Source organism: Macaca thibetana, chromosome 8 (genome assembly GCF_024542745.1).
Source record: "Macaca thibetana thibetana isolate TM-01 chromosome 8, ASM2454274v1, whole genome shotgun sequence".
NCBI lineage: Eukaryota > Metazoa > Chordata > Mammalia > Primates > Cercopithecidae > Macaca > Macaca thibetana.
This window is the reverse complement of record NC_065585.1, coordinates 81,618,903-81,690,991: the sequence shown is the minus strand read 5'-3', so window position 1 is coordinate 81,690,991 and position 72,089 is coordinate 81,618,903. Positions and strand designations below refer to the sequence as shown.

The 72,089-nt window shown below is 38.3% G+C and overlaps 2 protein-coding genes across 3 annotated transcripts in view; both read right to left on the bottom strand.

Annotated features, from left to right (window-relative positions):
* GGH (gamma-glutamyl hydrolase) overlaps window positions 1-22,791 on the bottom strand; it is a 24,129-nt gene extending 1,338 nt beyond the window's left edge. Inside the window, exons 1-8 of one of the 2 annotated variants that reach the window (XM_050800282.1) lie at window positions 22,655-22,791; window positions 19,652-19,766; window positions 14,201-14,251; window positions 10,874-10,958; window positions 9,826-9,964; window positions 7,760-7,866; window positions 7,587-7,677; window positions 1,129-1,266 (exon numbers count right to left, since the gene is read on the bottom strand). In XM_050800282.1, the coding sequence (XP_050656239.1) occupies window positions 1,129-1,266; window positions 7,587-7,677; window positions 7,760-7,866; window positions 9,826-9,964; window positions 10,874-10,958; window positions 14,201-14,251; window positions 19,652-19,766; window positions 22,655-22,763 (835 nt within the window). In that variant the 5' untranslated portion in view covers window positions 22,764-22,791. Of the gene's footprint in view, window positions 1-1,128; window positions 1,267-7,039; window positions 7,426-7,586; window positions 7,678-7,759; window positions 7,867-9,825; window positions 9,965-10,873; window positions 10,959-14,200; window positions 14,252-19,651; window positions 19,767-22,654 lie in introns of those variants that run through there. The other variant, XM_050800283.1, reaches the window with a different exon arrangement.
* An 18,031-nt stretch (window positions 22,792-40,822) lies between these two features.
* TTPA (alpha tocopherol transfer protein) lies at window positions 40,823-68,569 on the bottom strand. The gene is made up of 5 exons (XM_050800303.1): window positions 68,340-68,569; window positions 55,420-55,573; window positions 48,357-48,550; window positions 46,647-46,757; window positions 40,823-43,436 (listed from the first exon to the last, which is right to left on the bottom strand). Exons 1-5 carry the CDS (start codon window positions 68,541-68,543, stop codon window positions 43,263-43,265), a joined length of 837 nt encoding a protein of 278 aa, XP_050656260.1. The 5' UTR covers window positions 68,544-68,569; the 3' UTR covers window positions 40,823-43,262.
* Window positions 68,570-72,089: the final 3,520 nt, after the last annotated feature.

The window sequence follows — 72,089 nt, the reverse complement described above, 5'->3', positions numbered from 1 at the left end:
ATTCTAAAGCAGAGTAAACTCAGTAGGAAGTACTTAACTTCCCAGCAATGGCAGGAGAGTTGATAAAAACTTAGGGCAAGCTTGGAGATGGAATGACAACAAAGTTCATTGAAGTCTTTAAATGGCTATACCTCACCAAAGTGATCTCTATCCTTTACAAGTTGTTTCTGTACCTCTGTCTTAAAGTCTCACTTAACATCATTGATAGGTTCTTGTACTACTTTTAAGCAAAACAATGTATAACAAAACCATTTTCCATCAATGTTATAATGAAACAGCTTCAAAGTAAACAATGTTGTTCAAGGACCTGCTATACACAGTTCTGCTTAAATCATAGGACTTATTGTACCTAAAATGCTTAACTAAGAAATGAGCGTTTACAACCAAATTCTTGGTTTACCACAAACATAACACAGCATGAATATGTCTATGTTTTCATCACCAAAAAGCAGGCAGAGTTTATCTGCTTTCTCCACTATGCCAATGCCTACAGACAGGTAGCCTTAAAATCACCAACTGGTGGTATACATTCAATTTCTATCACTGTCTTGGAAAAGTAACACCTAATTCTCAGAGACGGTTATAATTAAAGCATTATTCTAAAAAATGGAGAGTAATAGGGAAGAATCTAAATGAAAAGTATCCGAGAAGAAAGAGCTCGGCATGGTAGTGTGCACCTGTAGTCCCAGCAACTCAGGATGCTGAGGCAGGAGGATCCCCTGAGCCCAGGAGTTCGAGGCTGCAATAAGCTATGATCACATCACTGCATTTCAGCCTGGGCAACAGAGCAAGATTCTGTCAAAACAAAACAAAACAAAACAAAAACAACAAAGAAAAAGAAAGAAAGAAAGAAAAAACTCTCAACATTATTCATGCTGTTGTTCAAGAATTCTGCCCACTGAAGCATGTATGATACTGTTAATTGAAATAACTGTCCTGGTTTTATTAGAATACCTAACATCTCAATTTCAGGGCTTTCACATTACTTACCATTTGTATTATTCATTAAAGTTAAACCTATAGAACTTCCAAAACATTTATAGAGCAAAAAGGTAGGTAAAAGTTCAGATGAGGGCAATTTTCTTCAAAACTACCCCAAAATGACAAAATTATACACCCTCATATTACCTTCATTAACAAAAAACTCTGCTAAATAAAATGCAGTTTTCACAGCATTAGGCGCATGGGAAATGCCATCCAAATTCTTCCACTCATAAGGTGCTTTCTCTGGATGCCACTGGACACCATATATTGGATATTTATATCCTGTAAGAAGAACATAAATTAGTAAGTACTAAGAATGGTTTAAGATGTTACTTATAATGAAATTGGTTTATGTCTTATGTAAAACATGTTATAAACTCACAATAGCAGACAAGGTAAAATTGTACATATTCTCTGAGACACAAAATAATTTCCATTCACACTCACTGTGAAAATTCCCAGTAATGTATTTCACTGATTAGCAAACCTTTTACAATTTGTGGAGCGATTTGCTTTTCGAGATATTCATAGCAAAGTAGCAGCTGAGCGGAGGAATGTATCCCCGTCCAAAAGTCAGATGCACATTTTATTGGTGATATAAGCTTCTTCCACAGTTGGTCTCTTTCTCCCCCGTCTCATAACATGCTTTCCTGTCCTCCCATAATGACTTATTCATATGAGAATGAAGTATGGCAGCACTTCTGGTGTCCTTTCACACAAGCCAGTTTGTCCCAGCCTAAACTGTGTCTCTCTCTCTCAGTCTATGGAATGACTGATGACTTTGTGGTATACATTTTTAAAATATTTTTTAGAAGTTTAAAAGCAGACATAAAACAAGAAGGGACACAGAGCTATTGACAATCGTCGAAGCTAACTGAGACAGACACCCAGGGTTCATATTACTCTCTCTACTTTTACATAAGCATGAACAATTCCACAATTCAAAAAAATGTGAATATCTGTAATAGTTACCTTCAGAAAAATACACATATTCGTCTCTTTTTCAGATGTGCCTTTCCCTCATTTTGATTTGAAAAAAATAAAACTCTCCCCTCTATTATTTTTTGCTTTGGAATTGTAACCATGACCACCATCAGAAAGTACTTGGAGGAATGAAGACAATTAATGAAAGAAGAGACATCTAGGGGTAAGAGCACTGTCCATTCTCATCCCAGTAAGCTTTCTGACTAGAGAGCAGGCCACAGAAGGGAAACATTTTATCCCAGCTTTGTGGATATTCACGAGAGGAAACACCCGCCTCATGCAATTCCAGGCACTCAGCTCCCTGCCTCCCCTACTTCCGTGTGACACTACCATTTCTTCCTCTCTATTCTGGGACTACCTGTGAAGCTACCGGCAAGAGGCCCACAGGCTGGGGGACTAGCAAATTAACTGTGACGTATAGTTAACTGAAAGGCAGATCTTCTAGTAAATTTTCCAATGCATGAAGCACTATTGAGGACAAAAAATATCTTAAATCATAAAAAGGATTTACATCCAATAGAATCAGAGACAGAAAGAGAAAGAGAGACATACATAACATATATATAAGAAGTCTTCAAAAAGCTCATGGAAAATGTGTATTACAAAAAAAAATTATGCAAGGGTTTCAACTTTTTCGCACCAAAATAAACTTGAAGTAACTTGTATGAACAGGATCGAGTATGAGACACTAAGAAGGATAAGACATCACTTTTAAAAGAACCCCTGTAACAGCAATATGAATTTTGCTAAAATTGAAGACAGAAAAAATAGCAAATTTATGGTGAAGCTTGGATGAAAGAATGGTGAAATCACTAACACTTTATGAAAAATTTATGGAGATAATGACCCAAGGAAGTCAGCAGTTTCCCAATGGATAACTCATTTTAAGAAGGAATGACACAATGTTGAAGCCCTCCAGGCAGACTATTCACATCAATTTGCCAGGAAAATATTGAAGAAGATCGACAATAAACAGCAGAATAGCCAATACCACAGACATCTCAATTGGGACAGCTTACACAACCCTGACTGAAAAACCAGAGTTGAGCAAACTTCCCACTCGATGGGTGCCAAAACCACTGCACACAGATCAGCTGCACACAAGAGGAGAACTTTCAATGGACATTTTAACAGGTGGGATCAAGACCCTAGAGCATTACTTTGAAGAACTGCCACTGCAGATAAAACACGGCTTTACCAGTATGAACCTGAAAACACAATCAAAGTAATGGCTGCCAAGAGATGGACATGGTCCAGTCAAAGCCAAAGTGAACTGGTCAAGGGCAAAGGTCATAATGTTTTTTTGGATGCTCCAAGGCATTTTGCTTGTTGATTTTCTGGAGAACCAAAGAACAGTAACATTTGCTTTTTATGTGTTTTCAGAAAGTCAGCCAAAGCTTTAGCAGAAAAACGCCCAAGGAAGCTTCTCCAGAGTCCTTCTCCAGCATGACATTGTTCCTGCTCATTCCTTTCATCCAACAAGGGCTATTTAGTGAGCATTCTGATGAGAAACCATTAGGACCTTATGGTCCTGATTTGGCTCCTTCTGACTTATTCTTGTTTCCTAATCTTAAAAAGTCTTTAAAGGGCACTCATTTCTGTTAAGAATGTAAAAAAGACTGCATTTGACATGGTTCAATTCACAGGACCCTCAGTTCTTTAGGGATGAACTAAAAGGCTGGTATCATCATGGGCAAAAATGTCTTAAACTTGATAGAGGTTGAGAAACAAAGTTTATAGTTTTTATTTTTATATTTTAATTCAATTTTTCCCATAAACTTTTTGAAGTCACCGACATTCAGTAACAAGTGAGATTTACTCTTCTTTAGTAAACTGCATTACTAAAAGACCAGTGCAGTTTCCTGAATATGAGGAATCATACCCTGCCTCACTGATTTAGACAAAAGTATCAAGAGTGGAAAGAAAATATGCAAATAATAAAGCATCTCAAGTGTTCCTATTTTGGAGGTGGGAGAAAATTTTCAAATGAGCCTGGTATGGCATAGTCAAAAGCAGAACCAACATGGAACCTGATTCCCTAACTTCTAACCCAATATTCTATCATTTAAATAAGTAGGCATTCATTCAACATCTATGAGGTTTACATAAAGCCCTGGAAACACAAAGGAGAGTAAGATACAGTTCCTGATCTCAAAGAGCTCTTCATCTAGAGGGATGGTAGAACAAGAGCAAATACATGCTCTTAGGAAACATTCCCACATAGCACAAAGCACCAAGGTTGTAGAGAAGAGGAATGATGGTGGAGAAGGCCTCTAGGGATGACAAGTGGCCTGGGTTTTTCAAGATGGCTAAGAGTTCATCAGGAGAAACAAATAGGGGAAAGCGGGAGCTTTTCAGAGAAGAGGAAAGCACATGAGGAGCGCAGAGCCAAGAAGCATGGCTCTGTGGAAGGGCTGTGTGTAGCAGGGTCATGCTACTCTAGCAGGGTACAAGCTAGAGGTGAAGGCAGAGAGAGGGCGTGGAGGAAGTGAGCTCATAAATCTAGACTTCATCCTCCCATGCAGAGGAGCCACTGAGGAGTTTTGTTCAGGCAATGCTATCAGACTGGTACTTCAGCAGACCACAAATGGGTGGCTGGAAGAAGATGGGTTTGTGGAAGCCTTAGGAGGCTGCTGCTGCAGCAATCCAGGTAGCAGGTGGTTAATGCTGATGTAGTGAGGTCTGCCGGATTGGGAGGAGGAAACATGACTAATACTTCCAAAGCCCTTCTACTGTCCTTCCCACCCCTTCAGCTCTCATATTTATTCATCACCCCATCCTTGCCTTAAATTTAGCACCAAACAATACATTGTTTCTTTTTTGCCAAATTTTAATCATCATATAAATGAAAATATACAGCATGTATTCCCTTGGGACTTGCTTCAACTCAAAATTGTCTTCATAATTCATTCAGTGGTACACGCCAGTGTGCTCACTGATTTTAATAGCTATGTAGTATTACTTATCCTTTGCACTATTGGACTTTTGAGTGGTTTCCCATTTTTTTGCTGGTATGAACATAATGTCACGTACATTTCTACATACATGAAATTATTTAATTAAGGTATTTTTTAACCAATAAATAAAACTGCCAGGTAACAAAACTGGAAAATGTTTGATTTTACTAAGAAATGCCAAAATATTTTCCAATCATAAGTGCATGAAAGCACCTGCTGTGCCACATCCTGGGTAACACTAGTTATCAGCAGGCTTCTTAATTTTGCCAATCTGATGGGTATAAAATGGTTTTTACTTTGGTTTCCATTTGCATTCCCTGATCATGAATTAATTCCCTGTAATTACACTGAGCAACTTATCTCACCAAGCCGTAAGTGGACAAGTTTCTCTGGTATGGTATCTATTCAAATATCATATCCTTTTTTTTTTCTTTTTTTTTATTTTGAGGCTGAGTCTCACTCTGTCGCCCAGGCTGGAGTGCAGTGGTGCAATCTCAGCTTACTGAAACCTCCGCCCGCTAGGTTCAAGGAATTCTCCTGCCTCAGCCTCCCAAGTAGCTGGGATTACAAGTGTGTGCCACCACGCCTGGCTAATTTTTGTATTTTTAGTAGAGACGCAGTTTCACTAGGTTGATCACGCTGGTCTCAAACTCCTGACCTCCAGCGATCTGCCGCCTTGGTCTCTGAAAGTTCTGGGATTACAGGCGTGAGCTACCATGCCCAGCCCTCATATCCATTTTTCATAAGTTATCTTTTCTTCTTAAATTACATAGCTTTACTGTAAGTAAGCCAGACGCACAACTTTTGTCAGTTATATGCATTACAAATACCTCCCCTTTTTTTATTGTGTAATTTGTTTCCTTTTATGAACACAACTTCTTCATTTGATTGAATTCATCAATCTTTTCCTTTATGGTTTGTTTATATTTTGTCTTCAAAACTCCTTCCCTTAAACAAGATCATAAAGACAATTCTCCTTTACTTTTTCTAAAACCTTATTGTAGTGTGCCTTTCTCCTTAGGTCTTTTATCCACCTGAATTTTTTTTTTTTAAACACAGAAAAAAGAGTCTGTCTCTGCCCTACTTTTTCCCATTCCTTCAAGAGTTCTGGTTAGGTATGTAAGAAATCACTTTACCCTCCAGATTCCCACCTTTCTTCTGACACATTTGGCATTTACATTTACATGTCTGGCTATGTTGGATTCTGAATGTTTCCTTCACATCTATCTTCTATTCTAGTTCATTAATTTCTCCTCAACTGTGTCTAACCTTCTGATTAACATGTCTACTGAGGGTTTTATTTCAATTATAATTTCTTCTTTTTTTTTTGGAAACAGAGTCTCACTCTGTCATCCAGGCTGGAGTGCAGTGGCATAGTCTCAACTCACTGCAACCTCCAAGTAGGGGACTACAGGCACGTGCCACTATGCTCGGCCTTTTTTTTTTTTTTTTTTTTTTTTTTTTTTTTTTGTATTTTTAGTAGAGATGGGATTTCACCACGTTGGCCAGGCTGGTCTTGAACTTCTGACCTCAGGTGATCCGCCTCGGCCTCTCAAAGTGCTGGGATTACAGGTGTGAGCCACCACACCTAGCCTCAACTATAATTTCTAATAGCTGAATTTGGTTATTTTCAAATCTGACTGTTTCATGCCTATATTTGCAAGCATTCTTCTTTCTTTCTTTAAAACTTAAAATATATTATACTTTATCTCATAATACTAATATCTAACATTTATGCAGGTCTGCTTCCACATCTGTTATCTCTGCAAGTTCTCATTCACAGTACTTTGCTTGCTTGTACATTAGTAGTATTTTGGCTGTGAAGTGTTCATTTTCCTTCAAACTTCATATATGGAAATTCCGTGAAGCCTGGGATGAACCTCTGGTCCTCTCAAAATAATTATTTACATTTGCTTCAGCGTCACATGTGAGGGCATTACCAGTCTGAGACAACCCTGAACAAAATTACTTAAGATTTGTCCAACTTCCCAGTTAGTATAATGCTGGCCACACTAGGAGAACAGCCCATCATTATAAACATTCAAGGCTTTATTCACTGACCCCCACCCCACTCCCTTAGCCCCAAGGCTCAGGATGGGCTATTCTCCTTGCCATTCTGTAGGGCGGATTCCAGCTATATTTTGAGTTCAGCCTGACATTGCAGGTATAGCCTTCCAAGTCCTGCTCCATGTAGAGGGTCCTGACTGTCTCAAGTTCTCCTGATTCAATAACAACACTGGTTTAAATACTCCATTCAACTCTTAAAATTTTGAACCTGAGTATCTTTATTTGTTTGCCAATTCATCAGCGTATTTACTATGTTTTTCTATTATCACCCACATTTATTTTGTTGTTGGCTGGAGGAAAGTCTATCAAGTTATTTAATCTGCAATATTGCCAGAAACAGAAGTCATTTTCTTCATTTCTTTCTTCATCTCCACCCCCTTTATTCTTTTACGTTTCTTCTTCACCACTTCATTCAGGAAAATACCCAGGAAAACTGCAATTAATTTGAAACACGGACAAAACACGTCTCCTGTCTCCGAAAATGCCCTAACATCCATCTTCAGGCCCCAAAGTAACATGATTTTAAGACATACAAAATCAAAACTCAAAAATATAAAATAAATGAAATAAAGTGTACATGCTATAGTGATATACCTTCCATTGATGAAATAAACTCAATCTCGCCATCTGTATTTGTAGTTAAGACACTGAAAAACTTCTTTAACTTTTCATTCATCGTAAAATTCTAGAATATGAAAACAAAACAAAATGATTACTTCTGCAGTTATTCTAAACATATTAATTTCATTGTGTAATTAGTGTGATACCTTCATGGAGAGGCTCCACTTATGGAAATTGGCAGTCAGAGGTTCTACTGCTAACGACAGCAACAACTCAGTAGGAAAATTCTGGAACATTCTGCTGTGTAATTGACCTGAAATAATTTAAGTACAAGAGAAATAATTTAAACACACAAAAAATAAAATCCACTGAAATCGCTTATCTGCACCCAAAGAGAAGCCATTATGAAGATATAATCAAGATGACTAAATGATAAGCAAAACGCATCATTTCCATAGAAGTATTCCAATCAAGTTACAAAATGTGTTTAACATAAACTCAAATATGCTCCAGATATAAGTAATTTTCTTCTAGAATTTTAACATGAATAAGTAAAATTCTTCTGATATGAGTATTGGCAAGCTATAGAACAGGCAGGGAATCTTAACTAGATTTCCACAGACTATCCTGAAAAACAGTTAAAACTTTCCATGGGTGTACGTATTGGCCCAGGAAAGGATCCAAAACTTTCAACATATTTTCAGAAGTATCTGGGACAAACAAATAAAAATAAAAACAATGTAGAAAAGAACACGAACCAAGCCAAGAAATTTTGACTCAGTAAACAGATCAAAAAGCAATATATCTTAGTGGTCAACCCTGAAGGTGCTGCACAGACTCAAACACCAACAAACAGATTTTGAAAAAAAGAAACTGACGTTTTCAAGGTGATAGTGCCAGCTGTTGCTAACCAGGCCCCTTATTCTTGCTAGAGACTTCCATGAAAATCGCAGCTCCCTGAAACATTCCTTTTCTGTATAAACTGGGTTCTGGCAACAGAACCAAAGTACTCTGACCTAATACATGTACTTCCCACTGGGTTTTTGCAATTATTAAGTGAGACAATGGAAGAAAGAGCTTTCAAAAGCATAAAGCATTCTATAGGTTTTAAGTATGACTGCTACTTTCCTTGCAAAATCCTCAAGAGAACAGAAATAGCTGGTGGCTTCAATTCTAAGCATTCAGAGATCAAGTAACCAACAACAATCATTATCTACTTATACAGAGTGGTATCATTAAGAATCTTTCTGGTCTTCGTCCTGGGTTCCTGACAGGAAGCTTCTAAAACCCTTAGAATTCCTGGAGTGATAAAAGTATTTTTGTTATGCTAATGTGGTAATTCTAGGTGGGTCCCTCAAATATTTCAGGATGAAGACTAATCATTAGAAACACTAACTTCATGATCAGAAAGTTGAAACTTCGAGCCAGCCCAATCAATCTCCAAGTATGAAAGAGGGGCTGGAGATTTGAGTTCAGTCACATAGGCAATGATTCAATCAATTATTTCATAACAACATTCCAGTAAAAACTCTAGACACCAAAACTCACTGGAGTTCCTGGCTGCTGAGTAAATACAGCGCTTCCCGGTGGATCCTCTAATCCCAGCACTTTGGGAGGCCAAGGTGGGCGGATCACCAGAGGTCAGGAGTTTGAGACCAGCCTGGCCAACATGGTGAAACCTTGTCTCTACTAAAAACACAAAATTCAGCCAGGTGTGGTGGGGCGCCTGTAGTCCCAGCCACTCAGGAGGCTGAGGCAGGAGAATCCCTTGAACCCTGGAGGTGGAGGTTGCAGTGAGCCAAGATTGCGTCACTGCGCTCCAGAGTGACAGACTCTGTCTTAAAAAAAAAAAAAAAAAAAAAAAAACTTATTTAATTCTCACACACAAAAAACCCCTAAGCGTTAGACCCTTTTGCAAATGAGGACACTGAACCTCAGAGGTAAAAATGATTCCTCAAGGTCAAAGTGAGAAAACTAGGACTCAAAACCAGATTCCATTTCAGAGTTCTTCATCACACACAGTCCTGATATCACTAGAAGCAATGAGTTATTAAAATTCACAATTCCTTAAGTCATCCTCATCAATGAGTATAAGGATGGTAATTCACATCTTCAACTTATGTAAATAAATTAAATGCTAATGTTGTAAGCATTTTTTTCTTCAGGGAAAAGGCTAAAAAGAACATAAAAATAAGCACTTTTACTTTCATATTTGCTACTTACTAATCCTGCCCAGCAAATATTTTTTAGAGGGTAGAAAGAGTACTCTTACCTCCAGTGAAGTTCAGCGGCATTGCCACGTCAACAGTATTTGTGACAGTTAATAAGAACTCTCCACTAATCAGTAGTGAAAGCTCTTCAAATCCAAGGCATGTGCCCCACACAGGAAAATAGTCTCCATCGTGAAAACTCTTTGCAAGTAGAAAAAGAGAAAACTAAGTTTATTCAAACTTTTCAAAATAAAAATTAGCCATATCTTTTGTCATTACCAAACAGGCACCTGAGTTACACATGGATTTCTGAAGCATTCTCCAGGATCCATAAGTAGGCTATCACTTACTCTCTCTTCAGACCGAGCTCCCACACAGGCTGGAAAACATGAGCTGTGGACACACTGTATATCTTGACCCAAAGACTATAAAAGACTACAGATTACTGACCTTAGCTATTAAAAGTTTGAAACAAGTATTTCAAAGGCTAAAAACACTTATTTAGGGAAATATTTAAGCGGGGATTGGTAAGATACTAGGGCTAGCAAGATTAATTTAAAAATCACTGTTAATAGTTGAGGAGAGAAACAGTAAGGGTGTGAGCTATGGTACAAAGGCAGTCCCACTGTGACCATTACAAAGGAGAAGTCAGAGGCTCAGAAGCTCTGCTTGGTAAATGAACACGGAGTCTACGGTAACTGTGAAGAAAGTTCAAATAGGATTGAATGAGTTGGGAAGAAGAACAGATTTCAAGAAGTGAGAATTAATAACATAAAAACAATGCTGCAAAAAAATAAAATAAGAGGACAGAGAGAGACATCAGAATGTCTACACCACATGAGGACATGGTTCACATTAACAAGCATCAAGAGAGGACCAGTCAGCAGGGCTCTGAAGGGTCTCTGGAAGCCCAGGATTAGATAAAGCACATGGAAAACACTTTTATTTGGGCGCAGCCAAGAACAGGTGCCTCAAGGTTAAAAGGTATGATGAGGTAAGGGTAATTTTGAAGGGAGCATTACCATCTGCTTAAAACAAGAACTACTCTCACTAAAACTTACAAAACTTACAAAAATCCATCTGGAATAACAAGCAATAACTGATAATTACCTGTATGGACAAGTCGTAAAATATTTTGGCCACTTTAGCATAATCTGAGCGCCTCAGGTCAACACTTCCTCCAGGGAAAAGGATTCTGAAACAACGTCACATAAATCAGATAGGGTGTATTTTGCCACCCCTGACCCATACACACACAGAAAACAATCTTTTTATTTTAAAACAATTTTTCTTATTACATATGCAATAAGATCCTTGAAGAAAATCAGAAAAACAAAAAAGAAATTATAAAATATTTACAATCCCAGCCATTCAGAAACTACAGCAGTTAACAACACTTTAGAGAATATTTTCCAAAAACCTCTTCAAAAAGTTTATTTGATGAAATAGAGTGTGGGAAAATTAAAAGTAAATAAGTAGGGGAGGGGCAAGAGTACACAGAGCTAGATATCAAAGACGGACAAAATTCCAGGTTTAGCCAGGTTTAAAAGAAGGTGATCTGTCATGCCAAATCAATTGCAGGTGGGTAGGACTTAGCTCACAAATAATTTAACTACAAAGAACAAGCTGGTCATAAAAAAGATATTTAAGCTGGAATTAAATTTCTACAAGAACTTAATTCTTATCACCCTGAGTCTCTTCAGAAATACACATGGTATTAGAACATTTTTTTCAAGAAACATAATTACGATTCTACAAAAAGTCTAGGAAAAGGAGGCAATCAAAAATATTTGATATTCTTTTACACACTTATAAAGGTGAAATATAGAAAACTATTTTCATGTTTTTATATCAACTTTTAAAATTAAACTTTTAAATTTATAATTTATAGCAACGTCTTGAAAGAACCAAGGATATTCAAAAGAGGTAAGAAAAATGGTATTAAACATATTAAAATTTTGAAAATATTTAAATACAAGTTTGAGGTATGTGAAATATCACTTGTGAGATTGTTGTTATTCAAGAAATATATTGTTTCTTCCACGAGCTAGACTCAGGACTTGCCTAGAGAGACAAACATGAGTGGTTTTGCTGTTAGAAAGATCACAGTCTGGCAGAAAACATATAAGCATCTGTGTGGGAGAATATCTACCACAAACCCAAGCAGAAAATCCCACAATTAAAAGTGGCTTAGGGAAGACTCATTAGCGTTCTCTCTTTCCATTAACTCAGTATTTTTTAATTTTTATGTTTTGCATCCCAGGTCTCCAGCTTACAGACATTAACTTAGTATTTAAAAAGCTGCCTCTGATCAAATATGGTATGTCTAACCCCAAAGTCCTTTCATGCAGCAAAACCTGACTGTCCCTCCTATATGACAAACTCCTTAAGGCATGGCTCTGTCTTTTCATCTCTGTTATTCCCCCTGCAAAATACTATGGGGTCCAATGCATAATAGTGACTCAATAAAGGTGCTTTTGAAGTCACATTAGAATACAGCTCATTTTCTGGTGACACTCCGAGATATAAATAAGGCCCCCAATTTAACCCACTTTGGAGTGCAGCTTTCAGTGACTACATGAGAGAGAAAGGGGGCCTACAGGAGCAAGAATTAGTGGCAATGCAGAAAGCAAGTGAGGAAGATAGAAAATGGACTCATTTTGGTGGTTTGCATGAAGACATACTGATCAAATGGACAGGCTAGCTCCCAAAAGTATGTATTACTGTCTACACTGCTACTTGATTTCAGATTCCTCTCCAAACAGGAATGCAATTGGGGAGAGGGTGGGAAGAAAATGAAGTGATTCAAAAGGTCTGTTTTTGAGGTTCTACTATTACATTCTAGCCTAGACTTAATGATCTTTGTCCATGCCAAAGTACCTTGCACACAGCACATACTGGGCATTGTAAATGTTTTACTAAATTGAAATGATTTTACAGTAAATATTTACTGAACCAAACTGAACTGAAAGCAAATAATTTTCTAAACATGGCTTTTTTTTTAAAATTATTATACTTTAAGTTCTAGGGTACATGTGTACAACGTGCAGGTTTGTTACATATGTATACTTGTGCCATGTTGGTGTGCTGCACCCATCAACTCATCAGCACCCATCAACTCGTCATTTATATCAGGTATAACTCCCAATGCAATCCCTCCCCCCTCCCCCCTCCCCCCTTCCCATAATAGGCCCCAGTGTGTGATGTTCCCCTTCCCGAGTCCAAGTGATCTCATTGTTCAGTTCCCACCTATGAGTGAGAACATGCGGTGTTTGTAAACATGGCTTTTTAAAAGAAACAATAAATTAACATGGTTTTAGAAGTAAAAATAATAAAGCTCTTTTTAAAAAACGTTTTACAGTAAAATACTTCCTCCCACCCTATTCTCAATCAGAAATGACTGCCATTAAAATCTGCTGTGTTGATTTGTAGAAATATGCATATCTCTTCACTCTGACTTTTAACAAAAAGCAAACGGGGTGTATGCTATACACACTATCACATGCCTTGCCTTTTTCACATGGGGGACAATGGTGATCCAAGTCAGCATCTACAGATAACCTCATTTTTTAATTCCTGCATAGTATTCTATTAAATGTACATAGTCTGTTTTATTTCACCAATTCTCACCTGATGGACTACTGGGTGACAGTCAGACAATACTACTAATACAATGCATATATTTGAGTCTAAGTCTTCATGCAATGTGGAATATACTTATAAAATAAAATTCCTCCTCAAGTTCCCAGGTCAAAGGGTGTATGTACTTCTAATTTCAATAGGTATTGCAACATTATCCCAAAATAGACTACATGATTTACATTTCTTCTAATAAAGTATGGGCATGCCTGTTTCCTCACAGGCCCTATAGAGTATAAGCAAATTTTCTGATCTCTGCCAACTTGGTAATTAAATGTTTTTGACTGCTGTAATTAGCCTTCTTTCCTAAAATTAAGAGTAATGGTGGACATTTTTTTTTTCATATGATTAGAAGTCTTGTTCTGTGAGCTAACATATCTTTTGTGGTGAAACCAGAGAACAGAACAGTTTTTTCCAATATACCCGAAAAAAAAAAAAAATCAACATCCTCAGACTTTGGACTTATAAACTCCATATGCAAGCAGTATGCCATGCCATTCAAGGTAGCTTCAAACATTTAAGACAAGCATTAAAAGAACAAAGATTAAGTCACACGTTTAAAAAAATTATGTGTGTCTACTATGTAACAATTATACATTTTCTAACCTGCCTCTTCCTCTTTTGAAGAACTTTTGCATCTCCCAAGAAAATATATCCTATAAAAGAACTCAGAAAATACTATACCACTGTAAGATAGTTACAAAGAAACATGTATAATATTTGTATGATTTCCTTCACAAAAGCAGACATATATGTAGACCACTCATATACCGCATCAAACCAATGCTGCCAACTTACCCATTAATAGATTTGAAAAGTATTTCATAGTCTTTCTCTGTAAGATCCAGCCTGAAAACAATAAAAAGTTATTGTTATATTTGTGAAACTTACAAGTAAACCTCTAAACGAAGTCACCACATTACTTTTAAAAAGCCAAATAAAAACTAATTTTTAATTACTAGACAATATTATCTACTTTCCTAGAGGCATTTTTGCAAACCACTTGAAAGCCACATAATTCTATCCTTGTTTTGCTAATCAGACAAGTAAATATGCTTTTCTGTGATCTAACGTAATTTAATATTGTGAAGTATGTTTTAGTATGCAAAACATTAAAGACTGTGAGATTTAGGCACCAGTAATTTCTCTACTAACCAAAAACTACAAAAAGAAATGTAAGAATAGTCAGTAGTTTTATGTAAAGACTCCTTTAAGTAACTTTATTTATCATTCCTATTTAACTACAGGCAGCTCTGGCAGATGAAAAAAATATATAAATAAATGTCAAGTCTCTGCTTCATCTTACCTCAACAAACTAGTTGCAAGAGTCTAGGGACTACTCTGCATTTCAAAGTCAGGACGGTTCAGATCTAGTCTGAATTGACAGACTACAGAGAGATGACTGTAGAACAGCCTAAACGCCCAGGTAATTACTCTGAAAGACCCTTGATCAAACACCCCTTAAGGGCCTCCTAACAATTGCCATATTATTGGTGACTTTATTCCCTTTCTCCAGAAAAAAAAGATGGGATTAATCTGTGACATACGGCGACAACATTTACTAAGTCACAGTAAGACATTTGCTCTCTCAAAAGTTCAATAAAATGCAACAATAAGGGAAGAGAGCACCAAGTCGGTGAAATCCTTGCAAGAACTCTCCCACATTTAGCAGCCTTTGGTTTCTGCGAGAGAATAAATGGTACCTGTCCTCTCAACCTGCCCTAAAGGAAGTAGACTTATGACTAGATGTCAACTAGTCCATTTCTGCCCTCAAAGAAGTTTTTGGGGGAGGTGAGATCCCTCACACCGATTATTAACTAGACACCTGTGATATCCAGAACACAGGCTGTGTTTTGCCAGCAAACAACTTTGGGATCTACTCTCAAGTCCAAACAAGCTTTGCAAGTCCAGGTCTGTCTTTCACAAGTTCATAGTAATCTCTTCCTGGCAGAGGGCCACAAAAGCAATGGGTAATACCAGAATGGTGCTTACCATGGTCTTAAGTGGAGAAATACTGACAGGTAGCCCTGCCTTGGGAAGTGACAGGGAGGTGAAATATGAATCTACATGTACCCAGTATTCTGCCAATCTAATCTCCCCAGATTGTGGCAATAAAAAGGAACCAACCAGTCAGGACCCAGAATTCTCCCCATGGATATTTAAACCAGAATGGGCAACCACTACCATCAGGGACCAAAATGGATTTAGATCACACAGCTGCACTCCAAGGACTCCTGCCAGCTAGCAGTGCAAGCTAGTTTCAGTCATTTCATTAATTCTAAATAAATGGCTCCCACATTGTCCATGACTATAGTTTTGGTCCCCACTTATCACTATTAAGAGGCTTAATTGTCACAGGGGAAGGAGTGTGCCATGTCACAACTCTGGTGCCTAAGGGCCCTGGCAGAGAATATAACTGTAAGTTGCACATTGTCAGACATTTCCTGAAACAAAAGCCCCTTTCAACAAGGTATGAGAAACAGTTTATTCTCTCCTTAACTATAAGGAAATGGCTTAAGCCTGGTGATGATGGCAAATGACACAGTTTTAGCAGCATGAAAAGGATGGCAAAGCACTGTTGCCAATGGGGAGTGTTTGCCCCATTTAAAACCCAATCCAAATAACTGTCTTCAAAAAAACCAAAAATTCAGACTCTTATAAAGTCTGATTTGTGGTCTTTGGGTTTTTTTTTTGAGAAAGGTCCGGCTCTGTCACCCAGGCTGGAGTGCAGTAGCGCCATCTCAGCTCACTGCAACCTCCACCTCCTGGGTTCAAGTGATTTTCCCACCTCAGCCTCCTGAATAGCTGGGCCAATAGGTGCACGCCACCACTCCCGGCTTTTTAAAAATTTTTTTATAAATAGGGGTTTTTCCATGTTGCCCAAGCTGGTCTCAAACTCATGAGTGTAAGTGATCTTCCCACCTCGGCCTCCCAAATTGCTGGGATAATAGACCTGAGCCACCGTGCCCAGCCTGATTTGTGTTTTAAAACGCGGTGTGAACAACACACATTTTTAAACCAAAAGCTGCAGCCCATGGGCTGTTGTATGCTACCTCTGAGGAAGCAGGACATTCTGTTTTCCACTAGTCCCACACTGGGAATTTATGACAACCTGAGAGCACCAAGCACCTGAGAGAGAAGGTGGCAGGAAGAAGGCAGAAGGAAACCAAAGACAAATTTCTTGACCTATTTCAGAATGCTTCCCAGGTCTCCCATCTCTTCCTTTTCACTTCTAAACCACAGAAGTTGACTCCTAGCATCCAAAATTCAGAAATGAACCTAACATCATCATGATCATTTCAGTCTTATTTTGCATCAGATAATCCTTTGCAGGCTAGTCTGTGAACTTAGCCCCTATGTATTACACTGTTTCTACAGGATCTCATGATTCCAACAATATACCTTAAATGAACTCTGAGAACCCAAGCTGGAAATTAACCTATATGCTGACAGTCACGTTCTCAGCATCTCTCATAAATACCAATATTCGGCAAAGTCATTCAGTTTCAAAACTCCCATGATTTCAAAACTTCCATCATCCTTTATCTATTTTTTCTTCCCTGTGCCCTTTTATTAGTCATCATATATTGGTGATTTTTTTTTTAAACAACACTTACCTATCATTCCCACACCACCGGTCTAAGCCAAGCCCTCAACACTTCACACCTAGCCTACTGCAACTACCTCTAAACTGGTCTACCTGCCTTAAGGCATTTTGTTTTATTTTTTTAAAGACTTTATTTTTTAGAGTAATTTCAGGTTCACAGCAAAATTAAGGGAAGGTTAAGGATTTCCTATACAACCCTTGCCCCAAAAGATGCATAGCTTCCTCCATTAACATCTTGGGTGGTACATTTTAACTGTTGATAAAAACACAGTGACACATCATAATTGCCCAAATCCTAGTTTACATTGGGGTTCATTCTTGGAATTGTACTGTCTTCAATTGTTTGGATGAGTGTGAGAAGGGCTGGTATTAATTCTGCTTTAGATGTTTGGTAGAATTCACCAGTGAAGCCAGCTGGTCTTGGGCTTTTCTGTGTTGAGAGGCTACTGATTACCATTTCAATCTCTTCACCAGTGACAGGTTTGTTTCCTGTTTCTTTATGATTCAGTCTTTGTAGACTGTGTGTTTCTAGCAATTTATTCATTTCTTCTAGGTTACACATGTTGTTGGCATACAGTTTCTTGTAAGTAGTCTTTATGAACCTTTTTATTTCTGTAGCATTAGTTGTAATGTCTCCTCTTTCATTTATGATTTTACTTCATTTATTTTGTATAATTTCAACTTTTATTTTAGATCCAGAGGGTATGTGTGCAGATTTGTTACATGGGTATACTGTGTGATGCTGAGGTTTGGGGTACAAAAGATCCTGTCACCCAGGTAGTGAGTCCAGTATCCAACAGGTAAGTTTTCAGCCCTTATCCCCCTCCTCCTCTAGTAGCCTTCAGTATCTATTGCTGCCATCCTTGTGTCCATGTGTACCTAATGTTTAGCTCCCACTTATAAGTGAAAACATACGGTATTTGGTTTTCTGTTTCTGCATTAATTCACTTAGGCCTCCAGCTGCATCCACATCACAGCAAAGGATATGATTTCATTCTTTTTTATGGCTGTTCTGCCTTTTGTCTCTCCTATCTCCCATGCACATGGTCAGTGCTAACATCCTAGAACAGTCTGCATTTAAAAGCTTCCTTGATGAAAACTTGGAAACACTGTTCTGAAGACTCTCTAGAGCCTCTTACCCAGCTCTAAAACTCTGATGTTACATGGGTTTCAAATAAAATGTCATTTGTAAAATTAGGTATGCTACTAAAATATGAAAGACTAATATCAAAAGCAAATGGTAATCTTGGTGTAGAAACTTAATTTAAATGTAAAAGATCATACGAGAAAACAATTCTCATAAATCTAAACCTAAAGCCATTTTGTGGTACAATTCTCTAAATTGTAATATTGGCTTTATTAGTAGTAGTATATTTGAACAGTACTTTTAATTTTTGATGAGAAATTATTTACAGAAACAGGCTGTATAGAATAAATAGTGTTTTGTGTGTGAAATCACTCAAAATGGATTAGATGAGGGTGCTGAAAGATTATAAAATACATTAATTTTAGCTGACAAGATATTATAAATACATATAAGATTCTGGTTGTTAGCTCCTTCCAAATGAAAAATATGGGAAGAATTCAGTTCTAAATGAAAATATGAGATGAATCATCTCATTCTTATAGGAACATTTTATCACAAAAATAATGTAGTGCCTTTAAAACTGCAATACCTATAATCTACACTGAAGCAACTCTAATGCATTAGTAATTTACAAACTTTTAAAGTAGAGTGTGAAGGTATTTTAAAAGTCATTTTCTAAAAACCTCCTTCATTCCCTAAGTGTTCTCTTATCCTAATATTATAAAATAAAGCTGGTTAAACTGTAGATTTTTTAAAAAAATTTTTTTTCAATGGCCTTTAGGGTAAAATTGGTTTTTGGTTACATGGATTAATTGTATAGTGGTGAAGTCTGAGATTTCAATGCACCAGTCACCCAAGTAATGTACAGTGTACCAAATATGTAATTTTTTATCTCACACCCCCACAACCACCCTCTCCCACTCTGAGTTTGCATAAATTTTAGATTCTTTTACTCCATTACCTTCATAGTATCTGTGAGGACCACCTTTTCTGGGGTAAAGGAAACTATCATTTCATTCTTGATGCTAATGCATATGACATACAGTACCTCTAATGACGTTACAGGTAACACACAGCTTCCCACACTGAACAATTCAATGAGAGACTCTAAGCAACATGTTTGTGGCAAAAATCAGGTTCAATGTTACTGCATTTAAACGATGTAATCATAAAGAGAAAGCACTCATTTTAGAGATATTATGCAGTAATTATTATTTTTTTGAGACGGAGTCTTGCTCTGTTGCTCAAACTGGAGTGCAGTGGTACAATCTCAACTCACTGCAACCTCCACCTCCCTGGTTCAAGCGATTCTCCTTCCTCAGCCTCCCCAGTAGCTGGGATTACAGATGTGCACCACTGCATTCAGCTAATTGTTGTATTTTTAGTAGGGACAGGGTTTCACCAGGTTGGCCAGGCTGGTCTCGAACTCCTGACCTCAGGTAGTCCACCCGCCTCGGCCTCCCGAATTGCTGGGATTATAGGCATGAGGCACCGCACCCGGCCATATGCAGCAATTTCTTTACAGAGCAAAATTTAAAAAAACACTGAACCATACCTTACTGGTACAACTCTTGCACCTGCAGACTCCAAATACTTTACATAGGATGCAGCAATATAGTATCTTCCATAGTTTTTCATGACTTTATTGCGGCATTTTTGCATTAATATTCCTAATAACAAAAAAAAAAAGTTTAGTTTCAAGCAAATTTCTTCTTGCTCAGAAACTGAAATCTATCACAGCAAAAATATCATATTTTATTATTTCAATTCACAGAATTAAATAGGAAGTTTCTCCTCCAAGTCCCCCCACAGGCTGTGGGAAAGAAGCAGAGGAGGCTAATCTTGGTTTCAAGTAGATCCATCTCTCACCACATCAGGGAAGCCAAATAAGCCCCCAAAGAAGGACTACAGTAGCACATGCAGCCTTCACACAACTGTAGACCTAGAATCCATCTAAAGAATACAGATCCTTAAATCTACAAGACTGTCGCTCCTTTCCCACACATACTCACAGACACACTGATTCCCTGACAATGAAGCAAAGGAGTGAAAACATCTTCCATCCACACCTCTCCAACATTACTTTAGCCCAAACTATCAATATCTCTCCTCTCCCCCCTGCACTATGATAATAGACTCTTAGAAGGTCTTCTTACATCTTTTCTTAAGAAATCCCTCAAGCTCCAAGCAGCTCCCCGCGTAGAAGCAAATCGGATCACATCACCATTCCTATTCCTACAGTCATTCAATATATACTGTTGAATCATACCTCATGCCAGGCAACAAACTAGGTGCTGGGGACACATGAATATGAGAGAACCAAACAAAAACCCCTACCCTGTGTGTATTAAATCAAATATGTATCAGGGAGGGGAGAGAGGCCAAACAATAAACAAGATAAAAAGGCATAATATATAGAGTGGCTGGTCGTAGGCACTAAGGAGAGAAAGAAGGTGGGGAAGGAGATCCCATCTGTGGAGGAAAGGACAGTGTCTTCAATATGGTGGCCAGGCAAGTCCTCCTTGAGAAGGTAAAACATGACATTTGAGCCAGGACTCCAGAGAGGTGACAGAGTAAACCATATTCACATATCTGGGAAAAGAGGAATCCAGGAAAAAGGAATGGCAAGAGAAACAGCCAGGAGTCAGGAAGGTGCCTGTCACATTGCAAGGAATCCATGTTACTAGAGCCAGGTGAGTGAAGGCAGAAAGCAATAGGAAAGGAGATCAGGGAGAGACAGATCAGCAAGCAGGTGTCACCACCTTGTTTAACTACCTCAGTGGGTCCCTAAACTTTAATAAACTCTGTAAGACCCTGTGTGCTCTGCCCCACCCATCTCTCTGGCCTCCTTTTACCAGTGAAACCCAGCCCCAGCACAGTACAGCAACCAGCACACATCAAAACACGTCTGTCGGGTGAGTACCTGTGCCTACTACTATTCAGCACTTCAGCATTTGGAACACTTTCAGTGTCTCTGTAGGCCACCTGATAGGAAGAGCTGTTGTCTGTATTACTCACTTTTGTATTTCCAGCTTCTTACAATTGGCATTCATCAGGTATTCCGGTAACATATCAAACGACAAAATTTGTTCCGTAAGACTTTTTGTCCTTACTGGTAGGTAAAATCATCTTTACTAAGGAATACAAAGTTTGACTAGGGAACAAAGAACTAGGAATGTCATAGGAAATGGAGTGGTACAGGGTACATGGAGTGAGGTACCACAAAGGTGACATGGGGCATCATGGGAGCACAAGGGTTACCAGAAAGAGAAGTACATCAAAGTGAGTTCCACCAACATCTCCCCTTCCCCTGGGCCCAGCATACTCACTTTTCCCATCCCTGGGAAAAGAGCTCAAGCTGTTCTCCCTCTCCCTCAAAATGTGACCAAAATTTCACCAATAATTTAAGGCCATCTGATAACTTTTGTAGCTTCCTTGTCATCTTTTAATCCTTTGCACTTCCTAGAGCAAGACTGTGTACATAGTCGGTACTCGGTTAACGATTCTGTGCTGATCTAAGTGACCAAAAGCAAAGTCCCTTTTTTAAATATTTGACACAGGGCTACCCCTGATTCTAGGAAAGGGAAAACAATCCCCTCTGCTTTTTTTCTCTCCTCTGGACACACAATATGCAACCTGTTACATTAATTACAGCTTGAGTTAGTTCGTGGAGAATCAAATCACCATGTTAAACAGCTATGAAATAAGTTCCAAATATTAGTAAGCAATCCATTTGAAAATTGGGCACTACCTATATGAAAAAACATTCATCTAATTTCTGTTTAGTTACAGAATACAGTGATAATCTTCATAGAAAAAAAAAATAGTATGAAAGGCATAATCCTACAGCCAAAATAAAACTAATCTTAATTCCACACAAATTTATTTGGGCAAATTTTAACCCCAGGATGATTTCTCCCAGGTAGCCTTCCTTGGGCCTGTCTCAAATGTGTGTTTTGGTAACACAGACTGATTTTACTATCTCTTTAAAACACAAATATGTTGGAAACGAAAAATTGTGTACTGCATTTTAATATCAAATAGAACCTACATTAGGATATTAGCCACTGTTGTCCTCTGCTACTGAACATGACAAAATCCAAATTATACCTTAATTTCTTGATTTTATATTACAATGCACTGGTATTTTAAATACGCCCTCAACCTGAGACATTTTGACAAATGTAATGCACGCACGTGTAGATGTAAATGAGTAAAAAATTCCCAACTATGTGCGAAAAAGAAATGTTTTATTTTAGTATAAATTCCTAGCTGTGTACAAAAAAAGAAAATCCGCAGGATTCTTCACGGTGCACCCTCCTCCCTCCCATCTTTAAGAGCCATATGAGTCTAAAGGAATGAACGAGACACTTCAGCTAGGTACATTTCAGTACGATCCAAATGGTACCCAGCCCGGGGTCCTCCTTGCACCAAAAGCCAAGCACATCTGGGGTTTTTCCCCGGCAGGACGCGACAGCTGGAGCGCGGCGGCGGGAGGCGCCCAGCGCCGACACCCAGCCCCTCCCCATATGCTGCGGCTCCGCACAATCTTCCTTACCGATGATGGGCTTCTTGGCGGTGTCACCGTGGGGTCTGGACAGCCGGAGGCTCGCCGCCCCGCAGAGTAGCAGGCCCAGCACGCACAGTAGGCGGCCCGGGCTCGCCATGGCGCTCGCCACCTCCCGCCGCCTTTCAAAAGCTCTGCGGGCCGGCGGGCTGGGGCTGCGGCGGGGACACCTCGCGGCCGCGCACTCGCGTGGGGCTCGGGTGGGCGGTGCTCCGCAGCGCGGGCCTATGGGAAATGCAGTCCCGGCGCGCGCTAGGCGGCCGTGGGGCGGCGGTGGGCGGCTCTGGGACTGCGGCCCTCGCTGCGCGCCCGCCCCGTTGCTCTGTCCCCGGTCCGCGACCGCGACCCCCACGGGTCACCTAACCGGAGACTCTGGAAACGCCTGGGGCGGGTACTGGGTGGTGTCCGCGTCCTTCCCTTTCAACTGTTATGTCGATGTGGCCTTCAATCAGACCTACGAAGCTGGGCCGGCCAACCCGGGCCCTCGAGAGGGGAGGTTGGGTGTCCCTGGCAGCGTGTGGTAACCAGGCAGCGGGGAGGCTGGCGGGAGATTCTAGAAGGCCCCTGAGAACTGCGCGCCAACCGCACCGCCTACTTGAAGGTCGGGGCCCTATGTCTGGGAATGGTGACAACGTTCGCTGTACGGACAGCCTGTGTCTTCGAATGTGAATGTCCACATCTTGCTGTTTTGGGGGTCCCGGCATCTGTAGGAAGTGAAGAAGACTGGACGGCGATGTGAACACATACACAGGCGCATCACTAGGCTCAGAACTGGCCCAACTCCCAGCTTCTACTGCGAAGCGAGCACGCCCAGGCCACGCCTGCAAACGGGGTCAGTTCCTTTGATCAACCGCGGTCAGCGCCATCCACCGACGACCACTAAGTAGCCTATCCACCAGGGCAGAAAAGATGACTGGTTCCTATTCATTAAAACTGTTGTGATTGTTCCTAAATATATGGATATATAGCTCGTACTAGGTGAAATTTCCCATCTATAAGGGCCAACTTAAATTCAGAATAAAACAAGAATATTTGAAAACCTACTACATCAATGCTCGGTATTAAAGGTGAAAACATAAATTGGACAATGTCTTTTTCACAAGAGGTTTAAATTTAGTAAGGAAAAAAGGCAGAAAACATGACTCAGAGACAACAGGAACAGTTTTAGCATATTGCAAGAAGAGTAAATGCAGTGAATGGTCTGGTTTAACAAGGAAATAATGCTACTGTAGAAGGGCGTGGTGAGAGGTAAGCAATAAAGGATGTGATGAAAGACATGAAAGGGTCGAGCTGGTTTTGAGCATGATTAAATAGACAAGTAGCCTTGTAAATATGAACTTGTGGTGCCAAAATAATTGATATCCACGTAGGAAAAATTTTTTACCTGGCATTACACACAAAAATAAACTCCAGGTGAAGTGAATATGTAAATATGAAAGGCAAAATATTATACTTTGATAAGAAAATATAGAAATATGTGTTCACAACTTTGGCGGTCGGAAGTTTCAAAAAACATTAAAAAAAAGTTAATTAAAAATTGACTAATAACTAAGAACATTAAAGTTAAAGCACAAACTTGGAAAACGTAGTTATAAAATATAAAGTATTTCTAAAATATGCAAAGAGGTAATAAGAACAATGACACACTAGAAAAATGGAAAAAATGTGAACAGCAAGCCAAACTTTCTGTAGTCATCCGAAAAATGCAAGTTAAGACAAGATAATATGTCACATCCATTAGACTGTGCAGAAAAACAACCTGTTTCGTGGCAAGAGTGACACCAACTTGAAGCAAAACTATCTTGGGAACTGATGTTTGACCCACTGCATACCAAAGTGTTCTGCAGCAAAGGTCTTTAAACAATGTTCATAACATACATACATAATCCCTCATAAAGATGCTTATCTAACGTCCCCAGTGATCACAATAGTCTGAGAGCTAACTAGTCGCACTTCTTTTTACCCTTATATCTTGCTAAATAAAGCATACTTTCAGGAGAGCAAGTGCAAGGGTTGCTTCTGTTTGTCTCTATTGTTTCTTTCTGAGAAACGGATTGGTCAGCCTCTTTAGTCTCCCTGCTTCCTCGGTCTTTGGAAGCAGGTTTCTGTAAATTGACAAAAATGTAAGCCCTTGATAATAAGTGAAGGATGTAGTAAAATGAGAGTTCTCTGCATTTCTGGTGGAACTGTAATTATTGTAACTATTTTTGAGAAAAATTAAGCAATATCTGGTAAAGGTGAAGATCTACATATTTTGTAACCCAGTACTTCTTAGATATAAGTATGTATCTAGATTAATGCATGTGCCTGTGAACAAAAAATATGTGTAAGTATGCTTTTTGGAGCATCTTTTTGTAATAGCAAAATATTAAATGTGAATGACCAATGTCATGAAGTTTTTCCCTTATGTTTTCTTCTAGTCATTTTACAGTTTCGGGTCTCATATTTAAGTGCTTAATTCACTTTAGTTGATTTTTGCACATGGTGAGAGATAAGGATCTAATTTCCAGTTTTTCCCAACACTGATTATTGAAGAAGATGCCCTTTCCCCGTTGTGTGTTCTTGACACCTTTGTCAAAAATCAATTGACAACATATGTGTTGGGCCTTCGATCCTGGCGCATTGGTCAATGCCCGTATTTTTATGCCGGTACAATGATATTTTGATTAAATTACTATAATTGTAATGTGTCTTGAAATCACAGAGTATGATGCCTTCAACTTTGATTTTTTTTCTCAAGATTGTTTTAGGTATGTGGGGTCTTTTGTGGTTTCATACAAATTTAAGGATTTTTTTACATTTATGTGAAAAAGGTGACATTGGAATTTTTGTAGGGATTACAATGAATCTGTAGATTGCTGCAGGTAGTATAGATGCGTTCACAATATTAACTATTCCAATCCGTGAACATGAGGTATCTTTCCATTTACTTGTATTTTCTTCAATTTCTTTCATGTGTTTTATAGTTTTCAGTGTACAGGACTTTTGCTTAGTCATTAAATGTACACCTAAGTATTTAGTGTTTTGTTACTATTTTAAATGGGATTGTTTTGTTAATTTCATTTTAATTTGTTATTAGTGTATAAAAATGCTACTGACTTTTATATGTTGATTTTGTATTCTGCAACTTTACTGTTCATTTATCAGTTCTAATAATTTTTTGGTGGATTTACATATAAGATCATGTCATCAGAAAATAGAGATATTTTCACTTCTTCATTTCCTATTAGGCTTCAATTTTTCCTCTTGCCTAATTGCTCTAGTTAGGACTTCTAGTACTATATTGAAAAGAGGTGGTGAGAATAGGCATGCTTCTCTTGTCACTAGAGGAAAAGCTTTCAGTGTTTTACTATTGAGAATGATGTTAGCTAAGGGTTTGTCATATGTAACCTTTATTGTGCTGAGGTACATTCCCTCCATACCTATACCCAATTTGTTAAGAATTTTATCATAAAAGGATGTTGAGTTTTTTCAAATGTTGTTTCTGCATGTATTGAAATCATTATATGATTTTCATCCTTTAATAATGTGGTGTATCACATTGATTTGTGTGTGTATATATGTCTATTATAGTAGATATAGGCAATGCATATTGTAATGTCTCCTCTTTCACTTCTGACCTTATTTGAGTAGTCTCTTGTTTTCCTAGTCTAGCCATGGGTTTGTCAACTTTGTTTATCTTTTCAAAACACCAACTTAGTTTTATTGACATTTTCTATTGTTTTTCTAGTCTCTATTTCATTTATTTCTGTGCTGAGTTTTGTTATTTCCTCTCATCTGCTATCACTGGGCTTAGTTTATACTTATATTTCTAGTTTCTTGAGTGGTAACATTAGATTATTTGTAACCTTACTTTATTTGATATAGATGTTCATTGCTATGAATTTCCCTCTTAAGATTGCTTTTGATGTCTCCCATAAGTTTTGATATATTGTCTTAACATTTTCATTTGTCTCATGGTAATTTTTTATCTTCTATTTGCTTTCTTCTTTAACCTATTGGTTGTTTAGGAGAATGTTGTTTCATTTCCACACATTTGTGTATTTTCCAAGATATCTGTAATCCTGGAGGTTATTGATTTCTGATTTCATGCCATTGTGATCTCAAAAGATTCTTAATATGATTTCAATTCTCTTAAATTTGTTAAGATTTGTTTTGTGCATTAACATATGGGCTATCCTAGAGAATGTTCTATGTGCACTTAAGAAGGATGTCTATTTTGTTGCTATTGGATACAGTGTTGTGTGTATTTCTATTTGGTCTATTTAAAGTGTAATTCAAGTCCATGGTTTCTTTATGGATTTTCTCTCTAGACGATCTGTCCATTATTGCAAGTGGAATATGGAGAGCCCCTACTGTAATATTATTAAATTCTATTTTTTCCTTTAGATCGTTTAGTAATTGCTTTGTGTATTTAGGTGCTCTGATCTTAGGTAGGTGTATATTTACAATTGTTATGTCTTTGTGGTGATTTTAATGCTTTGTTATGTAATGGCCTTCTTTTTCTCTTTTTGTAGTATTTAACTTAAATCTATTTTGTCTGATATAAGTATAGCTACCCCAGCTCTCTTTTCGTTTCTATTTGCATGGAATATCTTTTCCATCCCTTTACTTTCAGTCTGTGTGTGTCCTTATTACTAAAGTGAGTCTCTTGTATGCAGCTTATGATTAGATCTTGCTTTTTTAAAATCTATTCAGCTGCTCCATGTATTTTATTGGACAGTATAATCCATTTACATTGAAAGTCATTATGGACAAGTAAGTGCTTACCACTGCCATTTTGTAATTTCTCTTCTGATTGTGTTATAGGTCTTTTGCTTCCTTCTTTCTCTCTTACTATCTTCCTTTGTGGTTTGGTGGCTTTGTATGGTTGTATACTTTTTATCCTTTCTTTTTATATTGTGTGTAACTACTATAAATGTTTGCTTTATGATTACCATGAGGCTTACATAATATAGCTTATCCTTAAAACAGTTTACTTTAATCTGATAAAACTTGTCTTTAATTGCATATAAAAACTCTACACTTTCACTCCCTCCCACCCACATTTCATTATTTTGATGTCAAAATTCACATATTTGGTAATTTGTATTCATTAATAATTTATAGCTATAGTTGGTTTTAATAGTTTTGTCTGGACACCACTGATAGCTGTTCCTGACATGCATGTGCAAGCATTGACTCCACTGCCACCACCCTGACGAAGTGCTTTGGTTGGCACTCCTCATCAGAGTATTGTTAACAGCAGACTGGGAGCACCTTAACCCCTAAGGTGCAGTAGGTGCTTAACCTCAAGGTGCCAGAGAACAAACCTATGGGCCTGGTACTAGACGTCCAGGATTACAGCAAGCAGCTCAAGAGTAATTAGCTGAGCTTTGGTTCCCTGAAATCTTCCAGAAAGAAAACCAGTCAACTAAACCCAACTTATACCACAGTCAAACCCTTATGGTATCAAGGAATATAAAAGCAAAAAACCCCATCAAAAGACAGCAACTTTAAAGACTAAAGGAACATCAGGCCACTGTGTTCCTGGCCTGAGAAACAACCAGTGCAAGAACTCTGGCAACTCAAAAAGTCAGAGTGTCTTCTTACATCCAAATGATAGTAGTAACTCCTCAGCAATGTTTCTTAACCAGGCTGAAATGGCTAAAATGAGAGACATAGAATTTGGAATCTGGATAGAGATGAAGATCATTGAGATTCAGGAGAAAGTTGAAATAAAATCATACAAGAGATGAAAGACAAAATAACCATTTTAAGAAAGAACCAAACCAATCTGATGGAGCTGAAAAACTCACTAAAATAATATAATAATAAAATTGCAAGTATTAACAGCAGAATAGACCAAGGTGAGGAAAGACTCTGATAGTTCAAAGATTGTTTCATTGAATCAACTCAGTCAGACAAAAATAAAGAAAAAAGAATAAACAAAGCCACTGAGAAATATGGGATTATATAAAGAGAACTAAACTACAACTTAATTGGCATCCCTGAAAGAGAGAGAAAGATCAAGCAACTTGAAAAACATATTTGAGAATACTGACCACAAAAATGTCTCCAACCTCACTAGAAAGAACATTCAAATATGAGAAATGCAGAGAACCCCTGAAAGATACTGTATAAGATGACCATCTCCAAAACACATAGTCATCAGATTCTCCAAGGTCAATGTGAAGGAAAAAATGTTGAAGGCAGCTGGAGAGAAGGGGCAGGTCACCTAAAAAGGAAATATCATCAGGCTAACAGCAGACCTTTCAGCAGAAACTCTACAACCAGAAGAGATGAGGGCCTATATTCAGCATTCTTAAAGAAAAGAAATTCTAACTAATAATTTTGTATCCAGTCAAACTAAACTCAATAAGCAAAGGAAAAATAAGATCTTAAAAGACAAGCCAATGCTAAGGGAATTTGTTACCACTAGACCTACTTTATGAAAGATCCTTAAGGGAATATTAAACATAGAAACAAAAGATCATTACCAGCCACCACAAAAACACACTTAAATACATGGACCATTGACACTATAAAGCAATTACACATTCAAGTATACATAACAACCAGCTAACAACACAATGACAGGATCAAATCTGCACACATCGATATTAACCTTGAATGTAAATGGGCCAAATGCCCCACTTAAAAGGCACAGAGTGGCAACTTGGATAAAGAAGCAAGACCCCATCATATGCTGTCTTCAAGAGACCTATTTCACATGCAATGACAGTCATAGTTTCAAAGTAAATGGATGGAGAAAAATCTACCAAGCAAACGGAAAACAAACAAATGGAAATCTACCAAGCAAAAGGAAAAAATATAGGGTTTCATATTTTAATTTCAGATAAAGCAGACTTTAAGCTGAAAACAATAAAAAAAGATGAAGAATGGCATTACATAATAATAAAGATATGTTTGAGCCTAGTTATAATGATTTAAAATTCACGGTCCAAAACCATAATTATATTTGCACCAACCTAATAGTTGTAATGTTAGGTTGTTAACTTGAGACCTTTCTCTCTGATGTGGGTGTTTAGTGCTATAAATTTCACTCTTAAAACTGCCTTACCTTTGCCCCAGAGATTCCAGTAGGTTGTATCTTTGTTCTCATTTTCTTTATTTCTGCCTTAATATCATTATTTACCCCAAAACCATTCAGGAGCAGGTTATTCAATTTCTGTGCAATTGTATGTTTGAGTAGATTTCGTAGTCTTGATATTTATTTATTTATTTATTTATTTATTTATTTATTTATTTGTTCGAGAAGGAGTCTCACTCTGTCACCCAGGCTAGAGTGCAGTGGCAAGATCTTGGCTGACTGCAACTCCACCTCCTGGGTTCAAGCAATCCTCATGCCTCAGTCTTCTGAGTAGCTGGCACTACAGGCACGTGCCACCATGCCCAGCTAATTTTTGTGTTTTTTGTAGAGATGGAGTTTTGCCATGTTGGCCAGGCTGGTCTTGAACTCTCGACCTCAGGTGTTCCACCCACCTTGACCTCTCAAAGTGCTGGGATTACATGTGTGAGCCACCACACCCTGCCGTTAGTCTTGATTTCTAATTTCATTGCACTGTAGTCCAAGAGATTATGATTTTAGTTCTTTTGCATTTGCTCAGGTGTGTTTTATTTCTGATTATCTGATCAATTTTAAAGTATATGTCATGTGGCAATGAGAATGTATATTCTGTTTTTTCTGCATGAAGAGTTCTGTAGGTGTCTATCAGGTTCATCTGATCCAGTGCTAAATTCAGACCCTGAATATCTTTGTTAATTTTCTGTCTCAATGATCTGTCTAATATCATCAATGGAGTGTTAAAGTCTCTCATTATTGTTGTGTAGGAGTCTAAGTCTTTTTGAAGGTCTCTAAGAAGTTCCTTTATGAATCTGGGTGCTCCTGTGTTGGGTGCATATATGTTTAGTATAGTTAGGTCTTCCTGCTGAATTGAACCTTTTATCATTATGTAATGCCCTTCTTTGGTTTTTTAAAATCTTTGTTGGTTGAAAGTCTGTTTTGTCTGAAATTAAGATTGCAATCCCTGCTCTTTTGTTGTTGTTGTTTTCCATTTACTTGGTGGATTTTTCTCCATCTTTTATTTTGACCATATGTGTGTCATTGCACGTGAGATGGGTCTCTTGAAAACAGCATACCAATGAGTCTTGGTTATTTATCCAGCTTGCCCCTCTGTGCCTTTTAACTGGGGCACTTAACCCATTTACTTTCAAGGTTAGTATTGTTATGTGTGGATTTGATCCTGTCATGATGTTAGCAGGGTATTTCATAGACTTGTTTACGTGGTTGCTTTATAGTATCACTGGTCTGTGTGCCTCAGTGTTTTTTTGTTTGTACTGGCTGGTAACAGTCTCTCCTTTCCATATTTAGTGCTTCCTTCAGGAACTCTTGTAAGGCAGGTCTGGTGGTAATGAATTCCCACAGTATTTGCTTGTCTGAAAGGGTCTTATTTCTCCTTCACTTATGAAGTTTAGTTTAGCCAGATATGAAATTCTGGATTGTAATTTCTTTATTTAAGAATTTTGATTATTTGCCCCCAATCTCTTCTGGTTTGTAGGGTTTCTGCTGAGAGGTCGGCTGTTAATATGATGGGCTTCCCTTTGTAGAAAACCTGGCCTTTCTCTCTAGCTGCCTTTACCATTTTTTCTTTCATTTTGACCTTGGAGACTGATAATTATGAGTCTTGGGGATGATGCTTGAAGAAGTGGTAGTTAGTTGGTGAGAGGTCATGTGAATATGGTGGATGACGTAAAACTTCATAGCCCAATTTGTTCAACTTTTGAAGCCTTGGTTGTGTGACGTGTGATCAGGCATTGCCATGGAGAAGATTTGGGCCCTTTATGTTGACCAATGCCAGTTGCAGGCACTGCAGTTTTTAGTGCATCTCATTGATTTGCTGAGCATACTTCTCAGATGTAATGGTTTCATTGGGATTCAGAAAGCTGAATAGTAGTGGATCAGATTGGCAGCAGACCACCAAACAGTGACCATGATCTTTTTTTGGTGTAAGTTCAGCTTTGGGAAGTGCTTTGGAGCTTCTTCTTGGTCCAACCACTGAGCTGGTTGTCTCTGGTTGTGGCATAAAATCCACTTTTCATCGTACATCACAATCTGATTGAGAAGTGGTTCATTGTTGTTGCATAGAATAAGAGAAGATGACACTTAAAATGATGACTTTCTTAAAATTTTCAGTCAGCTCATGAGGCGCCCACTTATTGAGCTTTTTCACTGTCCCAATTTGCTTCAAATGCCGAATGACCATAGAGTGGTTGATGTTGAGTTCTTTGGCAACTTCTCATGTAGTTATAAGAGAATCAGCTTCAATAATTGCTCTCAATTGGTCATTGTCAAATTCCAATGTCAGTTCACTACACTCTTCATTTTCAAGGCTCTTGTCTCCTTTGCAAAACCTCTTGAACCACCACTGTCCTGTACATTCACTAGCAGTTCCTAGACGACATGCATTGTTGATGTTGCAAGTTGTCTCTGCTGCTTTATGACCCATTTTGAACTCGAATAAGAAAACAGCTAGAATTTACTTTTTGTCTAACATCATTTCCAGAGTCTAAAATAAACATAAAATAAACAGCAAGTGATAAGTCATTAGCAAAAAAAGCAAGAAATGTGCATTAAAACAATGTACAACATAACCACATTTATTTAAGAATATGTTCTGACATCAAACATCAAATTCCAACAATGCAAAAACTGCAATCACATTTTTACCAACTTAATAAAAGATCTAGAGAACCAAGAGAAACCCAACCTCAAAACTAGAAGACAAGAAACAACTAAAATCAGACATTAACTGAAGGAGATTGAAATACAAAAACCATTAAAAAAATCAATGAGGTAGGGCACGGTGGCTAACACCTGTAATCCTAGCACTTTGGGAGGCCATGGTGGGCAGATCACCTGAGGTGAGGAGTTCAAGACCAGCCTGACCAACGTGAAGAAACTTCGTCTCTACTAAAAGTACAAAAATTACCTGGGCATGGTGGCAAATGCCTGTAATCCTACCTACTCAGGAGGCTGAGGCAGGAGAATCTCTTGAACCTGGGAGGTGGAAGTTGTGGTGAGCTGAGATAGTGCCATTGCACTCCAGCCTGGGCAACAAGAGCAAAACTCCGTTTCAAAAAAAAAAGAAAAAAAAAAAACAAAAAAAAAAGAATCCAGGAGCTGCTTTTTTGAAAAAATTAATAAAATAGATAAACTACTAGCTAGACTAATAAAGAAGAAAAGAGAGAATATCAAAATTAACACAATTAGAAACAACAAGGGAGATATTACCACTGACCCCACAGAAATACACACAATCATCAGAGAATATTATAAACACCTTTGTGGACATAAACTAGAAGATCTAGAAGAAATGGACAAATTCCTGGACACAAACACTCTCCCAAGACTGAACCAGGAAGAAATTGAATCCCTGGACAGCCCAGTAATGAAGTGTGAAACTGAATCAGTAATAAATAGCCTACCAACTGAAAAAAAAAAAAAAAGAAAAAAAAATCCCAGGATCAGATGCATTCACAGACTATTCCTGATTCATGGGGTTAGTTCAAAATACCATCATTAACAGGGGTTTAGAAGAAGTTGATTCCAACCCTCATGGATAATTTTGAGTGGTTTAAGATTTCAGTGGAGATAGTAATGCACATGTGGTAGAAATAGCAAGATAACTAGAATTAGAAGTTGAGCCTGAAGATGTGACTGAATTGCTCTAACCTCATGATGAAACTTGATTGGATGAGAAGTTGCTATGAACATTGTTGAAACTTAATGGGTAAAGCAACTACCAGGTTTGACAGGATTGACTCCAATTTTGAAAGAAGTTCTACTGTGGGTAAAATGCTACAAAAAGCTTCACATGCTATAGAGAAATCTTTTGTGAAAGAGTCAATCGATGCAGCCAACTTCATTGTTATTGTATTTTAAGAAATTGCCACAGCCACCCCAAACTTCAGCAACTACCACTCTGATCAAGTCAGCAGCCATCAATATTGAGGCAAGACCCTCCACCAGCAAAAAGATACAATTTGTTGAAGTCTCAGATGACCATTAGCATTTTTTAGCAATAAAGTATTTTTAAGATGTGTACATTGGGGTTTTTTTAGACACAATGCTATTGCACACATAATAAAATACAGTAGAGTATAAACAAAACTTTCCTATGTACTGGGAAACCAAACAAAAAATTATGACTTGCTTGATTGCAATATTTGCTTTGTTGAGGTGGTCTGGAACCAAACCCACAATATCCCTGAGGTATGCCTGTATTATGCTCTGATGGTGATCTGGAACTGAGAAGGGCTCTGGAGACGAGGCATTTAATCAAGGGGATACTTATAAGCAAAAGCAGAAAAATAACTATGAGAGGTGTGTTAAGGAGTAAAACCAAGACTTGAGGCCAGGAAGCGACCAATCTAGTGGATTCCAGGAAATTCATGTGACGAGGTCCTTTTTTGATTGAGTTAGGATTGTGGTGGCAGCGGCATGCATTTCCTCATTAGCAACTAAATATTCTAGTTTATGATGTAGAGGTCAGAGATATTTTAGATAACAATCATGCAGCAGCTGCTTCCAAAGAAAACATGTCTCACCTCTAGATGCCAAGGTCATATTGAGTGCCAGTCAGTTGTGGAACTCTGTGTATTGAGTCTTTTGAAATTCTGGGTTGGAAAGAGTGAAGTTCTTTATTTGGTTGTTTGCAGTGATGGTCATCTCCCATATTACATCTTGGAACATGTGAGAGTTTCTCTTCACTCTGAGTATCCCATACTGCAGCTGCTCCAGGCAAAAAAGTGGCCTAAATGTGATCAAATGCAGCTTTAAGTTCTGGAGATTTCCTACTATCTCAGCTTCATTTTCAAGGGTCTCTGAGCTCTAACAATGAAAGGAAGAATGCAGTAATATTTTGGTGCCGACCTCTACATTTTCAGGAGGCACAGTTACTAGTACACCATCAAGACCAATGATGGACATTAAAAGGGATAGAGAAGAATTTAAATAGTTTAAGAAGGTAATTGAGCTATACATATGGTAGGGGTTGACAAGATTGGCTAGATAACACCAGCCTGTCCAGTGTTCTAGGAGATACCAGTAGTTTCCTCTTCCATAAATGAAATAGTTGTCTTCTATGGCTAACCAAGTGAAGTGGGAGCAATTCTCTTCCACTATACTAGGTTGAGGAAACAGTATGGCTACAAGGGGAATATCTTGATTGGTACTTTTCCATATGTAAATCTTTAGTCTCTGCATGGCAATTCCCCATGGTAAACTTATTTCATATAACATTGTATTTTCTGTGGGAAAATGACTAATAGTTACAAGTACTGTCATCAGAGTTGACACAACAAATCCTATAAAGCCAGAAACTAGAATCTAGAACATTGCTGTCTATAAAATTGTGAGAGAAATAAAAATGACTTTTTATAAAAGTGGTTCAGATTCTATTTGGATACTTGTGTGATTGATGTGAAATATAGGAAGAATTTCCTAACATTGTGCAGAGGAAAATAGCTAAATCAATAACTATGCAGATTTTAAAAATGATAAGAATAATTTGGGGGAAGATGATATATTAGTAAAGTCTTGCACTTCTATAAAGAAATAACTGAGCCTGGGCAATTTATAAAGAAAAAACGTTTAATTGGCTCATGGTTCTGCAAGCTATACAGGAAGCATAGTGGCTTCTGCTTCTGGGGAGGCCTCAGGAAGCTTCCAATCATGGTGAAAAGTAAAAAGGAGTGAGGCGTCTCACATGGCAGGAGCAGGAGCAAGAGAGAGTGAGAGCACAGATGCTGCACATTTTTTAAAAACCAGATCTCAAAAATGAGAACTCATTCACTATTACAAGAACAGCATCAACAGTGTTGTGCTAAACCATTCACAAGAAGTCCATCCCCATGATCCAACCACCTCCCACCAGGTCCCACCTCCAACACTGGGGACTACAATGCAACATGAGATTTGGTGAGAACACAGATCCAAACTATATCAGATGGTTGATCCAAGAAAGAAAAGGATGAATAAAAGCAATGATTTTAAGAAAGATTTTAAGATTGGGTAATCTCTTCAGTACAAGCCATCCATAAGTTTTGAGCATCCTTTCTGAAGGTAGGTAAATGGGAAATAGAGAAGAAAGAAATGGTAGGGAGGGCAAAAAGGAAAAGAACAGACTTCACTCAGAAATCTTTTGTACTTATGAGTGCAAAAGGATAATAAGGACAATAAGAAGGACACAAAGGGAGAATATGGAGGGAATTAAAAATAGGGAGATCTTGTTCTGGTGTCTTGGGTGGAAGTCAGCCACCTGATGGCATCATGCAGTTGTTCTTGGGAAAGCAGTCTTCCTCATGTCATCATCTGCTTCTAGGGGCTCTGGAAAGACCTCCAATTTAATGTTTCCTTTTGGGGTGAATTTCTATTTGAAGGCTTGTATTTGTTAAATTATGAAATGTGAACCTAAGGTTGTATGCTTTGTAGTCTTGCAGCAGTTTTGGTGGTGAAGAAGAGAGCTGTGATTTGGCTGAGGACACCTGAAGTATATCCATCCCTTTCGTGTATAAAAAGGGAAAGGTTAATGAGTAATTGGGGCATCTAGCAGTGAGGGAAGAGGATAGAGAGAACTTGAGGCTTTGAAATGTAGACTCAAAAGCCCAATTAAGGGGTTTTAGGACAGTCTACTCAGGGAGGAGCAATAGCAGAAAAGTTAGGGATCCGGTTTTGGCATTAGCCTATGTATTTTAGAAACAGAGTTGTCTTTTGGCCTTAGGGGAAAGGAAAGTGATGATAATCTTAATTCTTTTAGGAGACAAAGTGTGTTCTTCAAGGGAGATATGTTCTAGGTACTTGAGAGCTGTTAATTTTATGTTGGGTTTAATGATGTTATGTCCCTTGTGGGCAACAGTTTGAAGTAATTATGGAGTGTTAACAATCACCATTGAACTGAGGGGGGTCATCTACCTTCTGAATTCAGGTAATATTGGAGCTCAGACACTTTCAGAGGTGACTGATGGACTGAAGTTCCTCAAATGAGGCTGGCCTGAGTCATGAGTGGATGAGACTGAGCAGAAGGGAAGGATAGCCGGTACAATGCAGGGGCTATGCCTGACCATTCCCATCTCAGACCCCCACATCTTCCCAAGAGCATGATGCTCTGAGAAAGAGAGGGATACAGTGCACAGCAAAGCTCTGCTGTGGGAAACCCACCAAAAGAGCTCAATGCAGCAGCAGCACATGTTTTCTTGTTGACTGGAGAGAGAGCCACACAGAAAAGCAAATTGCAAGAGGTTTTTATTTAACAATGGTTAATGATTCTCCTGAACAACCCCTTAGGGACCAGCCTATAATATTTATGAATATATATGAGATTAAAAGAATTGAAATTCAAAATCAATTAAAAATCAAACCTAATTTGTTAAGATACTTAAAACAGAGACATTGGAGTGAAGTTAGAGATGGAAATAAAGACTAGTGGGTAAGAACTTTTGTAAGACAGCTAACACTTAGAACGAGTGGGAAAAAGTAGAGGGAGAAAGTCAAGTCTAAGAGCTTATGAGGAGGCTGTTGAGGTCATCCCAACTTCTCAGTAAATGATACTCTATTTAGCATAGTGCAAGGCTTCATTTGCACTATGTATGACCCATGGCTGCCCCCGCTGATGGCTGTCACCCACCCTTGCAACAAGAAATATGCCTATGTCATGTCTACCCTGTGAGTATTGACCCTGTGATAGACACTAGTTAGATACTGGTTATACAAGGATGGAAAAGACAGTGTTTGCATTTAAGAATACTTTCTAGAAGGGAGAGAGGCAGGTAACTGCCTGTAAGTTCAAACAGGAGAACACACAAGTGGGAGCAAAGAATTCTTACTGGGGATGGTTAGTGAATGTTTCACAGAGGGGACAACGGGGCAGGACTTATATCTCTATATGAGCAGACAGAACAAGGGCATCGAATAGAGGAGACAAAGAACAAAGGTTCAGAGTCCAAAATATTCCTTACTTCCCTTCCACCTCATTCCTCCACTCCTTTCTGCCAGTTCCGATGTGTCTTATATGGAAGGGATGATATTGTCACAGTGGTGAAAAGGTTGGTGTGCCTGGAGTATAGGTGGAGTTGAGTCCTACAATGTGAGAATGAAAAAACAGGTTGTTCCTGGGTGTGAAGGGCCTTGGGTGCCAATTAGCAGTTTACCCTACTTACAGTGCTGCTCCCCTGAAGATCAGAAAGGTAAGTCAGGCAGCATGGAAAGCGTGGGTAAAGGGAGGAACAATGAAAAACCTGAAGTCCAAGAGGAAGCTATTGCAGAAGACTGGATGAAAGATGACAAGCCTCAGAGATGGATCAGGGTCAGACATTTCTGGGTAAGACTGATAGAATTTGATGGCCACTGATCTCCGTGGCCTGCAGAATCTGGTCTGACAGGAGCATGGTGGTGGTGTGGAATATGTGGACTTTATAGCCAGGCCAGCCGAGTTCAGTCTGATTCTGCCTTGCAAAGCTCTGTGATTCTGAGCAAAGGATGTGCAAATTGGTCTAATGCCATTTAACCTTTTTTTTTTTTTTTTTTTTTTTGCAAAGATGAAATGATGCCATGTATGTAAATCTAATATAGTCCCTGGCACATAAGTAATTCATGCACCTTAGTGCCCTTCAGCTGGTGTTTAAGGCCTCTCATAATTTGATTCACATGGATCTTTCTAGGTAAATGAACCACTCTCCTGTACTCATCCCTTTCCTCCAAAAATAGGAGGCTTTTTTGATGTAGGCATTTCTGCTTATAAATTTCCCTCTTGGTACTACTTTTGTTGTATCTCACAGATTTTGGTATGTTGTGTTTCTATTTTCATTGGTTTCAAGAAATTTTTAAATATCCTTCTTAATTTCTTCATTAACCCATAGGTCATTCAGGAGGATGTTGTTTAATTTCCATGTATTTGTACAGTTTCCAAGGGTTTTTTTGTTACTGATTTCTAGTTTTGTTCCATTATGGGCTGTAAAGAGATTTGGTATGATTTTTTCAAAATTGAGACTCGTTTTGTGGCCTAACATATGGTCTACCTGGAGAATGTTCTATATGCTGATGAGAAGAATACACATTCTGCAGCTGTTGAATGACATGTTGTGTATGTGTCTATTAAGACCATTTGCTCTAAAGTGCAACTTAAATCCAATGTTTCTTTGTTGATTTTTTGTCTAGATGATCGGTCCGATGCTATGAGTAAAGAATTGAAGTCCCCAACTATTATTATATTAGGGTCTATCTGTCCCTTTAAATCCCAAATAAATAACCCAATGATGCACCTCAAGGAACTAGAAAAGCAACAACAAATAAAACTTAAAATTAGCAGAAAGAAATAAATAATAAAATTCAGAGCAGAAATAAATGAAATAGAGAACCAAAAAAATACAAAAGATCAATGAAACAAGAAGTTGGTTTTTTGAAAAGATAAACAAAATTGACAAAACATTAGCTAGACTAAGAAAAAAAACAGAAAATTCAAATAAACAAACTCAGAAATGAAAAAGAAGACATACAACTCATGCCATTAAATTACAGGGCTATTTGCTATTTCTCAGACATGCCTTACTCTTTCTGATCTCTAAGTCTTTCCTCAATTTATTTTCTTTAAGTATCCTTCTCCTCAGTTTTCATTGCTACCTTAAAGGCTTTGCTTCAAATAATACCTCCTTTTTGCAGCACTATTCACAATAGCAAAGACTTGGAATCAACCCAACTGTCCATCAGTGACAGACTAGATTAAGAAAATGTGGCACATATACACCATGGAATACTATGCAGCCATAAAAAAGGATGAGTTCGTGTCCTTTGTAGGGACATGGATGCAGCTGGAAACCATCATTCTCAGCAAACTATCGCAAGAACAGAAAACGAAACACCGCATGTTCTCACTCATAGGTGGGAATTGAACAATGAGATCACTTGGACACAGGAAGGGGAACATCACACACCAGGGCCTATTGTGGGGAGCAGGGAGGGATAGCATTAGGAGATATACCTAATGTAAATGACTAGTTAATGGGTGCAGCACACCAACATGGCACATGCATACATATGTAACAAACCTGCACGTTGTGCACATGTACCCTAGAACTTAAAGTATTAAAAAAAAAAAAAAAAGAACACATCCTCAGTACCCTACATGGAAATTATCTTTCCTTCTGTTAAACTCTTGAAACACTTTATTGGAATCACTTTAATGGCCCTTACAATATACTGCAGTTTAGCTATTTGGAATATATTTTTCCCACTCCCACACAGCATATGATTAATTTTCCTAGTCACTGTAGTACTTAATTCAGTCTACTTATCAAAAGTAGATATTTAACAGATTAATATGATTGCCTGAGAGAGAGGAGAACAGTCCGTTGAGTGCTAGGTATGGGTGTGGGAGAAGAATGGTGTATGTCATTGCTAACCAGAAAAGTCGTAGGGTTGTACAGCTGCCAATCCTAATTTTATTGCTCTCATTTCTAGTTCCTCCACAGCATCTAGGTATGGCAAAATTCAATATATAAGGCCAGTAAGGAGTGTTTCAGACAATACCATCTGACTAATTGGCTGGAGTTCTTGGTTATATGTCTAACCTGTTTTATGATCTATAGTGTTTATTTAGGTGATTGACAAAGATAAAGATATTTGCAATAGGACTTCAGTGCTATTTCTGTAAGAAAAAATCTAGTTTGACAAATTAAATCATGATCTAGGCTAATAGCATATTGTTTCAAAATCAAATGACTCTATCTTGTACTTCATGCTCAATTTTGCTGAGAACCTAAAACTGTTCTAAAAATTGAAGTCTATTAAAGAAAATAAAATTATCTGATTAAGTGGCAAACTATGGCATTTTTTGCTTAGAACTTTTAACTTGACTATACGTGGCTTAGGTATTAGTTTGTGGTCCCCTTTATGTACAGCAAAAGACATTAGAGAAATATGGTGTTGAACTAAGCAGCTGGAATACCAGCCTGTCACTAAACTTATGAAGAAAAAACTGACACTTGAGTAATGGACAAATAGATGTGCTAAGATTTTTTTTTTTTCTGTAAGGAAAAGCAGTTTTTGAAAAAGAATGCCTCATATTTATATTTTAAAATTAAAAAATAACTTGTACACTATGGTTTATGTGAAAGATGTTTATTTTCTTTCAAACAATATTAAAACAAATAAATTACTGTGCAGTTAACACAATGAGCACATAATACAGTTAATCTTTTAAAAGGCACTTCTGGTATAATCACTAAAGTAATATGGACAATTAGACAATTACTTGCTTTGACACTTTGTTCGTTTACCCATTCATTTCAATTTTCTTTTAATATTCTTCAGTGAATTGCTTCATTTGTAAACATTACAAAGTTCCATCATAAAATATGCCTAGATTGATTGACTTATCTTAATTCTATTTGCTATTGATCCTATCATCAAAAAATCACATTTAAAAGACATTTTAAAATGTTATCCTTTATTTGGGTACTAAACTAATCACTCCTCCACAGAGTCATAAGAAAGTGTTTGAAATAGCCAAAAATAAATGAAGTGGAACTGGTGATATAAATCTTCCAGAAACAAAAGTTGGGTGAGCCAGAGGTTTTTTGTTATTCACACTGTTTATTCTTTTTAAGTGGTTTTATTCATTTATTATTTTTAATTATACAATTTTAAATAGTATGCTTTTATTTTAAAATAATTTAAAGTGTTTTTTAGAAAACAGGCAGGGTCTAGTTTTTTAATAAAAATTATAGTGTTGTTAGCTTCCCAATGCTAAGTCAAAATCAAAACACGTTCTCTAAAGAACATCCACAATTACTTTCAATTTTATCATAGCTATATGCATAATCATAAGTATCAGCTCACCTGATTAAACTAATTTTCTTATAAAGAAAAACACCCTTCACATATCCTTACATAAAGATACTATTAATGTATATGATTAATGTTGAAACTTAACTAGCTGAACAAATGTTCAACAGATTTTGGACCCCATATTCTTTCATTTTCAAGTTTATAACAAAATTAAGAAATTATAAAATACTTATAAAAAGTATAAAAATTATGTCATACATTGAGAGCTATGTTGAATATAAAGCTGAGATGATATCTTTCTTAATAAATGAAATATTATAAACTGCAGTACAAACAGTATGTCTTTACCGGTTATTTATTTATTTTTAAAATAGAGACAGGGTTTCCCTGTGTTGCCCAGGCTGGTCTACAACTCCTGCGCTCAAGCAATCATCCTGCCTCGGCCTCCCAAAGTCCTGGGATTACAGGTTTGAGCTACCACGCCCAGCCTCTACCAGATGTTTTTTTTTAAGTTAATATAAATTGCAGGATTTGATTAAAATATTCTGATACAATAGTCAAACTGATATTATTTTATGCATAATCTGAAAAATACCAGATGTAATTGACAGTAATTTTTTTAAAATATAAACAGTTCCTTTCCTTTGTGTAGTTATGTTATTTTTAACTAAAAACAGTTCATGTATAAGACAATTAAATATGATTCCATCCCTTTCTGTGTAGTCATAAGAATAGCCAAAAGCAAAAGTTAAAATTACATTTTTGATTTGTTTAAAAATGCAAAACAGATATTGAGAAGCCATCAACTGTGCCTGATGTATTTTCTAAATTATTTTTGTTAATCAATGACATCAACATGAATGATTTCATAGAGACCTAAAGATGCCACACAAAGTAGTATGGTATATAGACTCCTCAGTTGAAAGTTTCTGTTGTGGCCAGGCGCGATGGCTCACGACTGTAATCCCAGTACTTTGGGAGGCCGAAGCAGGCAAATTACTTGAGTTCAGGAGTTTGAGACCAGCTTGACCAACATGGCAAAACCCCATCTCTATGTAAAAATACAAAACTTAGCCAGGAGTGGTGGTGTGCACCTGTAATCCTAGCAGAGGTTGCAGTGAACTGAGATCGCACCACCGCACTCCAGCCTGGGGGACACAGCAAGACTCTGTCTGGAAAAAAAAAAAAAAAAAGTCTCTATCATGTTAATATACTAAAATAAAATTTCCCTGAGATTAAATGTCTTGCTGGCCCACAGGAATAACTATAAAACTCTATTCAGATTTTAATTATAATGAATTATAATTTAATCTGACATCCACTTAAAATAAGTGTTAATTTTTTTATCATCAGCTGACTTGTGCAAATATTTTTACGTGGAATATTTCTAAATTTATTTCTAAACTAACACAATCAGAGAACTTTTTAAAAATATAATTTTCTAGAAACATACAAAGATGCACATGAACGGCTACTTTAGTAATAACTTTCGTGTTCTCTTCCAAGTACAAAATCGCCAATTTTTATGCTCTTAAAATGTACTGCCATTTAATTACTTCAAAAGTAGAGAAAAAAGCATTTAAAAAGTAAAAAATCTTTCCAAACACTTGTGTTCCTCATGTCAGAAGATTTCTACATTTTTAAAGATCAGGCAAGCATTAGTTTAAAAGATTTGCTCCTTTTCTTTCATTCATTTAACCAGGTTGGATATCACTCATGTTTTTAATTAGGAAGCCATTCATATGAAATAACTTCTCATTGAACGCTCTCAGAAATGCTGCTGAGATAATCTTCAGATTTCATTATAAAATTTGTCCATTCCTGACAAATGTCCTCCATGGAGAATTCTTCACCACCATATTCCAGAGGAAGAATGTCTGGGAAATGCTGAAGCAAACTTTGTTTGTAGTTGTTCCCATGCATATGAATCTGAAATAGCCAAAACATTTTAGAAGGAATCCTCACTAGATGCATTTCCAGTGGAAAATCAACCTCATAAAACAAGGTATTCTAATAACTTCTAAAATAGGAAAGTATAAATAGATACTACATCCTTTATTCCTCTGGTTATGAATCTAATAATTTTGTTTATGTTTAGGTTGTGTTACTGTGGATCTAATAATCTTACTCTTTCTTGGATTTGCATTCTTATAACTCCATAAAATTTAGAAAAGGTCATATTCCTCTTCCATAAGTAAATTTTTAAAGACTAACTAAAGTTATTTTATAAATTCTATTCCCTTATTTGCAAGTGATTCTTACCAAACTAATATCTTGGGACTAGTCTATAGATAATAAAAATGTACTAGTTGGTACCAATTCATATTAAGTAGAAGCATATATCTGAGCACACAATTAGGTCTATGAGAAACAATTTATATGGTACAGTCGATGGATACCGTTGGCTAGTATAAAGTTAAGAGACAGCCGGGTGCAGTGGCTCATGCCTGTAATCCCAGCAGTTTGAGAGACCAAGGCAGGTGGATTGCTTGAGCTCAGGAGTTCAACACCAGCCTGGGCAACATGGCTGGTACAAAAAAAATACAAAAATTAGCTGGGCACGGTGGTGTGGGACTGTAGTCCCAGCTACTTGGTGGGCTGAGGCAGGAGGACTGCTTGAACCCAGGAGGTGGAGGTTGCAGTGAGCCGAGATCGTGCCACTGCACAAAGTGAGACCCTGTCTTAAAAAAAAAAAGAAAAAAAAAGTCAAAATTTTTTAAAAATATGAAAAGACAATTATGATGGTTGAGAACCTTAACTTTTCAAATATTTTAAACTATAAAAATTGATCATAGAATGCCCTGAAGTTAAGAGAAAGCCATAGAAACTTGAACCAAAAGCACACACCTGCTAAAATAAATAAATAAGCTTTTTCCACTTTCTAGGGCAATATGTTCCTCTATGAATTCAACAATCATTTAATAAGCACCTACTATGTGCCAGGGTATGAAGCTTGATGGATGAAATGAGTTTCCTATACTCACTTAGGAAACTCACAAAGCCAATCTTTAATTTTTTTCTGAAATATGTGAAATATTATCAGCTAATTGAGAGGAAATTCTGTCTCCTCAGGAAGCGGCAAAATAATAAGAACCATAATAATAAGAACCATAATAAGAACCATCATTCTTAGCAAACTATCACAAGAACAGAAAACCAAACACCGCATGTTCTCACTCACAGGTGGGAACTGAACAATGAGATCACTTGGACTCGGGAAGGGGAACATCACACACCGGGGGCCTATCATGGGGAGGGGAGTTATACCTGATGTAAATGACGAGTTGATGGGTGCTGACGAGTTGGGGTGCAGGGATTGCACTGGGAGTTATACCTGATGTAAATGACGAGTTGATGGGTGCTGACGAGTTGATGGGTACAGCACACCAACATGGCACAAGTATACATATGTAAAAAACCTGCACGTTATGCACGTGTACCCTAGAACTTAAAGTATAAAAAAAAAAAAAAAAAAAGAAATGTACCCACAAAAAAAAAAAAAAAAAAGAAAGAAAATGTATGGGGCATTGCCAAAAAGTTGAAAAGGAAAACAGTGGCTGGATCAGAGTTTTTTCTCCCTATTTTGGCAAGTCTGTTTCATGTCAACTAACTTTTGCTGACATCCTTCCCCTAACTTCTCAACTTTTTACTTTTCTTTCTTTTTTCTCCATATTCTCCTATTTCTTAGGTTCAGTTTATTCTTGTTTTTGTTTTTATCTAAAATATAATGCAAACTAGAAATAGCCATTTTTAACTCTCTAAGAATTAAACAGAGGGAAACCAACTATCATCAAGTTACACTGAAGACAGAAAAAGACAAACAAAAAAGTTGATTTGTATAAAAATGCTAGAATAAAAAGTAGCTGAAAATGGCCATCTTTGCTAAAGCAGGCAATTTAAGGGTGGTTCCTGAAGACAAACAGAAATATCCACCAGATAACCTCTAAAGAAGCTTGAGGGGCATAACTTTCTGACCAGGTATAAGATGTTATATTTTCTTAATATGAAAGAACATCTTTTTTAAAAATTCCAAATGTGTTATTACAGTTTATATTATCACTGCTGACATTTCAGTAATTTTTTAGATTTACATTGTTAAAGCCTTTACAAACTGTTTTGTGTTCAAGGCATTAGATGATGCCAATGTTTGTCTAAATAGATGCTCTAAAAATTCTTCTTTACAGATTAATTTAGAAGAATGGTTGCCATTCTTGAGAACGCATACTTATTTTCAATATTTCAAAAAGTCTAAGAGATATGAGATGTTTTTTCTGAGATAAGGCTCCACAGGGTAGGTAAAAAAAAAAAAAAAAAAAAATCCAGTATCTTTGCTCTAACTAGCGTGACATTGTCATATACCTCAGTTACTGTGGTTCTCAGTTACACTGAAACTGTTAGTTAGGCTTCACTGTTTAAGAAAAATGTTTATTTTTATTTGCGTTAATAATAAATTCACATGGTTACAAATCAAAACAAGATAAAAGATACACAGTGAGAGATCTTGCTCCCAAACCTATTCTCATCTACTGTAGTTCACACCTCTTCTCTTGTTCCCTATAGATATCCACTTATATTACTTTTTGTATATCCTTTTAATGTAAATGTATGAAATATATTCTTATTTCTCCCCTTTGTATACAAAAGGTAGCATGCCATAAACACTATTCCACATTTTGCTTACTTCAGTTTACAAAACATCATGCAATCTCGTTGTTTTCTGTTGTGTCGATATTTATTTAACCAATGCCCTAATGGTGAACACCTGCTGGTTTTCAGTCTTCTGCTGCTGTGGCTCCTCTAATATATGTAATTTTGTTTATGTACAGGTAATTCAAGACAGTGATTTTGATGTTTTTGCCACACTGCCCTCTATAGGAACATACCATTAAGCATTCCAACCGGCAGCGTACGAAAAGCCCAGTTACCCCACAGTCTTACAACCAATATGCCTCATTTTTATAAATTAAAACTAAATTTTAATTTACTTTTTTTTAGTTGACTTGTTAGATAAATATTCAAAATATTGGGCTAACGACATAGATGGGCAGGTACAAGGAAAGATAATAAAGCAATCCTTAAATTAAAAAGGGTTGGAATGTTTGGCATAGAGGAACACAAACTTGAATATGCTTTACTCACCCGTTCCTTAATTTTTTCAGTCAGGAATGGTTTGATCATGGAAAAGACAGCATGGAAAATTACTGGTTCATTTATCAAATGGATGCCACGAACTTTCAATGGAAATGAATCCTTTTGAAAATAAAAAAATCTTAATAATAAAACATAAATATTACAATCTGATACCTAATGTCAAGTCTCTTCTTTGAACACTTGTGAAACTTACGGAAATATCTAAAGTGTGATTTTATCTTCAAAATTATTTATTCCAGCAACACACAAGCGTGACTTACAGTTCACTGTCACTAGATTAAGAAAAGATCTCTAAAAAGGTTTCTCCTTATAGATTTGGCAAAGTATTTTACGAAATATCTGCACACTTTCACCAGAAAATTCCTTTCCCATCACATATAGATGTTCTTTTAACAAACCAATGAGTCCTTTAGAAATTTACATTTAATTTTTTCCCAAAAAATATTTATTTTGAGAAAAAAATTCACAATTGTTGAAAGACTAGCACAATAAACACATACTTTTAAACTCTGACATTGGTATACGTCTTTAGCATCACAGTAATATAGGCTTATTTAGAAAGTTTACAAAGTTAAGAGTTGAAGGAAGAGGATAGTTTTCCTACCTACAAGTTGTATTATTAATACAGAGACGTTTCATTCCAAGGTTCTTTTATGTGAAGTTCTTTTATTTTTTCCATGCATCACTTTCAGAGGTGTATTATTAACTTGGGGATTGTCCTTCCAAATCCCTTCTATGCATAATTTTCTTTTAAACATAATTGCTAATATGCTGTCTAAATAATTTTCAACCCACTGTGTTCCACTGATACAATACAGCTTTTGCAAATAATCATGTTTTATTATTGTTGCAAGAATCCATCAAATGAATGTACCATTGCTTAAGTAACCATCTTTCTATTTTCCAGACTAATAAACTATTTATTTTATTTTATTTCATTTTACTTCTTTACTGAAATTGATGCTGCAGTAACTGTCTTTATGTATAGGAGAAGTGGTGGCTATAAGCACAACTTTTACATTCAGATGACCTGGGCTGGAATTCTCACTTCACTACTGATAAACTGTATGTGCCTGGGCATCGCTATGTCACTTCTCGGATATAGTTTATTAATTGCAAAGTGGGAAAATACAATAGTCATATGTCATAGGCTCAGTGTGGACATTAAAAGATAATGCATTTGAAACACTTAGCAAAGTACCTGGCACATAGTAAGCTATTATTTTATATGCTATCTTTAATATATTAAAGATTATTCCTTAGCTAGTTTCCCAGAAATAGAATTACTGAGTCAAAGATGATGACCACTTTAAAAACCTTTTGAAAAAAAAGATATCAATATATACCTACCAAGACTTATGTGACATCTTATTGTGCCATTGCTTATATATTTTTTAATCAATTTTTAATTTAGGAAAAATATTTTAATGATGAAAAGATAAAGTCACCACATATTAAGATGCATAAATCCTCTCGTTACTAATTTGAACATATTTTTGCAGTTTGTTGCAACATTTTTTCTTTTATAAACTAATAACATTTTACTTCCTCTTAGCATTATTGAATTCTACATATTATTTCTAAAATTGTATTTAAATTTCTAATAAATGTACTTTTGCTTCTCTTTGTCTAATATACAACAAAATTTAAAACTATAATTTGGAAGTATTATGCCTGATAGTTAAAATATACATTTACCGTAAGTACAGCAGCAATCTTCTTGGCTACAGATGGAGTGATTTGAAAAGCATGAGAAAACTGCCAGCCTTCCAGATCAAAGATAGCCTTGATTCCATTCCTCTGAGTTTCTACCTCCCGTACAATAAGCTCGGATGTGATTAGACTTACTCGAAATACATCATAAGCTGTAAAAACTTTGGGGTCCCAGTGTGCTAAAAAAACAAAGCACATCATATCTTAGCATTGTATTAAAAATCAGAAAGATTTCCAAAGGGAGATTAATTCATTTTAGACTTAAAAGATCAGTTGAAATAAAAGCATCTACAAAGATCATGAATTGAGTAATAAATCCAACCAGGGTACAAGAACATGTGCCTGCTTCTCCCTCCCTCCTCAAATTCTAGCAAAGAATGACTTTTAAAGAGTATGGGGGAAAAAGGAATGGATGCAGGATGAATTTGACTGCAAGATGAAGTTACAACCTCACATAAAGATGGGAACGCCATTGTGTATGCTCCAAGCTCAGAGGTGTTGGAAATGGAAAAGCAAGGGCCTGGATTATAAAGAGCAATTAGGGCCCCATAGTAACTAAAGAGGTGGCTAAGAGAAATGCATGAGGAAACAGACAGGCAAGTTGATCCTCTGACAGCCTTCCAGTGGCAAGTAGCACATTGCAGAGTCATGTCCCTGTAGGCTAGAGCAGGAAGTGAGGGCTTGGGAAAGAAGAGCCAGGGAAGCACTTAGGTGGCTGCCCACACCAAAGAAAAACAGGGAGTACCTGTGCTAAGAGAGGAGTTACTGAGATTCTTGTTCATTCATCTCACCCCTTCCCACCACCCCCGGGACAGGTCACGCCATGCAGAAATGACAGTAATGAATAGACAAGCAGATAATCTTTTTTAAAAGACATCTATTCCTTAAAAATTAGAATATTAAACACATTCATACACAGAGAGAGAGAGAGAGGGAAGCCAAACTCAATAGACAAAGGCATCAACTCGAGAAAATAAGAAAGCAGGAGACACTTAACAACATAATAGAAGCCAGGTGCAGGTGCCGTGGTAGGTGCCTGTATTTCCAGCTACTAGGGTGGTTGAACTGGGGGCAGGGGGACACTGAAGCCCAGGAGTTCAAGTCCAATCAGGGCAACATAGCAAGAACCAGTCTGTAAAAAAAAAAAAGTTAAGAATTTTTTTAAAGAAGCATAATAGTTTCAGCAGAGGGTGGGGAGAATACTGTAAGTTATTACAAGAACAGGCTATTATTAAAAAGACTCAGTTGAGATCTTAGAAATAAAAAGATAAGTTTTTTAAAAAAATTCATTGATGGGATAAATGCTGGAAAAGACAGAGTCGATCAAGGAAAAATGGTTTGGAAGATTAAGTTGAAGAATTCTCTCAAATTTGGCACAAAAAGAGCCAAGAGTTCACATGTATGAATAAAAAGGTAAGAAACACATGCAGCTGGACCCAGGAGTTTCAACATCCAACTAATAAAAGTTCTAGAAGGCAGTAACAGAGAACAAAGGAGAGAGGAATCATAGCAATAGAGAAAAGTTCTCCAAAGCTGAAAAAAACATGTAAGTCTTCAGACTGAAGTGCCCGACAGGATGAATGAAAAAGAAAAAAAAAAAAACAATCTTAACTAAGTAATAGTAAATTTTCAAGCAAACAAACAAAGTTTCCGGCATGGGGAACTGGATAGAATGGTAACACCATTTATTTATTTATTTTCAACTCTTTTTTAGATTCAGGAGGTACATGTGCAGGTTTGTTACCATGGTATACTGCATGATGCTGAGGTTTCAGGTATAGATGATCTTGTCACCCAGGTATGTGAGCATAGTACCCAATAGTTAGTTTTTCAGCCCTTGCTCCCCTCCTTCCCTCTCCTCTCTTGTCGTCTCCAGTGTCTACTGTTCCCATCTTTAAGTCATATATATCCAGTGTTTAGCTCCTACTTATAAGTGAGAACGTGTGGTATTTGGTTTTCTGTTCCTGTCTTAATTCACTAAAGATAATGGCCTCCAGCTGCATCCATGTTGCTGCAAAGGACATAATTTCATTTGTTTTATGGCTGTGTAGTATTCCATGGTGTACACGTGGTGCCATTTATTGAGATAAGAGACGTGTTTGGGTGGAAAACATCATAAGTATGGACATGTTAAAATGGTGACTGTGAGACATCCAACTGGGTGCAGCTGGAATAGGAGCTAGTTGTGTGGGTCGGGATCCTCAAGGAAAAGGTAGGAGTGAAGATACAAATCTGGGGGTTGTTTATGCCTATATGATGATCCACATGAGACAATCTGGGATTATCTCAGAGCTATGTTTTTCTCTATCAAAGCAGAGAGAAGAAAATGCTGAGGCCAAAGTCCTAAAAAAATTCAGAGTTTAAAGGATGAATAGAAGAGAAGATGCCAGCAAAAGAGATTAAGGAGGAGCAGCCACTGAGGTCAGAGGAAAACACCAGGCGGACACGGCATCAGAGAAGCCAAGGGAAGAGGATTTTTCAAGAAAGAGGAAGTGATTCACTGTGTTGAGAGGTTAAGTGAAATAGGACTAAACCCGTCCATTAGACGTGGTGAAAAGAAAGTCACTGATGGTTGGTTATGTTCATTTCAGCAGGGATGGGAGTGAAATCAAACTAGGGTGGGCTGAGGAAGAACTGTGAGAAAATGTGGATGGTGGACATAGCTAACAAAAGGAGTCTGGCTGAGAACAAGAAGGGGAGAGATGGATGTAAGGAAATGGAGAAGGATGGAGAGTTTTGTGGAAACAAGGAGTTTTTGTTTTGTTTTCGGTGGCTGGTCATTAATTGATTTAAATGATAACTGGTAGCATGTAGTAGCAAGAGAAAAGTTGAAGATCTAGAAAAAGAAAGAATAAACAGAAATATTCCTAAGAAGGCACAATGCGATTGTTATTTTTTAATTTTTATTTTCTGTCATATTAATGGATCCTTTAGGAGGTGTGTTATTTTTTAAAAGTCTCAAATTTCTGGCCTGGTATGGTGGCTCACGCCTCTGATCCCAGCACTTTGGGAGGCCAAGGTGGGCAGATCACTTGAGGCCAGGAGTTCAAGACCAGCCTGGCCAACATGGTGAAACTTTGTCTTTACTAAAAATACAAAATTAGCTGAGCATAGTGGCACACGCCTGTAGTCCCAGCTACTTGGAAAGCTGAGGCAGGAGAATCGCTTGAACTCGGGAGGCGGAGGTTGCAGTGAGTCGAGGTGGCCCACTGCTCTCCAGCCTGGGCAACAGAGCAAGACTCTGTCTCAAAACAACAAAAAACAAAAAAACAAAAAACAACAACAAAAAAACCCAAACATCAGATTTCTCATAAGAATTTGAATAATCAACCCACAGGTAACCCAGATCAAAAATACTATACTAACTTCAGACATTGGCTGAATACAATAATGATAAAAAACAAGCAGAACAAACGAAGTTTGCCAATCAAAAAAATAGTTAATATCCTAAGTTCTGAACCAACCAACATAACTGTTTGACCTACACTGGCTAATATAGTAGCCATTAGCCATGTGTGGCCATTCAAATTTAAATTAAAAATTTAGTTTCACCGGGTGCAGTGGTTCATGCCTAGAACCCCAGCACTTTGTGGGTCTGATAGGGGAGGATTGCTTGAGGCCAGGAGTGAGACCATCCTGGGCAACATAGTGAGAACGTATCTCTAAAAACTAAAAATAAAATAACCGACTGGGTGTGGTAGCACATGCCTCTAGTCCCAGCTACTCCAAAAGCTGAAGCGGGAGGATCACTTGAGCCCAGGAGTTCAAGGCTGCAGTGAGCTGATTGTGCCACTGCACTCTAGCCCAGGTGGCAGAGCAAGATCCTAGCTTAGAAGAAAAAAAAAAAATCTGTTTCTTAGTTGCAGTAGTCACATTTCAGCGCTCAATAGCCACATGAGAATAGTGGCTACTGTAGAACAGTTTCATCATCATAGAAAGTTCTGTGGTACAGTGCTGGCTAGAATTTAAGCTCCATTGAGGCAAAAGGAAAATATACCTTATATTTTGAATTCCTTCTCCAGTATCTACTTCACATGTATTGAGTGCTTTTATGTACCAGGTAATGTTCTTGTTATATTTTAGATAGACAGACTGATTGATTGATTTCATGCTTATAGCAACCCTATGTGATAGCTTTTCACTATGCCCATTTTACAGATGAGAAAATGCAGTTACAGCTACATAGTGTTTCACACAGCTAGAATGTAGCAGAGCTGAGATTCCAATCCAGGTCACATGCTCCAGAACCTGTATTCACAAGAACTAAGCCACAGTCAAAACTTCACACTCATTGTTAAATTTTACTTTTGCTGCTGTAGTATACTATTGAATCTCAAAAGACATAAAATTATATCCTCCAGTATGTTGGCTGATAAAGGTCAAAACTTAGCTTTACCTTGGGTTGCCCGGCCCGCATGGAGGAAAGGGCTGTGTGCATTTTCTCATTGCTTTTACTACACAGAGATGGTATCTAGAGGAAGTGGTTATGCTAAAGTTCTATCAAAAAGCTCCACCACAGATTTCCTTCTTTAACTCCTCCCATTAATTCAATTAAATTTAGAAAAGTTTTCATTTTACTCATAAAACTTTCTGAGTTTCTCCCTTTCATCTTAGAATAACAGAGCATACAGGAGATTTGCAACATACCTTCCTGTTCTGACCATCATTAAATTACGTTTTCTTGATTTTCAAATCTCTTGAGTTAAACAATATACTTCTAAATTAATGTGCTACATGAGACCCAGAAAATATCCCTACTGGTTCAGTGTTAAGGTATTTATGATCAAATCTGCACATCTGCTTTCTCACTATCAAAATGTCACTTTTACTTCTTCACCTGCCTCAGTCAGTTTATGAACAAACTAGAAACAATAAAATCTAGCCAGGCAATGCAGAGCCAAGACATTTACAGAAATAATTAGCTGCAGGTTTCAGTTTTATGGTTCTTGGACCCCTGAGTAGAGTTACCAGGTAAAATATATAACACCCAATTAAAGTTGAATTTCAGATAACCAGTATATAATTTTTAACATAAGGATGCTCCAAACATACTTAAAAACACTATTTGTTGTTTATCTGAAATTCAAATGTAACTGGGCATCCTTTAATTTTATAACATATAGGTTTATTTTCTAAATAAAACATAGGTACTTTGTTAAATCTGGCAAGACTACCCCTAAATAGCTCAAGGAACTTCATTGCTGTGAGCTCATTCAATTTCCTCTGACACTAGTGCAGCAATGAAAGAACAGAAAGATCATGATGTCTGTTTTATATATGGGATTCATGATTAACTCAATTTTATTTGACACTTAAGCTAGCACACAAAAATAAAAAATAAAAAACAGCCCCAAATCATTTTACTCCATCTTCCAATACCCTTTCAAAAATTAAATACACTATCTTCTTGCAGTATAGCAAGCAGTTGAGTTATAGGCAGGTATCTTATCTATAAGCAGGCAAGAAATGCAAATATTTAAATATTTTAAATCTTTAAATAGTTTAAATCTTTAAAGATATAGATATTTCTGTAAAATCATAATTCAAAAATTCTGGTCATGAAATGATAGTTTATCTTTGTCCTTCCAACTGGGTCATGAGAAATTCTGGGAGTAGTGTGAGTCCTTCTCCTGTGCCTGTCATTTTTAATCACACACAGGTCTGAAGGAGGACAGAAGTTATAGGTCACCAACTGCTATGGTCTGAATGTTTGCGTCCCCTCAACAGTCATATACTGAAATTCTGACTCCCAACGTGATGGTAGTAAGAGGTGGGGCCTTTGCAAGATGATGAGGTCATGAGGATGGAACCCTCATGAATAGGATTACTTCCCTTATGAATCCCAAGAGAGATGCCTTTTCCCTTCCAATATGTGAGGTTAAAGTGAGAGATATCACCTAGGAACCAGGTAGCAGCCCTCACCAAACACCAAATCTGCCAGTGCCTTGATCTTGGACTTCCCAGCCTCCAGAACTGTGAGAAATAGAATTCTGTTTTTATAAGTCATCCAGTCTATGGCATTTTGTTATAGTGGCCGGAATACAGTAAGACACCAATCTACAAGAAACACTAGCAACACCTAATAGAAAAAAGGGGGATGCAATGAGAATAAACAGGAGTTAATAGAATACAGTATTTGCAACAGCTCCCAGAGGAGTTGCCTTTCCTCTGTACCCTCCTCCACCCAAGAGAATGAGCCTCTTGCTCCTCGGCCTGGGGCATTTTCGAACTAGTCATTCACTCACTCATTCCACAAATATTTAGTGACTGCCTACCAAGTACCAGACCATGTTTTCAGTGCTTGGAATACACCAGTAAATAGATCAGATAAAATCCATAATCTCATGGAGTTTACATTATAGCCCAGAATTCTGGTTGTTTTTTGTTCGTTCGTTAGTTTGAGACAGACTCTTGTTGTTTTGCCCAGGCTGGACTGCAATGGCGCAATTGGCTCACTGCAACCTCTGCCTCCCAGGTTCATGTGATCCTCCTGCCTTGGCCTCCCAAGTAGCTGGGATTACAGGCATGCACCACCACACCCGGCTAATTTTTGTATTTTTAGTAGACACGGGGTTTCACCATGTTGGCCAGGTTGGTCTCAAACTCCTGACCTCAGCTGGGATTACAGGCATGAGCCACCATGCCCAGCCAATAGTTCAGAATTCTTATTTGTACTTCCCACTAAGCATTTTTGAAACACTATTCCATGATTTTTTAAAATATTCTCATACTATTTATCTTCACTATTTTCCTTTCTTCTTATCTTGTACAGTTGACTGCATGGAAGAATGGAACTAGGATTTTCACTTGTATCTGTTAATTTTCTCACAACTGCCAAAGTGTTATTATATTTGGGGGACATTAAGACCTAAATTAACCTAAGTTAAAACCTAAAATTTTAAACTAAAGCCCAAATTCCTAAAGATGAATGCTTTGAAGCTCTCTATATGGTATTCAAGGAAGAAATGGAAGAAAGAGAGAAGAGAGGGGAGGGAACAGAACTGAACTGGAGGAGAGGAGAAAAAAAGAAGAGTTGTATATGACTTACCGATTCTGTAAATAAGAACTTTGCTGCCGGTAGGATCCCTGGATCTCAGGACTCCATGGTAGCCAGCCTTTAGGAGGCCAATAATACTTCTAGGGTGTAGATCTGCACTTATTTCTGGACATTCTGCTCTCCACTTATAATAGTTTTGTAGTAACTGAAAAATAAAATTAAAATTGTCTACAAATGGCATACATGGTAAGGATTTTGTAAAAATGAAAGAAAAGCTTTGGCATTGTGTATAAACTTTGCCATCCATTATGTCAAGAGTTTAATCTGGGGTATCTTTTTAGCTGTGAAAACTGGAAGTTCCCTTTATCAAGGATCTGAGGTGACCGGGGTTTATCACAAATTCAGAGCTGAGCAATTTTCATCCACCACCCATGGCATTTCTCCAAAGACAGCCCACCAATTCCCCCCCTCCTGATATACCTATGCACCATTCTTCCCATTAAGAGGTGGCATCTATTTGCTTCCCTCCCCTTGAATCTAGGCTGGCCTTCCACCTCGCTTTGATCTAATATCAATTGGCAGAAGTGACACTTCGTGGGCCAAGCTTTAAGAAGCCTGGTACCTTCTGAATTTACTATTTGGGATCCAGACACTATGTGAGATTACTGAATGATAGCAGTTCATGTGGAGAGAGGCATGGAGGTTGAGAGGCCATCCTGGATAGTGTGACTTCAGCCAAGTTCCCATCTAATGCCATGTGGAACAGAGATGAACCACTCCCACTGAGCCCTGCGCAAACTGGTGATATCAAAAACAAATAAATCATTGTGTTTTAAGCCACTTATTCTTGGAGTGACTTGTTACTTAGCAATAGAGAACTGAAACACCACCTTTGGTATTTTTTGAAATAAGGAAGTATAGAAATCAATCAAATGAGTTAGAAGAGCCCAATAGCAGTATGCTTGGGTATTGGATCTTGTCAAAATATGGTTTGAAGAAATCCCACTTTCTTTCTTTCCAAAAGAACCACCAGAAATGTCTAATTGCATATGCAAATAATACGAACACCGCCAGCATATTGTGGAAAATACTAAAGCAAATTATGTATTCAAAAATTATTATGTTTATATTTTAATTTTCCTCTTTATGATTTTTGGCACTCTCAATTTTTCACAAGTTACAATATATTTGTTTTGAGTTTAAAGAGACCTATTAACAACGTGAAACTGCAATGCAAAGAAAAGGACAGAATTTATATTTGAGAGTCACTGGAATAAACAAGGTAACTATAACCACAAAAACAGCAATGATCTGGTGGAGAAACTACAAACAACAAAAACTAGAGAGGAAAATGCTGAGCCTTGGAAAATGTCAATGGCTGGGAATGGCTGGAGGAAGAGAGAAACTGAGTGGACCTTAAGAGAACCAGCACTGGTAGAGGAGAGGGAAGACAGTGCCATCTGTGTTGCTCTGCTCCCCCTCATCCCCATCTCTGATTTATCTCCCTCTCTTTCTCTCTCTGTCTGTCTCCCTCTATTTCATTTCTGTATTTAATAAACTTTTCTTAACTTTAAAAAAGGAGAGAATGTTGCTAAGAGTTAAATGCAAGAGAGAAGTAAGAAAGAAAAAAGTCAATTTGCCAACAAAGAAATAATTGGTGACCTAAATAGCAGTTTCCAAAAGCAGTGAGAACAACAGGCACATTGTGGATCCTAATATCTTCATTCTACTCTATAAGGTGAATTTCTCTTCCTCCTCCAGTCTTAGGGGGTACCAGAATAACTGTTAATAGCATTCTACAATGCTGTTTACTTTTCTGATAGTTTCCTCAGAGATAAAAAGTCTTTTTCATTCCAATTCAAGTAAAATGCTAGAGGCAGCATATTAGTAACTATATAGAAATGTTTTTTTTCCTGTGGAATGATAAAAGTCGTGGCTTCATTAGAAGGGATGATTTAGGTTTAATAGTGGCAGGGTGCTCAGCTTATTCATCTCTGCAGAGTGCTGCACACTCAGGAGATAACAACACGTGTTGAATGAAAGAATAAATTAAGTCATGAGTAAACCAACTGGATCCACACACTTGAAAAACTGACTTCTATGTAGAGGCACAAATCACTATCTGGCACAATTTTTGCAAACTGAAAGATCTAAACCTGGATCTTTGGTCGTTACTTATCCACAGATAGATAAATTCACAGTACAGTTGTCATAAATAAATTATGTAAATGAACTGCTACTGAGCAATTCTCAAACAAATCACCCTATGTCCACAACAACAACAAAGAAGTGGCTAAAAATAAATATTCATTATTGGAAGGTGTCTGTTTTGCAATTATTAGAAGTAAATAAACATTTAAAATGTTACGGGTTAACTATGTTTTGTAATAGAGTAGGTTTCTTCTTACATGTTTCATGTACTTTGAAGCAAAATAAGAACCACCATATTTGGAGCACTTTTATAGGGTCTAATGCCATCATTTGAATTCCTCCTCACAACCACCCTGAGAAGTAGCTACAGTTGTGGCATTATAAGAATAAGAAAAGTAACGCTCCAACCAGGTGCAGTGGCTCACGCCTGTAATCCCAGCACTTTGGGAGGCCAAAGTGGATGCATCACGAGGTCAAGAGATCAAGACCATCCTGCCAACATGGTGAAACCCCATCTCTAAAACTACAAAAATTAGCTGGGTGTGGTGGCGCATGATCAGGAGGTTGAGGCAGGAGAATCACTTGAAACTGGGAGGCGAAGGTTGCAGTTATCTGAGTTGAGATCGTGCCGATGTGCTTCAACCTGGCAACAGAGCGAGACTCTGTCTCAAAAAAAAAAGTAAAGTAAAACTCTGAGAAGTTACACATTTGTTCAAGGGCAATAACTATCAGGAGCAGAGTAGAAACTGAAATGGACACATGATGTGAAAAAGTTTATAAAAGAAGCTGCATTTAGAGAGAAATTAGCAGGGAGAATCTATGGAATTTTGAAAGCTTTGGGAAAACCATAAAGATAATTATAGCATAAAAAGCTTATCATATGGAACAAAAGTATAAGGAACTGGGCTATCACTTGATAGAAGGAATTCATGAGACTATGTAGAACAGGCAGAGAAGTGAATGGTTATCTGTTTTATATGTTGAGAAGTGAATGGTTATCTGTTTTATATGTTTGTTGTTTTAAACAGAAGAGGCAAGTGCAGTGTATTTGAGAGCACAGGCTCTCTCCTGAGCCCCACCCAAGTTCAAATCCCTGCTTCAACACGTAATAGCTACATAATTTCAGAAAAGTTACTTACTCTTTATATCTGTTTCTCCCAAAATGAGAAAATAATAAAAGATAATCCATGAAAACCCTACTTACCAAAGTATGTTGCATTCTATAAGCACATTAGCTATTAGGATTATATAATAAAACCTTACTAATTCATTATAACTTCAAATACAAAAACTAGAATAATGAGAAATTTCATTGTGACTGAAGCACTTATCAAGTTTTCTTTATACAAAAACCATAGGGCTTCTATATTATGAATGAAGAAGTTAGAGTTGAATTAAGTGCTATTGCAGAGGAAAATGAAAAAAAAGTTTTGCACTCTTACCCTCTCCTTTTCCTTTCCAGTTGGCAGAAAAGCAAGACAAAGAGTTCACAGACAGAAACTTGATTTATATCCAGTGGATTTAGACACAGTCCTGCTAGCCAGTTCCTCAAGGGCATAGTGCAATGAAAACAATTCCTTATTTAAGGAATACAGAAAAAAATATATATGTCCCAGGGGCTGAGGGTCAATTTTATTTTTCTATTTAAACGTTACTTTTTTAAAAGCAGCTAAAAGGAAATCAGTAAGTTAAACATGTTTTATTGTTAGTTATCTCTAAACATATATATGTTTAACGCCTTATTTAAGCTTCATTCTTCATAGGACCTGAGATTGTGTTTTCATATTCAGTAGTTACTAGTACATATTAGTTTATTACTCATGATATTGGGATACTTATATAGACATCTAAAAAATGAAAATAAATAAAGCTGGATTCCTATTTTACTCCTAACATAAAAACAAATCTCAATAGATCAAAGACTCCAACATAAAAAAGATAAGACATAAATAACTAGAAAAAATTTTGGACAAGAGAAGAGATTATAAAACCCAAAGGCAATCAAAGACTAATAAAATCAATTCATTTGATTACATTAAAATTTAAAATTCTGCACAGAAAAAATATAACTAACATAACAGACAAAAATCAAGGACAAAGGCCTAAAATACATTAAAATATTTTACAAATCAGTAAAACATAAAAATGGGATCCATTATAAGATGGCTGAATAGGAACAGCTCTGGTCTGCAGCTCCCAGTGTGATCAATGCAGAAGACAGGTGATTTCTGCATTTCCAACTGAGGTACCCGGTTCATCTCATTGGGACTGGTTGGACAGTGGGTACAGCCCACAGAGGGTGAGCTGAAGCGAGGTGGGGCATCGCCTCACCTGGGAAGCGCAAGGGGTTGGGGGATTTCCCTTTCCTAGCCAAGGGAAGCCGTGAGAGACTGTACCTGGAAAAAGGGACATGCCCACCCAAATACTATGCTTTCCCAAGGTCTTAGCAACCACAGACAAGGAGATTCTCTCCTGTGCATGGCTCGGGGGGGTCCCATGCACATGGAGCCTTGCTCACTACTAGCACAGCAGGCTGAGATCTAACTTCAAGGTGGCAGCCTGGCTCGGGGAGGGGCGTCTGCCATTGCAGAGGCTTGAGTAGGTAAACTAAGCAGGCCAAAAGCTCAAACTGGGTGGAGTCCACCGCAGCTCAACAAGGCCTATGGCCTCTATAGACTCCACCTCTGTGGGCAGGGCATAGCTGAACAAAAGACAGCAGACTGCTTCTGCAGACTTAAACGTTGACAGTTCTGTCTGACAGTTCTGAAGAGATGAGTGGTTTCCCCAGCACGATGTTTATGCTCTGAGAATGGACACACTGCTTCCTCAAGTGGGTCCCTAACCCCTCTGTAGCCTAACTGGGAGACACCTCCCAGTAGGGGCCAACAGATACCTCATATAGGCCCCTCTGGGACGAAGCTTCCAGAGGAAGGATCAGGCAACAATATTTGCTATTCTTCAATATTTGCTGTTCTGCAGCCTCCACTGGTCATACACAGGCAAACGGGGTCTGGAGTGGACCTCCAGCAAACTCCAACAGACCTGCAGCTGAGAGATCTGGCTGTTAGAAGGAAAACTAACAAACAGAAAGGAATAGCACCAACATCAACAAAAAGTACATCCACACCAAAACTCAATCTGTAGGTCATGAACGTCAAAGACCAAAGGTAGAAAAAACCACAAAGATGGGGAGAAACTAGAGCAGAAAAGCTGAAAATTCTAAAAACCAAAGCACCTCTTCTCCTACAAAGGATCACAGCTCCTTGCCAGCAATGGAACAAAGCCAGACAGAGAATGACTTTGACGAGTTGACAGAAGTAGGCTTCAGAAGGTCAGTAATAACACACTTCTCTGAGCCAAAGGAACATGTTCAAACCCATCGCAAGGAAGCTAAAAACCTAGAAAAAAAGGTTAGACGAATGGCTAACTAGAATAAACAGTGTAGAGAAGACCTTAAATGACCTGATGGAACTGAAAAACATGGCATGAAAACTTCATGACGCATACACGAGCTTCAATAGCTGATTTGATCAAGTGGAAGAAAGGGTATCAGTGATTGAAAATCAAATTAATGAAATAAAGCAAGAAGACAAGGTTAGAGGAAAAAGAGCAAAAAGAAACGAACAAAGACTTCAAGAAATATGGGACTATGTGAAAAGACCAAATCTACTTTTGATAGGTGCACCTGAAAGTGATGGGGAGAATGGAACCAAGTTGGAAAACACTCTTCAGGATATTATCCAGGAGAATTTCCCCAACCTAGCAAGGCAGACCAACATTCAAATTCAGGAAATACAGAGAACACCAGAAAGATACTCCTCAAGAAGAGCAACCCCAAGACACATAATTGTCAGATTCACCAAGATTGAAATGAAGGAAGAATTGTTAAGGGCAGGCAGAGAGAAAGGTCGGGTTACCCACAAAGGGAAGCCCATCAGACTAACAGCAGATCTCTCGACAGAAACCCTACAAGCCAGAAGACAGTGGGGCCAATATTCAACATTCTTAAAGAAAAGAATTTCAACCCAGAATTTCATATCCAGCCAAACTAAGCTTCATAAGTGAAGGAGAAATAAAATCCTTTACAGAGAAGCTGAGAGATTTGTCACCACCAGGCCTGCCTTACAAGAGCCCCTGAAGGAAATACTAAATGTGGAAAGGAACAACCAGGATCAGTCACTGAAAAACATGCCAAATTGTAGAGACCATCGATGTCATGAAGAAACTGCATCAATTAATGAGCAAAATAACCAGCTAACATCATAATGACAGAATCAAGTTCACACACAACAATATTAACCTTAAATGTAAATGTGCTAAATGCCCCAGTTAAAAGACACAGACTGGCAAATTGGATAGTCAAGACCCATCAGTGTGCTATATTCAGGAGACCCATCTCACATGCAGAGATACATATAGGCTCAGAATAAAGGAATGGAAGGCAGGGCGCGGTGGCTCACGCCTGTAATCCCAGCACTTTGGGAGGCCAAGGCAGGCGGATCACGAGGTCAGGAGATCGAGACCATCCTGGCTAACATGGTGAAACCTTGTCTCTACTGAAAATACAAAAAATTAGCCAGGCGTGGTGGCGGGCGCCTGTAGTCCTAGCTACTCGGGAGGCTGAGGCAGGAGAATGGCATGAACCCAGGAGGTGGAGCTTGCAGTGAGCCAAGATCATGCCACTGCACTCCAGCCTGGGCAACAGAGCAGGACTCTATCTCAAAAATAAATAAATAAATAAATAAAGGAATGGAGGAAGATCTACCAAGCACGTGGAAAGCAAAACAAACAAACAAACAAACAAAAAAAGGCAGGGGTTGCAATCCTAGTCTCTGATAAAACAGACTTTAAACCAACAAAGATCAAAAGAGACAAAGAAGGCCATTATATAATGGTAAAGGGATCAATTCTACAAGAAGAGCTAACTATCCTAAATATATAAGCACCCAATACAGAAGCACCCAAATTCATAAAGCAAGTCCTTAGAGACCTACAAAGAGACTTAGACTCCTACACAATAATAATGGGAGACTTTAACGCCCCACTGTCAATATTAGACAGATCAATGAGACAGAAGGTCAACAAGGATATCCAGGACTTGAACTCAGTTCTGCACCAAGCATACCTAATAGACATCTAGAGAACTCTCCACCCCAAATCAACAGAATATACATTCTTCTCAGCACCACGTCGCACTTATTCTAAAATTGACCACATAATTGGAAGTAAAGCACTCCTCGGCAAATGTAAAAGAACAGAAATTATAACAAACTGTCTCTCAGACCACAGTGCAATCAAATTAGAACTCAGGATTAAGAAACTCACTCAAAACCGCACAACTACATGGAAATTGAACAACCTACTCCTGAATGACTATTGGGTAAATAAGGAAATGAAGGCAGAAATAAAGATGTTCTTTGAAACCAATAAGAACAAAGACACAATGTACCAGAATCTCTGGGACAAATTTAAAGCAGTGTGTAGAGGGAAATTTATAGCACTAAATGCCCACAAGAGAAAGCAGGAAAGATCTCAAATCGACACCCTAACATCACAATTAAAAGAGCTAGAGATGCAAGAGCAAACAAATTCAAAAGCTAGCAGAAGGCAAGAAATAACTAAGATCAGAGCAGAACTGAAAGAGATAGAGACACAAAAAACCCTTCAAAAAATCAATGAATCCAGGAGCTGATTTTTTGGAAAGATCAACAAAATTAATAGACCGCTAGCAAGACTAATAAAGAAGAAAAGAGAGAAGAATCAAATAGGCACAATAAAAAATGATCAAGGGGATATCACCACCGATCCCAAATAAATACAAACTACCATCAGAGAATACTATAAATACCTTTACTCAAATAAACTGGAAAATCTAGAAGAAATGGATAAGTTCCTGGACACATACACCTTCCCAAGACTAAACCAAGAAGAAGCTGAATCTCTGAATAGACCAATAACAGGCTCTGAAATTAAGGCAATAATTAATAGCCTACCAACCAAAAAAAGGACCAGACAGATTAACAGACAAATTCTACCAGTGGTACAAAGAGGAGTTGGTACCATTCCTTCTGAAACTATTCCAATCAATAGAAAAAGAGGGGATCCTCACTAACTCACTTTATGAGGCCAGCATCATCCTGATACCAAAGGCTGGCAGAGACACAACAAAAAAAGAAAATTTTAGACCAATATGCCTGATGAACATCGATGCAAAAATTCTCAATAAAATACTGGCAAACCGAATCAAGCAGCACATCAAAAAGCTTATCCAACATGACCAAGAGGGCTTCATCCCTGGGATACAAGCCTGGTTCAACATACGCAAATCAATAAATGTAATCCATCACATAAACAGAAGCAACGACAAAAACCACATGATTATCTCAATAGATGCAGAAAAGGTCTTTGACAAAATTCAACAGCCCTTCATGCTAAAGACTGTCAAAAAACTGGATGTTGATGGAATGTATCTCAAAATAAGAAGAGGTATTTATGACAGACCCACAGCCTGTATCATACTGAATGGGCAAAAACTGGAAGCATTTCCTTTGAAAACGGGCACAAGGAAGCCCTCTCTCACCCCTCCCATTCAACATAGTGTTGGAAGTTCTGGCCAGGGCACTCAGGCAGGAGAAAGAAATAAAGGGTATTCAATTAGTAAATGAGGAAGTCATATTGTCCCTGTTTGCAGAAGACATGATTGTATATTTAGAAAGCCCCATCGTCTCAACCCAAAATCTCCTTAAGCTGATAAGCAACTTCAGCAAAGTCTCAGGATACATAATCAATGTGCAAAACTCACAAGCATTTCTATATACCAATAACAGACAAACAGAGAGCCAAATCATGAGAGAACTCCCATTCACAATTGCTACAGTGAGAATAAAATACCTAGGAATCCAACTTACAAGGGATGTGAAGGACCTCTTCAAGGAGTACTACAAACCACTGCTCAACAAAATAAAAGAGGACACAAACAAATGGAAGAACATTCCATGCTCATGGATAGGAAGAAACAATATCGTGAAAATGGCCATACTGCCCAAGGTAGTTTACAGATTCAATGCCATCCCCATCAAGCTACCAATGTCTTTCTTAACAGAATTGGAAAAAACTACTATAAAGTTCATATGGAACCAAAAAAGATCCCGCATTGCCAAGACAATCCTAAGCAAAAAGAACAAAGCTGGAGGTATCACGCTACCTGACTTCAAACTATACTACAAGGCTGCAGTAACCAAAACAGCATGGTACTGGTACCAAAACAGTTAAACAGACCAATGGAACAGAACAGAGGCCTGAGAAATAACACCACATATCTACAGCCATCTGATCTTTGACAAACCCGACAAAAACAAGAAATGAGGAAAGGATTCCCTATTTAATAAATGGTGCTGGGAAAACTGGTTAGCCATATGTAGAAAGCTGAAACTGGATCCCTTTCTTAAACCTTATACAAAAATTAATTCAAGATGGATTAAAGACTTAAATGTTAGACCTAAAACCATAAAAACTCTAGAAAAAACCTAGGCAATACAATTCAGGACATAGGCATGGGCAAGGACTTCATGACTAAAACACCAAAAGCAACGGCAACAAAAGCTAAAATAGACAAATGGGATCTAATTAAACTAAAGAGCTTCTGTACAGCAAAAGAAACTACCATCAGAATGAAGAGGCAACCTACAGAATGGGAGAAAATTCTAGAAATCTACCCATCTGACAAAGGTCTAATATCCAGAATCTGCCAGGAACTTAAACAAATTTATAAGAAAAACAACCCCATCAAAAAGTGGGTGAAGGATATGAACAGACACTTCTCAAAAGAAGACATTATGCAGCCAACAGACACATGAAGAAATTCTCATCATCACTGGCCATCAGAGAAATGCAAATCAAAACCACAATGAGATACCATCTCATGCCAGTTAGAATGGCGATCATTGAAAAGTCAGGAAACAACAGATGCTGGAGAGGCTGTGGAGAAATAGGAACACTTTTACACTGTTGGTGGGAGTGTAAATTAGTTTAACCATTGTGGAAGACAGTGTGGTGACTCTTCAAGGATCTAGAACTAGAAATACCATTTATCCCAGCAATCCCATTACTGGGTATATACCCAAAAGATTATAAATCATGCTACTATAAAGACACACGCACAAGTATATTTATTGTGGCACTATTCACAATAGCAAAGACTTGGAACCAACCTAAATGTCCATCAATGATAGACTGGATTAAGAAAATGTGGCACGTATACACCATGGAATACTATGCAGCCATAAAAAAGGATGAGTTCATGTCCTTTGCAGGGACATGGATGAAGCTGGAAACCATCTATCTCAGCAAACTATCACAAAGACAGAAAACCAAACACTGCATGTTCTCACTCATAGGTGGGAACTGAACAATGAGAACACTTGGACACAGGGTAGGGAACATCACATACCAGGGCCTGTTGGACGGAGGGGAACTGGGGGAGGGATAGCATTAGGAGAAATACCTAATGTAAATGACGAGTTGATGAGTGCAGCAAACCAACATGGCACACGTATACCTATGCATCAAACCTGAACGCTGTGCACATGTACCCTAAAACTTAAAGTATAATAGTAAAAATATGAACAAAAGTAAACACAGGCCATTTTCAGTTAACTGGAAATTTTGAAATTTTACATGTATATAAAAATTATTAATCACACTTATAATTAAATGCATATTATAATAACAATGAAAAAGTATATCTCTTCTAGCAGGTTTATACACAAAACATGTTTGGTAATACAGTGTGGGTTATGGAGGAAAAGGCAAAATCATGTAATATCAAAGCGACGAGTGATAGAGATTTTTTCTTTCTTTCTTTCTTTCTTTCTTTCTTTTTTTTTTTTTTTTTTTTTTTTTTTTTTTTTGAAACAGGGCCTCACTCTGTTGTCCAGGCTGTCGTGCAATGGCACAATCTCAGCTCTCTGCAACCTCTGCCTCCTCGGTCAAGTGATTCTCCCACCTCAGCCTCCCAAGTAGCTGAGATTACATGCATGTGCCACCACACCTGGCTAATTTTTGTTATTTTTTGTAGAGATGAGGTTTCATCACATTGCGCAGATTGTTCATGATCTCCTGAGCTCAATTGATCCACCATCCTCAGCCTCCCAAAGTGCTGGGATTGCAGGTCTGAGCCACTGCGACCTTTGGAAGGCACTGAAAACTCTTTGGAAGACACTTTGCTATATTACTCAACACTGAAAAATACACATCTAATTTCACCCAGTAATTTCACTGGTTGAATTTATCCTGTAAGTTTATACTCCTATTTATGCACAAAGTATAAGGACATGAAGCATGCCCAGTCAGTGATGGAAGAAACCAAGCCGCCTTGTTGACTGCAACTTGTGTACGACTAGGCAAATCGTAGAGTCCAAAAAATAATTGTTGAATGAAGGAATGAACAGCAATAAGCCCTAAGTCCAATAACAGGTTACATAAATTTTAATGTAGTCTGCTATATCCATACAGTAGAATAACAGCAGCCCAATAAAGAGTAAGATGGATGTATACCAGTTGATATGGGATGGCTGCAAAGACAGGAAAGAAAGACAAAATAGAAATCACACACAAACATGCTTGTGCAAGATCAGGCTGTCTAAAAAGATAAATGAGTAACACTAACCAGCCTCTGGGTATGTGACTGACAAACTAAAGTTTGAGGTAGGGAGCTTTTTTCCTTTAGAAAGTTTGTGTTAGAAACTTGTTTTTCACGTTTTAGGATTTTGTGTTGTCTAGATTATTTTTACCATAATTTTACTTAAGTTAAAAACAACCTCAGGCTGCTCTGTCTCTATGGAGTAGCCATTATTTTGTTTCTTTACATTCTTAATAAACTTGCTTTCACTCTAAAACAAACAAACAAGAGAAACCCTCAAAAACCTCATACTGAGACACACTGGAATTTTGTACTATAATGTCTTTCCTGCTAGGCAGCTGTGTGACACTGAACAAGCCACTTAGAGAAAGGGCTAGATCTGGTCCAACTGCTAAATGCTTACCGTGTGCCAGGCACTGTGCTGGGCACAGCTTGTTCTGTTAAACTGGTTAATGTTCAATCTTCACAATCAATGAGACAGGCATTTCCATCATTATTTAACAGATAAGGATGCTGAACCTAAAGTGATAGAACTCAAGATCGCATCCCTCTTTCTAATCCTTATCTTTCCATCACCTCTTCTTTCAATGAGCTGTAACAAACCGGAAACACAAAGGAACTGCCTGGCTACAACCCAGACTCGAAGTATACTGGGTTGTTTTACTGTCTTGACACTTAAGTGTTACTAGTAATAATACTATGTTGCTACTATATGGCTTCAGAACTTCAGTTTTACCAGCAATTTCATTTTCCCCGCTACACGTAGTTAATCTGGTCACGTGTGATAAATCTGAGCTTTGAACTTCTAAGCTGTTACTTTGTTTTGTACCACAAGCTTTCCTACAGGGAGAGGAAGGCATTTCCCCCAAACTTTGTAGGTTCAGGAGACTCATCTAGCGCAGGCGTTCCCCAGGCTTGAGATCAAATGGGCCATTATCCCACCGCTCCAACACTTTCTAGGTTTCTCGTTTCCATGACCCAGAGAAACTGGAAGGACCAGCGCGGGATTCTCGTAACACCTACAGCCTCAGCGCCCACGCCAGGTGGTTACCGGCGCATTACCTGCCAGGGTCCTGCCTGCACCTTGGGCTTCGGCACGGGTTGGGGATCCGGGGTCGTGGGACAGGGGACTGGGCGGGTGAGGTGCGCACTGCCGAGCGCCCGGGGCACGCACGCTTACCCTCCAGGCCAGGTCCAGATCGAAATCCCGGGCGCGCAGGAACCGCAGCAGGAAGGAGTCGGTGAGCGGCAGCGGCGCGAGCGGGACGCCAGCTTCCCGGGCCCGGCGCCGCAGCTCCGCCAGGCCCGGCTGCAGCAACGGCGAGTGGTCCGGTAGCGCGTTGAGCTGCGGCCCCCTCCAGGGCTGGGACCGCGCCTCTGCCATGCCCGCCGCCGCCGCTGCGGCCGCAGCTACCCGAGCACCCGGGAAAAGCGCGCGCCCCGCGCCACCCTCGGCCCCGCCTCTGCGGTCGCTGCCCAACCCACAACCACCCTCCAGCCTGGCAGGACGGCCTCCGGCCTCGCACGCCCGACCGGTGCCGAGGAGAGCTGCCTCTTAAAGGAAACCGCATAGTGTCCCCACGGATGCTAACCACCCGTTTAGCAGCTTTAGTTAGGAATCCCAGCTTTTTCCCAGCGAGGGAAACCACTGGTGCTCAACACCGAGGGAACGATGTCAAAGTTAGTTGGGATGTTTTTTACAATCTACTAGAGAACCTTTTTTTTTTCTTTTTCCTTCCTCCCTCTCTCTTGCTTCCATTCTTCCATCCTTCTTACAGTCTTGGAGCTGAAAGGAGCCTTAGAACGAGCCTTTAATGGCCCGTGGCGGACGCGCTACCTAGCCCTCTCCGGCCTCTTTCCATCAGATTCCAGACTGCTGACCCCTCGCCTCGCACTGGATTACAGCATGCATTCTAAAACACGCATTCTACAATGCCTCCTTAGCTGCCTCACCGCTTTTCTCCCTTCCTCCCGATTCGGGAAAACTTCTCTAATCCTGGCACCGGCCCCTGTTTCTGACACAAATAAGTGACTAGCTCGTGCCCTGCCCGCCTTCCCCACCAATATTTATATATTTATATGTTTTATTAATTTATTATTTACTTATTTAGAGACAGGATCTCACTGTCACCCAGGCTGGAGTGCAGCAGTCTGATCAAGGCTCACAGCAGCCTCCAACTCCTGGGCTCAAGTGATCCTCCTGCCTGGGCCTCCCAAAGTTTTCGTATTACAGGCATGAGCCACAATGACTGGCCTCCAGATATTTTTAGCACCATAAACTTACTCTGTTACACTCCACCACCACTAAACTTTAAGCATCTGTACTCGCTAAAATAGACAGTCCAAAGCTGTTATATGATTGTGTCTATGAAAGCCTGGGGAATGAAGATGAAGTAGGGAAATAATGTGGAAACTTGAAAGGCTGTTTCATTGTCCTTTTCTTGATTTCTCCGTATTGGAACTAGCCTACAATTGACGTGTCTTCCCGAGAGAGAATCCATGAAACCGTTTCTTATTAAATGCATACTATGCTTCAGTTAAATGCTGGACTTGGAAAAAAACAAACCAAATCTTTGCTTTTAAGGAGCTCAGAGGGTGGAGAAAGAGACTGCCATTTCATTTATTAAAGAAAGAGTGATTGCATGACCCTGTTCTAGGTACTGAGGCTGCTCCTGTGAACAAAATAGACACAACTCTTGCTTTCAAGGAGTTTTCATTCTTTGGGGGGAGGGAATGGATGATAAACAAGATAAATCAGTAAATAATGTGATATAAGAAATGGCAGTCAATGCTATAGGGAAACAAAGCCAAAACGTGGGCAGCACCTATAGTGATGCTGGAATAAACACCTGAGTGAGGTGAGCGAGCTGGCCCAGGGGTATCTGGGACTGGAGGGCTGTGGGCTTTGGCTTCTATTCTGAGGGAGATGGGAAGCATTAGAGTAAATAATCCCAATCCAATCAGAAAGCAACTATACTTGGGGACAAAAGATTCCTAGCTTTGACTTATACTCAGTGAGACCGAGATATTGGAGTAAAGGTTTACGAGTCAATGTGACAAGTGCACAAAACAGGTTTGGAGACCATGGTGTGAGAACACAGAGGAACGCTACCAACACTCCCTAGGAGATCTGGAAAGGCCTCACAAAGGGGCTGTTTGCATGGCCTTAGTGAATGTACTGGGAACGTTTGCCAGCCAAAGGAGAGAAGGGGAAAGAAGAAAGTACTAGTCAAGAGGGGCTGCCTGTGCAAGGCCTTTCTGGAAGCTCCGAAGAATTAAAAGACAATGGTAGTCTTTCTTTTCTAGAAGTTTTAAGTGTCTAAAAGTAAATTAATAAGACAGGGCCTATAGAGCGTGTTTTCCTCCCTTCAAGAAGATTTTTTTCAACGCACTCTCCTACTTGTTTTTAGCAATTAGCATCTGCTTTTTTGAAATTGGGCAGAAAGTTCAGTGAGAGATCGGGGACATTATCTAGCTATAGCTGTTGAAGGTGCAAAGAGAATGTTTCTTCCTCTCTGAAAGTTCCATGATTTTAGTCTATAAAACAAACTGAGAGTAGACAGACTAATGGGAAAAAGGCACACACGTATATTAACGTGTGTAAACAAGGGAGTCATACACAAAGTATGAGACTTATAGAAGGGGCCAGGTAATGAAGTTTTATACCATCCTGAGGTTACAAAAAGAACAGGGGCTTGGGGCTTCTCGGGGAGAGATGGAGACACTGGTTATGGGAAAGTGAGGGAGGAAAGCATGGCATAGAGCTTATCTAGTTTTGCAGATAAAATCCTCCAGGGAAGAGCTCTCAGAAAGAATAAGACAGGAGCCTGTGGTAGCAGTTTCCTTAGCAAACCTTTAAGGTGTCCAACTTTTAGTCCCTTTTTCCCAAAAGTTAATCTTTCCTAGATCCAGAGAAGGGAAGCCACAGAGAAAGCTTGGATGTTTATTTTACCTATATGGATTTTCTCTGCAGATACAAATCTCCCCCATAAAAGACAGCTTTTCAGGGCTATTCTTGTGTTGGCAGTCCCTCTGAATAGCCATCTCAAAATAGACCAAAGGAGTATATTGTGAATGGCATATTTTTGGTTTCCTTCATTTTAGTTTCCTTTTTTTTTTATTTTTTATTTTTTATTTTTGAGACGGAGTCTTGCTCTGTCGCCAGGCTGGAGTGCAGTGGCGCAGTCTCAGTTCACTGCAACCTCTGTCCGCCAGGTTCAATCGATTCTCCTACCTCAGCCTCCTGAGTAGCTGGAACTACAGGTGGGCGCTGCCATGCCTAGCTAATTTGTGTATTTTTAGTAGAGATGGGGTTTCACCATGTTGGCCAGGATGGTCTCAATCTCTTGACCTTGTGATCAGCCCGCCTCAGCCTCCCAAAGTGCTGGGATTTCAGGCGTGAGCCACTGTGCCTGGCTTAGTATCCCTTTTTAGAACTGATAAATCTATTATTTCTGCATCTGTGAAACTCTTCTAAGAAATCAATAAGATTGATTGATTGATTGATTGCCATTAAACTCAGTGAAAATGAAGCTTACGTGGAGCCCAGATGGTGGCGAGAGGTGGCCCCTGAATACCTAAGAGGTGGCAGAGGAAGCAGCGGATGTCTGTAACTCAAGTGGGAAGCAATGCCAATATCAGTGGTTAGTCCAGTGGTAGAAAAGATTGCACCACTATGGGAAAGAGAGAAAAACGTTGAAGAATTGATGGGGCAGACATATAAGGCGACAATTTTACACTAAAATTTGATTACTTTGGGGGTAAATTATACAGATCTTGCTTCTGTCTTTCAACAATGTTATTTTGCGTTTGTATAAAAATTTTAGATTTCTTGGCACAAGCTTTCAAGAGACATTAGTCAATTTTTGTTTTGAAGTGTTTTCAGATTTTCTATGCTCATATTTTTGTCTGGTGAGCTCTTGTGTTTACC

Coding starts and splice junctions, on each gene's coding strand:
- TTPA (XM_050800303.1), bottom strand. CDS start 68,543: ATGGCAGAGGCGCGGTCCCAGCCCTGGAGGGGGCCGCAGCTCAACGCG. Junction 55,574..68,339: donor ATCTGGACCTGGCCTGGAGG/GTAAGCGTGCGT, acceptor TTTATTTTTCAG/TTACTACAAAACTATTATAA. Junction 46,758..48,356: donor AGATTGCTGCTGTACTTACG/GTAAATGTATAT, acceptor TATTTTCAAAAG/GATTCATTTCCATTGAAAGT.